The following is a 68,366-nucleotide window of genomic DNA, read 5'->3' as shown; positions in this document are numbered from 1 at the left end:
TTATAGTAGTCGAATATACCTAGTAGAGTTGTATTAGGCAGGTGAATCCTACTTTGTAGGGATTCGGCCGTATCGTAGGGATTCTCCTGATTTGTCGAGATCTACCTTAATCTGATAAGAGTCCTATTTAGGAACGTCTTCCTAAATAGTCTTATCTTCCTAAAGTAGAGCTTATCCTTCCATATGTAGTGTTTGTGTCCAAATAGGACAATATTTCCATATTCAGTCGTTTACCCGAATCTCGGACCTGACGCGCTCTTGGCGGATCATGTGGGATTCGGTCTTTATTAGTGTATTACCGAATCTTAGAGATTCGGCATCTCCTCCGTATCTTTCGGTCTTCAGGGGGAGTCCGGCGTCGCCTGAGAGTGGATCCCCTGCAACTCGGCTCCATTATACTTTCAGTAGGATTCGGTATCCATCATTAGCCCCCCCGCAAGTGAGCTGAAGTAGTTTGGCATTTATGCCTTAGTGGATTTTAGCTCTTTTGGAGCTGAGTTCTTTTATACGGGCGAGTCGTTTCGTATTCCGGGCGAGTCGTTTCATATGTTTGTGGGCGGCGTTTCATCTTTAGTAAGATTCTGCGTTGCCACGTGTTGGCATTTAATGATTAAACGGTTAATGATTCAAAAGCGTTTTGTATTTAATCTCTTCGCATTTCTTCTTTTCCTTCTTACTTTGCTTTTCGAATTTACTCTCATTTCTTGTAGCTATTTCCTTTTCGTTCTTCGTTTGATTATTTGATTCTTCGTGACTTGTTTTCTCCAGATTTTTCAGGTATGTCTTCTTTCGTTGTTTGGATGTTAATATGGCTTTCTTCTTTGTATATTCTCCATGCTTTGTGTTCTGGGAATTTCTTCTGTACTTGTTGTTCTTTGATGTGTTCTTCAACGTGTTCTTCAATATATTTTTTGTTTGATCCTTATTTTGTGTTTATGTTTGTGATTCCCTGTTCTAGGATGCCTCTTAGTCGAGTGGAAGATGCTTGCGCTGCTATGGCTTTTACCCGATCGAAGCTTCGTAGGGATGAAGTCTTAGATATCTATTTTAAGTATAGTTTTCCTTTTGATTATAGGGTAATATTACCCGGTGCCGATATGGCTGCGTCTGATTCTCCCGGATCTTCTTGTAGGGCGGTTCTTTTTGAAGAGCAATTTGCTGCTGGTCTTAGGTTTCCTTTGGATCCATTTTTAGTAGAAGTGTGTAGGGATTTAAAGGTTGCTCTAGGGCAACTTTACCCTGGTACGATTAGAGTAGTGCTCGCCTTTTCGGAGGCATGTAGGCTCCGGGGCTGTGCCCCTTCTCTCAAAGTGTTATATCATTTTGTAGATTTTAGGAAGTGTGATGGCTGCTTCGTTTTCGCCCTTGGTAGAGAAGGGCGATCTCGTATTTATCTTCCTTGCCTAACCAGTCGCTGGCGAAGGCGTTTCTTTATTGTCTATCATAAATTTGCTTTTCTTCATTTTTCGGATGGTTTTTCTTCTCATCCAGTTCGGAGCTGTTCTTCTCCTTTAAGTTTATCCGAGTCAAAACTTCCTTTTGACATATCTTCTTGTAGTATTGTGTCTCGTCCCATTTTAGATGTCTTGGTTAATAGTCATCTTCGGAGTCGATGGTTTCCTTTGGAGGATCCTCCTCGAGGCTTGACGGATCTTTGCTACTCTTTTGTTCAAGGTATATTAATTTGCTTAAGTTCTTTTTAATGTTTCTTTTGTAGGATGTCTTCTTCTTCTGACGATTTCCTTTCCGGATTTCAAGTAGATTTGGACGTTCCGATGGGTGGTCCTGACGTTCCTGTCGCCAACGTTATTCCTGGCGACATTGTCGTGGATGGAGCTCCTGTTGATATCCCCCTAGCTTCCGCCGAGGTAGCGTTGCCTGAGGTTATTGTTATAAATGATGATGATGGTGATGACTCGGCTGTTCCAGTCGGTGACGAGGCGATTCCGTCACTACTTCCCCCTCTAGCATCATCTATCGTTTCGGGGGAAGTTGGGGGTGTGGCCTCAGAGGGGCCTGTTGTTGCTGATTCGGGAGAGATTTCTCTAGGTCGAGACCCGGATTCTCCGTCTAGAAAAAGACGTCGAGTTGTCGATGATTCTCCACCGAGGGAGAGTTTTCCTGGAAGCTCTTCTTCTGCTCCCGACTTGGTTCAATGGGTCGAAGGTCAGGATCCTGCCAGTTTGCTGAATCCGAGAGTGCTAGCGGAATATATCCGGACTTTGGCGATTCCTGATGATGTCACGTGGTTCTGTGGTAGGCCGGGTCAGGAGCTTTCCGATCTGGCTTGTTTTCATGGTTTCTCTGTAAGTGCTTTCTTTCTTGAGTATAATATGTTTTTTGTATTCAGTTGCTTTCTTATTTGTTTATTTCTGGTGTGTAGGCCCTTCAATCTGTTCTGGTATTGAACGACCGCCGACAGTGTGCCGAGGAGGAGGTCGAGCGTCTGTCTGCTCTTTTGGCGACTTCCGAGTCTGAAAGGGCGAAATTGAAGGCCTCTTTGGAAGAGCATGATTCCCTTCTGGCGCAGCTCAAGGCGCAGGATGCGATTAATGATCGCCAAGTGAAAGTGATTGAGAAAAAGACCGATGACTTGACTCAAGAGATTGAGGAGCTTATTCGGATCAATTCCCTTGTTGGTGGGGAGAGGGATAGTCTTAGATCGGAGGTTGAAGGTCTTCACATCCGTCTGCTAGATACGAAGGCTTTTTACTCTGCTCTGATAAGCGAGTATCGCCTTGCGATTGGGAAGAAGCTTCTGGAGCAGAATCCCAATATTGATCTTTCTGGGGTTAACGGGTTGGATCCCCAGGCCATCGCCCGTGATCTCCTCGTCAAGATTTCTAAAGACCGTGTCTAGTAGTTTTCTTTTGATTGTATTTGCTGATGTATTAATTTTGCTTTTTGTAATTCGCAATTTATGAATATATTTTCTTCGTTTTTCTTCGAAATGTGCTTTTGCCTTATCTTTATGTACTTGTCTTGCCTCGAGGGTTATTCTAAACCCTGTTCTTGGCGTTGCTTTTTGTAGAGTTAATCTAAACTCTTTTATTTTTGTTTTTGTTTCGAGTTAATCTAAACTCTTTTTTGGCGATTTGCCTTTTCTGAGTTAATCTAAACTCATTTTTAGCCTTTCGTGGCGATCTGCCTGGTTCGGCTATTTTGCTTTGAGTTAATTTAAACTCATTTTCTTGGCTCTTAGCCTTTCGTGGCGATTTGCCTGGTTCGGCGATTTTGCTTTGAGTTAATTTAAACTCATTTTCTTGGCTTTTAGCTTTTCTTGAGTTTGATCTTTAATTTATTTTTTCTTCTTTCGTCTTTGATTTAATCATTCGTGGCTGTTCTTGATTTTTATTTCTTTATTGGTTCGTCTGGCTAATCAGATGGTAGCGAAATTGAATTTTTATTGATAAAAAGATGGCATACAAAGCATTAAAGATAGATTTGACGCCATCTGGTAAGACGGAGAGTCGTTACCGATGATGGGTCGTTTTTCATTCCTATTCTTCCTTCTTTTCGGTCTTATTTTCTTGGAGATCCACCACTGACTCATCATAGCACTTCTTGGCTATTCCTTGGTCTCCTCTCAGCGTCACTACTCCCTTTTCAGTCGGTACCTTCATTGCCAGTGCTCTGATGCTGGTTACCGCTGCCGAGTCATGGAGGAAAGGTCTTCCTAGGATGGCATTATATGTCAATTCCATGTCCACTATGTTAAATAGTGACATGATTTTCTTGTTCATTCCTCTTTCTGGGCCGATTATTACTTCCAAGGTGACTGCTCCTAGCGGGGTGATGGAGGGTCCACCGAGTCCTGATAGCGGAATTGGGACTCGGCGTAACCTTGACGCTGTTCCTCCCAACATTTTGTATGCTGCATTTGTCATGAGGTTTACTGCACTTCCTTCGTCGATAAGGATCCGCTCCATGTTCCAATTTTCAATGATAGTAGTCACTACCAAAGCATCGTTGTGAGGTGCTTTGACGTGTTCATAGTCTTCTACATCGAAGATCACTGGCGGCATGTGAGTTTCTCGTATGTTCATTACTTCCTTCCTCTGCTTCCTCCTGATCGTGGAGCTACTATGCCCTCCACCATTAATCATGTGTATGGTTCCCAGAATTTTGGATGGGCGCTCGTCTTCCTTTTCTTTTGGCTTGTCTTCTCTGTTTCTTTTTTCTCCCTTGTCATTGCTCTTCTCTTTTCGGGCCACAAATTTCCTCAGTTCGCCTGTGTCGATCATTCTTTCGATCTCGACCTTTAAGTCTCTGCTGCTATCCGTTTCGTGTCCGTAATCGTCGTGAAATTTGCAATGAAACCGGAAAAGGCCCCATGAAATCTATACCCCATACATCAAATATTTCCACTTCTTGAACCGAAGTCAAAGGCATCTCATCTCTCTTCGAGATGTTGCCTACACGTTGGCACCGATCACAATGGTCAACAAACTCCTTGGCATCACGAAACAAAGTTGGCCAAAAGAACCCGCTCTCAAGCACTCTAGCGGCGGTTCTTGCCGAACCATAATGTCCGGTCTCATGACATGAACTCAAAATGGGCATCATTTCTCCCAAAGCCACACATCGTCTTAACATCCCATCCCCACAAATTTTAAACAAGTAGGGTTCGTTCCATAAATACCTCTTAACATCGGATAAAAACTTCTTCCGTTGATGCGATGTCAAGTCCGGAGGCATGACTTCCGATGAGAGATAATTGGCGAGATCGGCATACCACGGTGTTTCTACTTCCCGAATCATCATAAGTGTTTCATCCGGAAACCGCTCATTAATCTCCATACCGATAGGAATCGGCTCCGGGTTTTCAAATCTTGATAAGTGGTCCGCTACCACATTCTCCGTGCCCTTTTTATCCCGGATTTCTATGTCAAACTCTTGCATCAAAAGTATCCAGCGAATAAGTCTTGGCTTGGCGTCTTGTTTAGTAAAGAGATATCTCAAAGCGGCATGGTCGGTGTAGATGATGGACTTTGATCCGAGCAAGTATTGCCGAAATTTGTCCAAGGCAAACACTACCGCTAACATCTCTTTTTCGGTAGTAGTGTAGTTGAGTTGTGCCCCCGCCATCGTCCGGCTAGCGTAGTAAATCACATGCACCCGCTTGTCCTTTCTTTGCCCCAACACGCAACCCAATGCTTGGTCACTAGCATCACACATTAGCTCAAAAGGCAAACTCCAATCCGGAGATGAAATAATGGGAGCGGTCACAAGTGCCGACTTTAGCTTCTCAAAAGCATCTTGACAATCCTTTGTGAAGTCAAACAACGCATCCTTTACTAGCAAACTTGTCAATGGTCGAGCAATCGACGAAAAATCTTTAATGAAGCGCCGGTAAAAACCCGCGTGGCCCAAAAATGCCCGAACTCCTTTGACAGTAGTCGGAGCGACTAATTTTTCAATAACCGCTGTTTTTGCCCTATCCATTTCAATTCCCGCCTCCGATATCCTATGCCCGAGTACAATGCCTTCATCCACCATGAAGTGGCACTTTTCCCAATTCAGCACTAAATTTGTCTCCACACATCGTGCTAAAACCCGCCTTAGATTCGCTAAACAACCATCGAACGAATCGCCAAACACGGAGAAGTCATCCATGAACACCTCCATAATATCTTCAATCATATCGTTGAAGATTGAGGTCATACACCTTTGAAATGTGGCGGGTGCATTGCATAGTCCGAAGGGCATCCGCCGGTATGCAAAGGTACCGTAGGGGCATGTGAAAGTCGTCTTCTCTTGATCTTCCGGGAGGATTAATATTTGATTGTAACCGGAGTACCCATCAAGGAAACAATAAAACTTGTGTCCCGCTACCCTTTCCAACATTTGATCAATAAATGGTAGCGGAAAATGATCTTTTCGGGTTACCTCATTGAGCTTTCGATAATCGATGCATACACGCCAACCGGTTACCGTCCGTGTGGAGATTTGCTCTCCTTTTTCACCTTCCACCATCGTCATACCGCCCTTTTTAGGAACACATTGAATGGGACTAACCCACTCACTATCCGAAATTGGGTAGATTATTCCGGCGTCGAGGAGCTTGACGATCTCTTTGTGCACTACCTCCTTCATATTCGGATTCAATCTTCGTTGCCTTTGAGCCGACTTCTTTGACTCGTCTTCGAGATTAATCTTATGCATCACAATTTGAGGACTTATTCCTCGAATGTCGGAGATTTGCCAACCCATTGCTAACATGTGCTCTTTCACCACTTGCACAACCTTCCTTTCTTGATCCTTAGAGAGCTTGTTCGAGATGATTATCGGCAAGGTCTCGTTCTCCCCAATAAAAGTATACCGGAGGTGCGGCGGTAGCGGCTTCATTTCAACTTTCGGGGGCAATTCCGAGGATGGTGGAGTCACACCATTCTTTTTGTTCAAATTTTCCGGCTTAGGTTCCTCTTCCTCGGTGTATTCATCATCCACAACCCCGGAATGAAACGTGACACTAGCAACACTTGGAAGTTCTGCTTTCATAATCTCAGAGGAGGTCTTGATCGAGACACAGGAGTCTCTATCGAGACCAGGCATAATTTTGCCTTGTCTCGATAGAGAAGTCTCAGTCTCGATCGAGACCAGTGGTCCTCTGAGATACTGAGAGCAGCTCTTTTTTGGGTCTTGATCGAGAAGCATAGATGGTGGGGCTTCTCGATCGAGACCTGCCTCTGAATAGCCAAAATCATCGAATTTCCTTGTAACTCCCCGGTTTAATGAATCCATATTTTCCTTCAACTGATCCTCCACAATTTCATCAACCAAATCAATCCTCATGCAATCTTCCTCCTCGATGGCATTCCGCATCACTCTCTTCATATCAAACTCCACACGTTCCTCATCAATTCTTAAGGTGAGCTTGCCGGCATGAACATCGATGAGAGCACGCCCGGTGTTCATGAAAGGGCGACCAAGGATCATAGGGCACTCTTTATCTACCGCATAGTCTAGGATCACAAAATCCACCGGAAAGATGAATTTGTCCACTTTGACGAGTACATCTTCCACTATCCCATACGGCTTCTTGAGAGAGTGATCGGCAAGTTGCAATACCATCGAGGTGCGTTTTACCGGTTGATCACCAAACAAGGACCTAAAAAGAAACAATGGCATCAAATTAATACTTGCCCCAAGATCACACAAACAATTTATAGCATTCATATTTCCTATGGTACAAGGTATAGAAAAACTCCCTGGATCCTTAAGCTTTGTTGGTAAGTTGCTTTGGATTATAGAACTACAACTTTCCGTGAGCGGTATTGTTCCACCTTGCTCCCAACTACGCTTGTTCATAATTATGTCTTTCAAGAATTTTGCATATTGGGGCATCTCCCTTAGTGCGTCCGCCAAGCTTAGATTAATTTGCAACTTCTTGAAAATCTCAAGGAACTTATGAAACTTTTCGTTCCCTTGAGATTTCCTTAACCGGCTTGGAAACGGAACCGGTGGTACAAACGGTGGCGGCGGCGGTGGCCTCACATAAGGCTCTTCCACTTCGATAACCACCTCCTCACATTCCTTTGGCAACTCTTGACTTGAACTTGCTATGTCAATCACAACTTGAGGCTCATCCTCCTCAACAACTTGTCTCTTTCCATTGGCTTTCTCAAGGTTTCTCCCGCTTCGGAGCTCTACCGCCTTAACATGCTCTCTAGGATTGTTCTCCGTAGTAGACGGCAATCCCCCTTGTTGTCTTCCTTGAAGCGAAATCGCCATTTGGGAAATTTGAGTTTCCAAATGATGAATGGTAGAAGCTTGATTCTTCTCCCTTTGCTCCATTTTCTCTAGCTTCTCTAGCACCTTGGAAAGCACATTTCCCTCATCCATATTCTTTTGTGGTTGGAATCCCGGAGGGTGTTGAGGTCTACCACCATAGTTGTTTCCTTGCCCTTGATGGTTAGGATAAGGGCCTTGATAAGGACCTTGTTGTTGGGGCCTATTTCCTCCTTGGAAACTAGGACCCGCTTGTTGATTTGCTTGCACATTGCCTTGGCCCTCTTGATTCCTCCATCCGAAGTTTGGATGATTCCTCCATCCGGGGTTGTAGGTGTTAGAGTAAGGGTCATTAGCTTGCCTTTGTCCTCCGATGTAGTTGACTTGCTCACTCAAGGCTTGATCCGTAACTAGGCATTCTCCTCCCGAATGGCCAAAATCACCACAAAATTCACAACCTACTTGAACATAAGCCACCGGAGCGTTTCTTTGCATAGGAGCGACTTGTTTCTTGAGAGCATCCACTTGAGCTTGAAGCGAAGCATTTGCGGCTTTTATGGACTCCATCTCCCTCACTTGATCAAGAGTCATGAGTGACTTTTGAGTAGGTGGCGCTCTTCTTTCCATAGGTCCCCAAGTACTACTAACCACGGCCAATTTCTCCACCAATTCAAGGGCTTCCTCATAGGTCTTTTGCATAAGTGAACCCCCCGAAGCCGCATCGATAGTAGCTCGAGTAGTGACATTTGTCCCATCATAGAAGATTTGTATAACATGCTCTCTATTGAGCCGATGATGGGGTACACTTCGTTGTAAATCCTTGAACCGCTCCCATGCCTCATGAAGTGACTCTCCTTCAAATTGGACAAACTCAAGTATGTCTTTAGTCAACTTTGTAGTCTTGCCATGAGGGAAATATTTGTTAAGGAAGGCTTGAGCCAACTCCCTCCAATTGTGAATGGACTCATTAGGTAGAGAGTGCAACCAAATGCTAGCCTTGTCCCTCAAAGAAAAAGGAAACATCCTAAGCTTAATTTGATCCGCCGTTATCCCATGAAGCTTGAATGTGTTTAGAACACCCAAAAACTTGGCGATATGCTCATTAGGATCCTCATGACTCAATCCAAAGAAGGCACAACGATTTTCCAAAAGTTGAATGGTACTCGGCTTGATCTCAAAAGTTGCCGCTTGAACCGGCATTGCGAAGCATCCAAAAGTTGCATTGTCCACATCCGGCAAGAAAAACTCACCCAAAGTTTGTCTTTGTTGGTTTGGCACTTGTACGTGCGCTTGGGGTCGATCAACCCTTGGGTGGTCTTGTTGCCTTGGTCGGTTCACATTCCCTAATGGAGGAGCGGGTGGATATTGTTGTTCCCCTCCATCCATTAGAGGATTGAACCTCCCCTCTTCATCATAATTGTTTCCCTCGTTATTCATAACTTCGGGTATACGGGCTCTTCTTCTTACACCTCTTTCGTAGTTACCGAGGTTATCTTGGAACGGTTCTAGTGGTAGATTTGCTCGTCGCGTATTGTGCATACACAAAAATCAAATTCCCTACGCAAACAACAACAAGAAAACCGAGTGTAAACCACGAAAGATAATTAATAACAATAAACCAAAAACAGAAAATAACGCTAACTCGACCGAACAATAACTAATTTCAATCAATCAATAAACACTCGTCACTCCCCGGCAACGGCGCCAAAAACTTGTTGAGAAAAAAACCCAACTTGTAATAAAGTGGACCTAAGTCCGAGTTATCGATCCCACAAGGAGTGAATTCAAGAGTGATTATCGATGAGAACGAACTTAGTTGCGATTCAATTCGTTTAGCAAGAGAATAAGTATTTTTTTTCTTAATTAACCAATCAACCAACTACTAAAAACTAATGCTAATTTAGGAATTAACAAATTACTAATTTAAAGAAACGAGTAAACAATATAATAATTAACGAAATTCAAGTGATAAAGAGGTTTGGGAGCTAATAATCCTCCTAGGTCATGCAATCAAGGGTATCGGGTTTAGGGTTCTAAACGAGGGCCGAGCGTTCTAAGATCGCAACTCCCGCTCTCTCGAGCCTCTAAGAGCTACAAAACCACGACTAATCGAGCTTAACCTACTCTCGTAGTACTAAACGCAATTAGAGGCAATTAACAAATAAATCACAACTCATAGGCCACCTAATTACTAACCCACTCTCATGGTGTTACTAATTAAGTCTCTAATTAATCAAATCCAACTAATAAACCCTCTCTCAAGGTGAGAATTAATTTAAGAACAATACTTAGGTAGCTAATCTAAGCAAGCTTTAGGTTCCTTAATTAGAGTAATCAACACAACCCCAAAACCCTAACCCCATCATACACAACTAAGATTCAAATTAACCCCCAAACATGGGGTTTAGCCAACCATGGTGAAGATAACAGAAATTTCTAATTTATCAACAAACCTTAAACATCTATTGCTATTCATAATGAGTAAAAGATGATTACCTTAAGTAGAGCTTGTGTGTAAATAATAGTATTCACTAGATAATGAAGCTTGAAATAATAATAAGACTTGTAGAAGAAGAAAAATCATAAAGGAAGCCAAAATCTGGAAATTACTTCATAAGAACAATAAGAACAATTGTAGATCTACAAAAGGAAATAAAAAGTACTATATTTGGATTCAAAATAAAAGTGTAGTGTGTTTCACCCTAAAAACATAAAAGGCCTTATATAGCCAAGCCAAAAGAGGCTAAATGACAAATCCACTAGTACAAAGGTTTGACCAAAAGGGGAAAATGGGCCCACTAGCACACGGATCCAAAAAGATTTTCTTCTCCAGGTTTCCTTCATGTCTCGATCGAGAAGCCTTTGTGAGGATGCTTCTCGATCGAGACCCTATTTTTAGGTAGCTCTCGGCTTCTTTTGGAGACCTTGGTCTCGATCGAGAAGCTTAGAACAGGGGCCTTCTCGATCGAGACCTGCATAAAGAGTGGCTTCTCGATTTGAAAGCCTTGTCTCGATAGAGACCTTTGGTAAACCTTGGGTCTCTTTCAATCTTGCGTCCTAGCTTCCGTCTTCTAGATTTCTTTGATACTTCGCCCTTTATTGATCAAAAACCTTCATAATCGCTCCGATTACCTGAAATTGCACGCACACGTAATAAGGCATACAATTGCTTTAAAAACGTATATAAAACGTTCGAAGCGATGCTAAAAAGACTCGAACCGATAGGAGTATTCCACTCCTATCAATTAGTTCGGCTGGTGTTTAATGGAGTGAAGTTATTCTCATCATCTCTGGGATCGTATCTCGATTCATATCTTGTCTGGGGGGCGAATCGTCTGCTTTCTTCGGGTCTTCCTCTCCTGTCATCAGGTTTGGACTTGGTTTTTTCTCTGGATCTCTCTTTTGATTCTTTTCCTTTTGCTTCCTTTCCGCGAATCGCCCTTCGCCCTTCGTCTAACTCGAAGTATTTCTGAGCTATGCCCATTAAGTTCGAGAAAGTTGTGGGTTTATTGACTAGCAGCTTGTCCACCAGCTTTCCGAATCGCGTCCCGTCTCGCAATGCTTCTGTCGCCATGTCGACGTTCAGGTTGTCTATCTTCATAGCTTGCTTGTTGAATCGTTCGATGTAGCTTCGCAGGGTTTCTCCTTCTTCTTGGATACAGGCTCTTAGGATACTGGTAGTGGTTTTAGCTGGGATGTTTGTGAGATATCTGTTGAGGAATTCTGTTGAAAGCGAAGCGAAGCTTTTGATCGAGCCTGGTTTTAATTTGTTATACCATCTCTGGGCTGTGCCCGTGAGCGTGGTAGGGAAAACCCTGCAAAGGATGGCGTCCGATACGCTGAGTAGCCCCATGGTCGCTGTGAACCTAGAGGTATGGTCTCGGGGGTCTCCTTCCCCATTGAAAATTGGCAAGGTCGGCAGCTTCATGCTGTGCGGGATGGTTTCCTCCATGATCTCGGGTGAGAGGGGTGATCCTTTCAACCTGAGGTCCTCTATGTCCAATTCTTCAGATTTTAGTTTTTTGAGCGCTTTGGCGATCTTCTCTTCTAAATCTTCTTCCACCACATATGTGGCTTTGCTTTTTTGGGGTGTCTCTGACGATTCGCCCTCTCCTTCTTGGTGTTTTTTCTTATTTTGTTCTTTCCCTGCATCTCTTTCTTGTCGCTTACTCCTTGGTGGGGCGTCTTCTTTTTCCTTCTCCCTTCGTTCGTCTCTTTTCGTATTCAGACCGCTTCGGGCGTCCTCCTGGTTGTGCTCATTTCTGGGTGCCTCCGGTGATTCCTCGTTAGATTTTTCTCTGTCAGGACTTTCCTCTTCGCTGGTTTCCTTTTCTCGCTGGTTTCTTGCTTCGTTCCTTTCTTCGTTTCCTCTGGTCCGAGGTTCCTTGCTTTTGTTGTTTTCTGCCCTTGTCTCCCGTCGGCCTGGGTTTGCATTTCCTGTTCTTTCTCATCTTCTGGGAGCTGTAGGGCTGAAGTTTTCCCTTAGCATTTTCATAGTTTCTTCGTGCCTGTCGTTTGTTCTTTTGGCCTCATTAGCCAATCTGTCAAGATTTGCCTGTACAGATTCTAGTATCTTTTTCAGCATTTCGCTGTGTGGATCTTGTGCCGCTGCATTTGGTGCTTGTTCTTCAGTGCTTAGGTTGAAAGCAATTGGGATGCTTCCTCTTATTGGATTAGTTTGGTACTGGGGTGTTGAGAAAGAGAGCCCTCCGGTGTTGCTTTTTTTCCCGGAGTTGAGAAGCCCGTCTTCCGTCACGTTGATTATCTCCGGAGTGCTCTTTGGGTCCATTGGTTGTTTGTCTTTCAGGTTTACTCTTTCAGAAGTCATCTTCTTCAATGAGATTTGTTTTTGAGTTCAGAAAAGCTCCTTCTTTTGAAGTTTAGTTAAGCTTTTCCCACAGACGGCGCCAATTGATGGAGTCTGCCTTCTGAACCGGTGAGTGAACCTGCAAAACAGGGTAGAAGCTAACCGGACGGTGGTTGTCCGATTAACTCTCCGATGCTAAAGTCAGTCTAGAGCTTTGAGCAGCGTTTTGAGTATGTGAATGTAATTGTGATTCTAGGCATACCTCGTGCTCCTTTTATAGTAGTCGAATATACCTAGTAGAGTTGTATTAGGCAGGTGAATCCTACTTTGTAGGGATTCGGCCGTATCGTAGGGATTCTCCTGATTTGTCGAGATCTACCTTAATCTGATAAGAGTCCTATTTAGGAACGTCTTCCTAAATAGTCTTATCTTCCTAAAGTAGAGCTTATCCTTCCATATGTAGTGTTTGTGTCCAAATAGGACAATATTTCCATATTCAGTCGTTTACCCGAATCTCGGACCTGACGCGCTCTTGGCGGATCATGTGGGATTCGGTCTTTATTAGTGTATTACCGAATCTTAGAGATTCGGCATCTCCTCCGTATCTTTCGGTCTTCAGGGGGAGTCCGGCGTCGCTTGAGAGTGGATCCCCTGCAACTCGGCTCCATTATACTTTCAGTAGGATTCGGTATCCATCAGTTATTAATAATTGCATATATTTTTATTCCATCCCGATTATGATGAGATGTTATAATACCCTAATTTTAAACTACAACATAATAGTTACACCATTAACCATGGTGTTAAACTACAAATTATCAACGGCTCAAACTAATAATTTTAAACTACAAACTAATAGTTACACCACTAACATTCCATCCCGATTATGAAGAGATGTTATAATACCCTAATTATAATACCCTAATGATTTTTCAGATGATTTATAATTCAAGTTAATATAATATATATATAAGTTAATATTTTAATATAATAGTAAGAGATAAAATATATAATAAATATAACGAGTCATGTAAATATTATTCACGTGCTAAAATTTCAATTTAAATATTATATATAATACTTTATTATAAATTAAATTATTATGTTTAATAAATAAATTAAGCTATATATAGCGGGTCATATAAATATCACTAGCGTACTATATAGTCAATTTTCAATAAAATTTGTTATAAAAAATAAATATTATATTAAATAATGTAATTAATATTTACTACATATGAATAACGGGTCATATAAATGTCGCTCGCGTACGTAGCACGTTGAAAGGGAGGACAAGTAAAATTACAACATTAACTTTTAATAATTTGTAAACATTAAAAAATACATAAAATAAATAAAAAGTTAAATAAATTAAGTAGAACTCTTTTCATACGAAAATGTTGATTATATACTTCAAATAAAAAACAAGTGATACGGGTCGATCTTAAAGGGTCGCCCGTACTGTATTTCCTGCACGAGTAACAAATATAAGCTCAAAGGACCTCAGGCTTGCTCAGCCTGAAAGCCACTCCGATGCTTAAGTCAGAGAGGGTTCTTTGGTAGGTAAATGAATGTAAGAGTATTTAAGTCTGATTTGTGCTTACCCTTCTCAGCATTCGGTGGCTTCCTTTTATAGTGAGTTTAAGGCGGTTGTTATCTGGTAAATCGTGGGTTTGTCCCACGATTATTGATAATGGTGAAGGCACGTTCCCGATTATCCCGGGTAGTGGGTGTCAGGGAACAGAGTGGATGAGGTCGCCTAGATGGCAGACCTGGATGAGTCCGCCCGAGACAGACATGGGCGATGGGAGATTTGGAGACCCGTTAGGCGAGCATAGCATTTGTTAAGCGATGCCTGGAGTTCTGATATTATTAGGGCGGTATCAGATGTCCCCCCCCTATAATCTTGCTAAGTCAAAGACTTGAAGCGCCAATTTTCAAAATTCGAATTTCCGAAATTTTCAAAATGATTCGAATTCCAAACGTTTCCTTCAACGGTTACGAATTTGAAGCGTTTTCTGACTATAAAAGAACGCGACTTTTGGTTTTTCATTGATTATTTCGAGGAGTTTCCTGCTGTCAGGCATTCGAGTGTCTACCTTGGCGTATAAAAGAGGTACTTATTCTTTAATTTAAAATCTTTTACTCTTGATTTTTCTATCTGATTCTTTACTTCTGTTGACTTATTTCTCCAGCCAGGCTTTCTTCGAGTTACATAGCACCAGACTTTCTCTTTTAATCAGTAAGTGGCTTAGCTATTTTTGTCTGTCTTCTTGTTTTCTTCTTCTTGTTTGCTTTCAGATAGTATATTTTAGGATGTCTACATTAAAGGTTTCAGTGTCTTCCCCTTCTTCTTCTTCTTCTTCTGAGAGTTCTGCCAGTGACCCTACTTACCCTGTTCCTCTTGCTACCCTTGTGGAGTTGTCATCTGACGAGGAAGGGTTGTCTCAAAAGGTGATCCCTGATAGTGAGGAGGGTGTTGATGACAGAGGGCCAGAGGGTGAGGCTCCCCTTGAGGATGCTGGTGGAGATGAGGCCGGAGATGGTGAACTGGGCGATGATGAAGGAGATGAGGAGGATTTCGTTTTGAAGAGACGTACAGTCTCCTCTGGGGTATCTTCTAGTAAGAAAAAACCTTTGTCCGAGTGGCCCATTGTCCTTGGTCAAAGTGCCCTAGTATGGATTAGGGCGAGGTACGAGATTCCCTCCACTATCGGGCTCCGGATTCCTTCTGAAGGATCGGCTGTTGACCAAGTCCTTGGTGACGACGAGCAGTTGATTTTTATAGAAGATTTTGAAGCAGGCTTGAGGCTACCCCTTGATGGCTTTACACAGATGGTGTTTGACCATCTTAAAATTCCTTTAGGTCAACTTCACCCTAACGCCCATCGCCATTTGACGGGGATTTTCATTCGTGGGCTCCATCTGAAGAGGTCGGTTGGCTATGAAATTGTCCGGGCGATATATTCTCTCGGGAGGAAGAAAAGTGATGAGTTCTTCTATCTACAACCTGGCCGATCTCCCTTTTGTAGCCTTCCCAACTCTTTAAAGCGGTGGAAAGGTTCTTTCGTGATTGCTAAACAGGAAGGGGGTTGGGGCTCCATCCCCAATGTATTTTTGGAAGGTCCTAGGAAATTGGATAAGGTTACATTGAGCGAGGATGATCAGAAAACGTTGACTTTGCTCCGGGATGGCGAGAAGGTTCATGTGGTGAAGCTCATTGAACACTATTTTGGTTGGGATCGAGGCGTTGCTTCCAAGAGAAGCAGGAGAGTAAGGAGTGGCAAGAAGGGGAAGAAGAAGAAAAAGAATGATGATAAGCAGGAAACCTCGCCTCTCAAAGAGGGCGAGTTTCCTGATGATGGCGAACCACCTCTCTCTTCTCCCCTTAATATTTCTTCTATGCCCCTTAGTCCTTCTGGTACATTGTTTGTACCATGAAGCTTTTATTTTCTTTAATTTTTGTGGAGCGTTTTCTGAATTTTGTTTATTTTGACTTTTCAGTGCCGAACTTCAAGAAACTTCAGCAGAAGGTCATGGAGGACAGGAAAGCTCGCCGAGAGGCTCGAGAGAGGGAGGCCCTTCCCCAAGCTATTCCCAAGCCGATTTCTGAGGCTAAGAAGGCGCCTGCCAAGAAAGGAGGCGATGTTCCTTCTACGGCCGGAGGCAAACCACCTTCTTCTCAGAAGGGTGATGAATCTGCTCCCACTCCTAGGGTGGTGCTGCCAGGCTTCCAGATAAAGGAACCTGTCACAAGCCCTAATCCTCCTGCTGTTCCCTCTTACACCGGTAAGGGGAAGGATAAGATGGAGGTTCCTGCGAAGGAGAAGCATCCCAGATCCCTTCCTGTGGTTCCCCAAACTGCCCCGGTTGCTTCGACCGGCAGCAAAAGGCGAGCTCCTTCTTCAGGGGGCGAAGATACTGAGGGGGAAGGACCCTCTATGAAAAGGCCCAGGAGGGATGTAATGGTGACTCAGGTCGACCTGCTCCTTCAGAAGTATGGGGCCGATGCTACTGTGCGTTGTCCTGCCGTTGCCCACGACATCTTCCGGGGTTCCTGCTGCCCTTCAGATGTTGATTATTATTTGAAGAGGCCGGACAACGTACTGATGGACGATTGTTTCTCTAATCTGGCAAAGGTGATTATTTTCTAACCTTATGATTTCGCCTTTTTTCTCCTGTTATGGTTATTTTCTAACTCGGCTTTATTTTATGTTTAGGTTGCCTATGCCCTCCGTCAATATCGCTCCAACCGTCTAAATGACGATGAAATGCATGTGAAGATAAAGACGGAGTACAAACTTCTGAAGGGAAAGTATGACTCCCTTCGCAGCGAACACGGCGGGTGTACTCAGAAGCTGGACTCTCTTCGTGCTGATGTGGATAGGTTATCCAGAGAGAGGGAGAGTGCTGTGAAGCAGCAGCGAGTGCTTTCTGAGGAGGTCGCCCGCCTTAAGAAGGAAAATAAGAATTTGGCGGCAGAGGTGGTGTTGAAAGGTACTGATTATGACGATCTCAAGAAGGAGTTCGACACCACCGTCACGGCCCTTAATGATAAAGTCTCTGTTGCTGAAAAGAGGCTTTATTTGAAGCGGGGCAGGCTGATTCGTGAGAAGGAGAGGCGTCGCCGAAACACCGCCCAGCTAGCCAATGATCTGACTGACTTCACTGAAGCCATCGTGGGTACATATTTGGAACGTCATCCTGAGGGGGATGTTGAATTCTTATATGGCTTTCCCGAGGGGGTTAACAGTGAGAGTGAGCCAGATTCTCCCCAAGACTTGTTTGTCTCTATCAAGCCTGAGAAGGGTGAGAATGCTGCTGAGGTTGCCGATCAGTCTGTCCCAGCGGCCCGTGATTCTGCCAAGGTTGGCGAGGGGCCACATGTGCCTGGTTTGGGGGGTAGTCCTGAGGAGAAGGACTTCGGCTTGCTTATATCCTCGGAGCGGCCTTTTGCTGCTCTGGACTTATTGGATCGGCCTTCTGATCTGGAGTCTATCCTTCCAGGGTCCGATCCTCTAAGTCTTGCCGATGTCCCTTCTCCCACCCGTTCTGGTAACATTCCTGTTGATGCTTCTTCTTCAGCCAGGCGGGGTTCGCAGGAGGGGCTATCTGTCCCAAATATTTTGGAGGGGAACAAGGAGGCTGTCCCGGAGAAGGTTGAGCCAGAGATCAAGTTTTAGATTCCTCCTTCTCCCTTTAGTTTTTGTATAGGAAGAATTTTCCTTTCTCATTTTTTTTTCTTTTTATGTCTTTGTAACTTTTTGGAGGGCGTATTTTACCCTCTTTTTAATATATATATTTCTTTATTCTGCTCTGTTTGCATTTTTATTGGGCGATGTTTGCTTAGATCGCATGTATTTATTGTTTCCTTTGTGGGGTTGAACTCGTCAGTTCCCCCCCTTTTTTTTTTTTTTTGGAAATATTTTGTTTAAACAATAACTCTTAGTGATAAGATAGTATCTGTGAAATTTCCTTGTCCAAGCAAGGGTAAATTAATATATACTTTGTAGAACTGTGAATACAATACTGTGATCGAAACAATCACTTGGAGGAATTGAAATGTAAACTGTGATGAAATATCACTTGGAGGAATTGAAATGTAAACTGTGATGAAATATCACTTGGAGGAATTTGAAATACAATGCTGTGATGGAATATCACTTGGAGGAATTTAAATACATACATACTAAATGACTAATCATGCTGAGAGGTGAACCACTGTTGCTAAATTTTCCTTAAGTTGTTGGCGTTCCATGTTCTGGGTATGGTTATTCCCATGGAGTTGGTGAGTTTGAATGTTCCTTCTTTAATGACCTCGCTGATGGTGTAAGGTCCTTCCCAATTTGGTTGCAGCTTTCCGGTCCCTGCTTCTCCTTTTTTGACTTCGGTCTTTCTCATGACGAGGTCGCCTAATTCGAACTTTCTTTTCTTCACATGGCTGTTGAAATGTTTGGCCATCTTTTGTCTGTAGGCTTCCATCCTGATGTCTGATCTGTTGATTTTTTCAACCAGGAGATCCAGATTGTTCCTGAGCTCTTCCTCGTTTTCTTCTAGGTTTAGTTGGTTGTCTTCTGTCCTTGGCGTGGGTGCGCCGATCTCTACAGGAATTACAGCCTCCGTTCCATAGGCTAGGGCGAACGAAGTTTCGCCCGTTGATTCTCTTGGGGTGGTACGGTAGTTCCATATGACGCTGTAGAGTTCTTCTACCCATCTTCCTTTGCACTCGTCTAGTCTTCTTTTTAGTCCGGCCAGTAGGATTCTGTTGGCCACTTCGGTTTGCCCATTTGATTGTGGATGGTAAACCGAAGTGAACCTTAGGTCGATCTGATACTCGGCACAAAACTTTCTAAACTTTGCTGAGTCGAACTGCTTTCCGTTGTCTGTGATCAGCACCTTCGGTATTCCAAACCTGCACAAGATAGATCTAAAGAAAAAGTTAGTTATGCGTTGTTGGGTGATTTTTGCCAGTGGTTCTGCCTCTATCCACTTGGTGAAGTGGTCAATTGCCACTACCAGGAATTTCCGTTGTCCTGTGGCCAAAGGGAGAGGTCCCAGGATGTCCATACCCCACTGGGCGAACGGCCATGCACTGCCGATGGGTTTCATTTCTGAAGCTTGCTTTCTTGGTACCAAGGCATGTTGCTGGCAAGGCCAGCATCCCCTTACTAGCGTTGTAGCTTGTTCTTTCATCGTGGGCCAATAATAGCCTTGTAGCAGTGCTTTCCTGACCAGTGTTGATGCTCCGTCATGAGCTCCGCAGGTCCCCTCATGTAATTCTTTCATGATGTACTCTCCTTCTTCTTTGTTCACACATCTCAGCCAGGGATGGGTGAATGACCGTTTGTACAGCCGGCCGTTGTATATTCCGAACTTTGATGATAGTACCACTATTCTTTTGGCTTCCTTTTTATCCTCGGGGAGTATTCCATTAGCCAGGTATGCTGTGAGGGGGGTCATCCAGGTTTCTTCCCCTTCTACCATCAGTACTTCGCCTTCTTCAATTTCTTCTTGAAAGCTAGGCTGTCGTTTGATTTCATGAGGGATGTTTCTCATTGAGTCGTAATTCTTTGTTGCTGCCCACTTTGCCAATTCGTCTGATCTTCCATTCATTGCTCTGGGTATTTGCTGTAACGACCAGGATCGCCCATTATCGCCAAAGAAGGTTTTGGCTTGCTTGGCGTATTTCTTCAATGTAGCTTCTTTTACTTCGAAGTTCCCTGAGACTTGGTTCACGACCAGCTGTGAATCACTATAGATCTGGACTTCGGAGATATTGAGTTCTTCGCATAATTGCAACCCTGTTATCAGCGCCTCATATTCCGCAACATTGTTGGAAGCTGGAAATTCGAGTCTTGCTGAATATTCCATTTGGATTCTTCCTGGTCCTTTGAGTACGACTCCGATACCCGCTCCTTCTCCGCAAACTGCTCCATCGACGTGTATCTCCCAGGGAGTCGTTTTGTCCTCCATGGGTTCTTTGAATGTTAATTCTGCAAAGAAGTCGGCTAGTGCTTGAGCTTTCAGTGCTTTTCGAGCTTCATAGATAACGCCCAGGCTTCCTATTTTGACGGCCCATTCTGCTATGCGTCCACTTGTCTCCGCCTTCTGGAGGATTTTTCGTAATGGTTGGTCGGTCCGTACAATGACTTGGTGTCCTTCGAAGTAATGTCGGAGCTTGATGGTGGCGGTGTATACGCACAGCGCCAGCTTTTCCAACTTCGGGTATCTTAGCTCCGCATCTCTGAGCACTTTGCTAATGTAGTAGATCGGGTATTGTTCTCCTCCTTTTTCCGATACCAATACTCCTGCTATTGTTTCGTCAGAGCAAGAGATGTATAAATATAACACGTCGCCCGGATCTGGTCTCGCCAAAAGTGGGGGTGAGGATAGGAAGCTTTTCAATTCCTCAAACGCCTGCTGGCATTCTGCTGTCCATGTGAAGTTCTTGATCTGTTTCAGGGTTTTGAAGAAAGGTAGACATCGTTTTGCCGAGCAGGACATGAACCGACCTAGAGCCGTGATCCGGCCGTTGAGCTTCTGGACTTCATGTATGCTTCGTGGCGGCGTCATGTTTAAGACCGCTTCGATTTTATCTGGGTTAGCCTCAATACCCCGCCAAGAACTTGCCTGCCGGTACTCCGAATACGCACTTTTCCGGATTGAGTTTTAGCTGGTATCTCTTTAGCGTCTCTAGGACTATCTTCACATCTGTTGGGTGGTCTTCAGCTCGGATGCTTTTGATGATCATGTCATCCACATAAACTTCCATGTGTTTTCCGATCTGATCTCTGAATATTGAGTTCACCAGCCGCTGATATGTGGCTCCTGCGTTCTTCAGACCGAAGGGCATCATCTTGTAACAAAATAATCCCTGGTCCGTTATGAAGGCCGTCTTCTCCTGGTCTTCAGGTGCCATGGGTATCTGATGATATCCCGCCTTGGCATCTAGGAATGTATAGAGGGCGTGACCTGCTGTGGAGTCTACTAACTGATCAATGTGTGGGAGCGGGAAACTATCTTTGGGACATGCTTTATTCAGATCTGTGAAGTCCACACACATTCGGTAAGTGCCATTGGACTTTTTTACCATCACCACATTTGCTACCCACTTGGGGTAATAGGCGTCTTTGATCACGTTTGCTGCTTTTAACCGGGCGACCTCTTCTGCGATGGCGAGTTGTTTTTCGGGCGAGTGCCTTCTCTTCTTCTGTATCACTGCCTTCGCGTCGGTCGCTATGTTTAACCGATGACATATGACGTCCGGGTCTACTCCGATCAATTCGTCTGTTGTCCAGGCAAAGGAGTCTCCAAGCGATCTGAGGTTTTCTGTCAGAGATCGTTTGATTTCTTCTTCTAGCTCATCTCCCACTTCTATCTCCTTTCCTGGGGATAATTCGATTTTCGCGGTTCGCCCATAATGCTCCGCCCTTTCTTTCTTCTCTGGAGGTTCCATTGTTAGTACTGGCAAGGTTATATGTACTTTCTTGAGAGCTGTAAAGTATGCTTCTCTGGCTGACTTTTGGCATCCTCTGATTTCGGCATCGCCTTCTCTGGTTGGAATTTTCATCAGTAGGTACCTCATGCAAATGGATGCGCATGTATCGTGCAAAAGTGGCCTTCCGAGAATTGCGTTGTATGCAAAGTCCATATTGACCACCATGAATTCTGCTCGGATCTCTTTGTAGATCTCTCCATCTCCCAGTTGGATGTTTATCTCCAGTGATCCTTCCACCTGTACAGATTTGCCTCCTAGTCCCACCAGTGGAGTAGAGACATGTGTCAAATTTTCTTTCTTGAGTCTAATTCTGCCGAACACCTCCATTGTGATCATGTTTACCGAACTTCCCGTGTCTACAAGCATCCGAGATACCTCGAAATTGTTGAGTCGCCCCTTGACAACTAGGGCGTCCTCATGGGGGACTGATAAGCCATGACTATCGCCCTCCGAAAAAGATACACTTCTGAATTTCTTAGCATTTGGTGCACCTGGGCTAACTGAGTAGACTGTTCTTGCAGCTTTCTTTCTTGTAGTATTGCTGTCTCCTCCGGTCGATCCGCCCATTATTACGTTAACCACGCCTGCTGGCTCTGGTCTGGGTCTTCTGGCGGTTTCTTCTTTCCGCTCTTTCTTTCTTTCTGATTCCGTCTCTCTGGCTTCAGTATCCCTTTTTACAAACTGGGAAAGAGATCCCCTTTCTATTAGCTTCTCTATCTCCTCCTTTAGGTGCCAGAATTCATCTGTGGTGTGGCCGTTGTCTCTGTGAAATTCACAGTATTTGCTGTTGTCTCTTTTGCTGGCTGATGCAGCGTTCATCTTCCTTGGCCATCTGACCTTCTCTCGGCTGTCTTTTACCCAAAACAGTACGTTGGTTCTGGTTGTGTTCAGGGGCGTATACCGCCTATCTTCGTCTTTTTTCCTTTTATTTCTGAAATGGTCGTTGCCTTTTTCTCCGAACCTCTTTCCTGTGGGTGATCTGTCCCCATTTCTTCTTTCTGCAAATGTTCGTTCTTCTACCCGTCCAAGGCGATTCTCTATCTCTCTCTGGCCATCATCCACTCTGATCTGTGTATGTGCGATGGTCATCAGTGTGGTAAATGATTTTGGTGATTTAGCCAACAATTCCTTTCGTAGGTCGGAGTTGGTAGTTCCATTGAGTAATGCTGTGTAGGCGATCTCCTGGCTCAGGTCTTCTATCTGCATCGCCTCCTTATTGAATCTTTCTACATACTTCCTGAGTGTCTCTCCTTCCCATTGCATGATGGCCAGCAGGTCTGTGGACAGCTTCTTTTGAGGGATGCATGCTACGAATCTAGCCTGAAAAAGCCCTGAGAATTGTTTGAACGTCAGCACTGATCCTGGCTTTAAACTCTGGTACCATTCCTGCGCCAGACCTTTTAAGGTAGTAGGAAAAAGTTTGCATAGTACGTGATCTAAGTTTGTCTGAACATTGATCACCGCTTGGAATTTGTGAATATGGCTCTTGGGACAGCCTGTTCCATCGTATGATTCCAAATTTGGAGGGTATCTGAACTTTGTAGGGAACTCGTGAGAGATGATGAAATCTGCAAGTGGTGAGTCACTTCGAAGAGAGATGTCTACGTCTTCACATCTTATTCCAAGCCTGCTCATGACTTGGCGGACTTTTTCTTCCATATGCTCTTCTCCGCCTTTGAGTGTGTGTTGTTCATCCATCCAACGTTCTTCGTCTGGAATTACTATGGGGGCGTTTTGTTTCTTTGCGGAATTTTCCGGGGCACCTTCCTCTCGCATCGGTTCTTTTCCCTTGTCCATGGTTGACGTTGACTTCTGTACTGGTGATTTCGCTGATCCCTGCTCTGGTGACTTTAACGAGATACTCTGTTTGATGTCTTTGAGTAGACTGGTGATTTCTAGGAAAGCCTTGAACATTGCTTGGTTGTTGATTGGCTCTTCATCAGGTGCTATGGCTATCGGAGGTATCGTCTGTCTTATCGCCAGGGGGTCGCTGGTTTCTCCTTCTTCGCTGGTTGGGGGGAACAGATTTAGGGCCGGTGGTTCTGTTTCCCTGTCTTCTCTGTTGGTAGCTGGTAGAGTATTATCTCGTAGGGGATCCATTCTTGAAAAAGCAAATTCTGAAAAAGTATCTAAAAGGAACGACGAAACTAATAAGTTCCACGCTCACCGCACCAAATGATACGGGTCGATCTTAAAGGGTCGCCCGTACTGTATTTCCTGCACGAGTAACAAATATAAGCTCAAAGGACCTCAGGCTTGCTCAGCCTGAAAGCCACTCCGATGCTTAAGTCAGAGAGGGTTCTTTGGTAGGTAAATGAATGTAAGAGTATTTAAGTCTGATTTGTGCTTACCCTTCTCAGCATTCGGTGGCTTCCTTTTATAGTGAGTTTAAGGCGGTTGTTATCTGGTAAATCGTGGGTTTGTCCCACGATTATTGATAATGGTGAAGGCACGTTCCCGATTATCCCGGGTAGTGGGTGTCAGGGAACAGAGTGGATGAGGTCGCCTAGATGGCAGACCTGGATGAGTCCGCCCGAGACAGACATGGGCGATGGGAGATTTGGAGACCCGTTAGGCGAGCATAGCATTTGTTAAGCGATGCCTGGAGTTCTGATATTATTAGGGCGGTATCAACAAGTATGAAGTTAAATAGGACTCTTGCTCTTGTATAATTGTCATCGTAGCACAATGTAACTCTCACAAAGTTACTGTATTATTTTTATTAATAATAATAAAGAATAATAATTGTCGATTATGACATTGCTAATGCTATAGCTGTTCAACTCCTTCATTTTTTTGCAATTTATTTAATTAATATTATATATATAATTATTTATATAACAAATTGTATAAATATCAATAATTTACTATAATTTGAGATTAAATAAAAAGTAATTTATACAAATAAATATTATATATATTGCGAGTCATATATATATATATAGCTTTTAACTTTAATACAGTTTGATATGGAATTGAAAATATAATTTTATCACCTTAAATTATATAGTTTTCCCACCTTAAAATTTATTTATTGTCAATTTTACTCATCTTATAAAATTTCAATATAATTTTAACCACCTTATAAAATATTTCTGGGTCCGCCACTGCATACAGGTTTCCCGTCTTCTATTTGTTTCATATTTTGTTGCTGAATTTGTTTGATCTTGCATACTTTTTGAGTTTATTCAATCGATAGATGAATCGCAAACAATAAAGAGTTAATCTGTTATAAATTAAGCTATATATAGCGGGTCATATATATATCACTAGCGTACTATAAAGTCAATTTCAATAAAATTTGTTATAAGAAATAAATATTATATTAAATAATGTAACTAATATTTACTACATATACATAACGGGTCATATAAAATGGTATGGCAGCATGGGGGAATAAGACAAAAAATGACGTTAAATTATTGTAATGTTATAGTGTTTATATTGTTTTTATTTTCGGTTGATATTTTGTTGATTTTAGTACTGGTGAAGAAGAAAATAATGATGTTAATTAATTATTGTAATGTTACAATGTTGATCTTAAAAATGAAAAATTGTCTAATTAGGACAGGAGTTAAACAACGGATAACCTTAAATGATTTAAATAGAAGAACACACTCCTCTCTCTCTCTAGCCGTCTTTATATTTTTTTTTTTTGAGGGTAGCCGTCTTTATATATAACACACTCCTCTCTCTAAACCCTATAGATATTTGTTTTAATTGCTTGATTTTGATTAAGAGCATGGATCTTCAAAGTCGCGCGACTACTCTCCAAGCTGCACTTAGCCCTATTTATGATGAACGCAACGCCGCCGAGCAAAATCTCATACAGGCAGGGGCGGACCTAGGAAGAGCGTATGGTGGGCAACTGCCCACCTTATAATTTTGAGTTCCTTTATAAAACATTGATATGGAATTGAAAATATAATTTTGTCACCTTAAATTATATAGTTTTCCCACCTTAAAATTTATTTATAGTCAATTTTACTCATCTTATAAAGTTTCAATATAATTTTGACCACCTTATAAAATATTTCTGGGTCCGCCACTGCATACAGGTTTCCCGTCTTCTATTTGTTTCATATTTTGTTGCTGAATTTGTTTGATCTTGCATACTTTTTGAGTTTATTTAATCGATAGATGAATCGCAAACAATAAAGAGTTAATCTGTTATAAATTAAGCTATATATAGCGGTCATATAAATATCACTAGCGTACTATAAAGTCAATTTCAATAAAATTTGTTATAAGAAATAAATATTATATTAAATAATGTAACTAATATTTACTACATATGCATAACGGGTCATATAAATGTCGCTCACGTGCGTAGCACGTTGAAAGGGGAGACGGGTAAAATTACAACATTAACCTTTAATAATTTGTAAGCATTAAAAAATACATAAAATAAATAAAAAGTTAAATAAATTAAGTAGAACTCTTTTCATACGAAAATGCTGATTGTATACTTCAAATAAAAACAAGTATGAAATTAAATAGGACTCTTACTCTTGTATAATTGTCCTCATAGCACAATGTAACTCTCACAAAGTTACTGTATTATTTTTATTAATAATAAAGAATAATAGTTGTCGATTATGACATTGCTAATGCTATAGCCGTTCAACTCCTTCATCTTTTTGCAATTTATTTAATTAATATTATATATATAATTATTTATATAACAAATTGTATAAATATCAATAATTTACTATAATTTGAGATTAAATAAAAAATAATTTATACAAATAAATATTATACATATCGCGGGTCATATAGATATAGCTTTTAACTTTAATACAGTTTGATTTAAATAGAACTGAATTAAATAGTAATAAAGTTAAAATACTATAACAATTTTCGGTTAAATAGAATTTTCAAAATATTAGAATATTATGACAGTTTTAAATTTAATAGGTTTTTCAAAGCACCTAGAGATAAATTGTTGGATTGGGATTCTCTCAAGTTCAAAATGAACTTGAGGGGTCATGTTCACGATCTACACCGTTCATTATACAATGAACGGTGTAGATTAATTTAATTAAAATTGTATATTTTTGATCTATACCGTTCATTTTATAATGAGTGGTGTAGATCATGAACATGACCCCCTCAAGTTTAAAATGAACATGACCCTCTCAAGTTTAAAATGAACTTGAATGAATTCCAATCCTAAATTGTTTTATATAAATTGAACTCATCATTTAACGTGAAAGTTAAATTTATTTATTTTAACAAGAAAAAATCCATCAAAAGGATTGCCAGCACTACCCCTAATAAGCCCCCCTTTTTCAGAATCAAAACTTTAGCCCCTACCTTTTTAGGTCCAATTAGGGTTTTTCTCGTTTTTTAATTAATTGAATTTCCATAATTCTGAAGCTCACAGCCTTCAGTTCTGAGCTACAATCAAGCCCACTAACTTCGCCATCTTCCTCTACTTTCTGTTTTCAGAAAATTAAATAATCCGATTCTTTAATCGGAATCTGTTTTTTACGGCCCGGTTCACTGTATAACGTTTCTTTGAATTGAATTAAGAAGAATGGTTCACTTTAATAGATCAAATTGCTTTGGCTAAAATATTGATATGGAATTTTAATTATGCATGGGAACTTTGATTACTGATTAGAACAGTGTAATCAGGCCATGGAGGTGGAGGATTGGGAAAGCTGTTCTTCATCTGAATTGATTGATAGTACTGATGATACTGCTATCAAAGATGAAGATTTGTGCTATACGCTCCACTCTTTAACCAAATTGCAGTTTAGGTAAAATGTAAAAACATCACTCAATTTATAATCTTTATTTCTTTTATATTTATTTGGTTTTCTTATTTATTAATTTAATCTTTTCCATGTTTTAGGAGTGACATCTCAAAGGCCAAATGGAATAATGAAATGGGAATGGCTGAGTTGATTGAAAAAAAGGGTAAATTGTGGACAACTACCGGAGTTGTTCGGAACGGAAAGAGCTACTGCACAATTGAGGAAACATTGTATGTAAGATTAGAATAATTTTTGTTATTCTTAAAATAATCTTACATTTTTGGGATTTTTGTATTTGTTAACTATTAGTTAATATAATGGAAAATGTTTCGCTCCAGGTTCTTGACTGAATTGGGGGCATTAATTGTTATGGATGATGATGGTACACATATTTCCTTAGAAAATTTGTATGGGAAGATTGGAGATGAAAAGAGTTGGTGTTGCTTGCAGCTTTTTGAGGTTTATTGGCATATGAAGTCTTTAGGCTATATTGTTGCACGCCATGGTCTTCCTTGGTCTGTAAAGAGTGTTAAGAGTATCTGTCAATCTGATTCAATTAATGGTGCACAAGAAAACAATGAATTGGTAGTCGATGTGCATGTGAAACAGATGGATTCGATTGCGGAAAGTCTGAAGAATTTGCAGGTCGATGAGATGAGATTGGATTTTGATGTTTATCTTCCAAATAGCAAGTTTAGAAAGTCCTCTCCTGGTGATCCAGCTTTTTTGCTAAGCTTAATTAGGTAATTTTTGTTTACTGTCCTTGTAAGTGCATTCTTTGATATGTGATTCAATGTTGTACTCTTTTAACTGGATTGATATATATTTTTTGGTTCGGTTTGAGACTATAAAAATTATCTGATTTTCTTAGTTTGGTTCGATGTTCTCTTCTGTTACATTGTAGGGGAAATCCACCATCCAAATCTCAAATTGAAGCCCTTGAGAGACAATGTGGTGAAATTTCTTTGAAGTTTTGTCATATCGATAACGGCCGTGTCAGCATTTTTACCTTTCAGAAGGTTGAGCTTCCTCTGCTACCATGACTGTCGCAGGAGCAGCTTGAGTTGCAGATAATGTGTGGGGAAAGAGAATAATTTAATTGAATTTATAAAATTGAGATTTGGGGCCAAAATTACATGTATCTATAGCATCAAATTGTAACTCAACTCTGTTTTTGTAATGGAATGCAATTCATTTTTTTATCTTTATGTTAGGCTTGTGCAATCTGCAGAAAGAGGATTTTCATGCACTTTCTTTAGTTAGCTGAGGAAATTGCCTGGTTAATACATTGAATGGGATGCAGGTTAAAAGAAAATTGCCTGGTTAATTTATAAATTGATAATACCATTTTGATAAAGTTTTAAGAGCAAATTACTCTTAACGCCCCTCACGTTTGTCACAATTCACAGTTACTATTAATGTCATGTTTAAATGGTGGATTTTGCGTTGTTTTTGTTTTTTTATCAATCTGCAACACAATTTAGAGATGTATGACATTTTCATATTAAAAATGATTTCCAAAAAAATAGTTGAACAACATTTGATTAACCAAGTAAAATTTTACCTCTCCTTAATAAATTTCATACTCTGCCACTGTCTATAGATATGCAAAACGTCAACTAGTCAAAATTTATTGAGAAGAGAGGTAAAATTACTTGATCTAACACATGTCCGTACAGTTCATCGATGTGAACTAGCCAAAATAATTATTGGCATAAATGAGTAATATCTCACATTCTTAAGCTAGGTATAGCTCGCAAAGGTTTAGCCTTTTGTAAAGAGAGTCCAAACTTATCTTCCATATCCATGCTCTCTAGTTCAACACCATCTTCAAGTTTCCAATCAAAGCAATTAATGAGTGATCCCAACATCAAGTACAACATTCTCATAGCCAATGGTAATCCAGGACAAATTCTTCGTCCAGCGCCAAATGGCACGAGTTCAAAATTTCTACCTTGAACATCAATATCCGACTTCAAAAATCTCTCTGGCCGGAAGGTTTCTGAATCTTCCCATAGATTGGGATCTCTCCCTATAGCCCAAACATTCACCAGAATTTGAGCATCTTTCGGAATTGTGAAGCCATTCGTTGTTTCTACGTCTGATCTTGCTTTTCGAGGGAGTAGTAAAGGAACCGCCGGATGCAATCTTAAAGTTTCTTTGACAATTGCTTTAAGATAAGGTAAATCATTAATGTGTGATTCCTGTAACAGTTTGCCTCTGCCAATAGTCTGCTCTAGTTCAGCTTGAGCTTTCGACAAGGTCATTGGGTTGCGCAACAACTCTGCCATCGCCCATTCTAATGTGCTTGAAGTTGTATCCGTTCCGGCAACAAATAGAACCTTCATATCATTTCTTTGTGTTAGAAAGAGAAAAATCAAGTTGAAATAACGTCAAGTTCGACCTCGACTCAACTCACTAATTAAAGCTCGATTGAGTTTAATTTTAGGGGCTCGAGTTTGAATTCAAACTCTCTGGAATAATTAAAGACTCGAATAATCAAACTCATTAATTAAATTTTAGCATAAAAACAAATGTAAATTAATTAAATCTCCATTAATCTTGCGAACTTGTCGAGTCCAATATGTTGATACTCGAATATAATTCAGCAATTGATTTGAGTAGCTTGAATTAGTTTTCGAATATTTTTTAGTCAATTTTCCGTTGACAATTTAACGCTACTTGGTTACCCGTTAGATATATATCAATCAAAAAAAGGAAAAATTAATGGATCATAAAAAAGAACTTACCAAAAACAGATGTTTGATGCAATTTCCATCTATACCGTCATCTTCATTCAGGTCAAGAAGTGTATCTAGCGTGTCATTTGCTGGGACATACCCTTCATTTTTCCTTAACTTCAATCTTTCATCAATCAGACCGTCAATTAGACCCAGTATTTTCCCGAAATAGATCGTCATCCTACGCCTTACACCTTGCGGATCAATCTTTTTGAGTAACGGAAAATAATCTGATAAATTTGGTTTTCCTGCCTCATCCATAATGCATCTCACTACCTCCTTAAACTCGCGCACTTTTTCCGAGCTCGAATCGGTCAAATCGAGTGAAAGAATTGTATTAGACAATGCATTAAGCGTAGTTTTGAAAGCTTCTTCACCAATATTAATTGCCTTACCACTAGAGCAACATTGTTGAACATCAGCAATGAGTTCTTGGATTTTCTTGCTCCGGAGATTTTGATTGGCGTCAAGTTTCTGACTCGAAAAAATGAAAGAGTTGCATATTTTTCTCTGTTTTCTCCACAACGGCCCAATTGGTAACCAAGGTAAGCCGGCTTCATGGTGATCACAAGCATGGACAGCGTCAACAATAGTCCGATCAGCTAGATGCACATCATGAGTTTGTAGAATTTCCTTGGAGAAAGTTTCGGAAGAGATGACTATGGTTGTTATCTGACCAAGCTTAAGACTCATAATAGGGCCATGAATGTAGGCAAGCTTGGCCAGTGACTTATGAGGTTTGTCACCGAGGTCAAGCAAGTTTCCGATTACAGGTAACGGTGTTGGACCGCTTGGCAGCTTTCTTGAACGGTCGGGTCTCGTCCCTGTAACAAACAAAGTCAGCAAGAAGAGGAAGAAACACAGTAAAGAGGCTGTCAAGAACTCCATTTTGCTTCACTCAATAATTGGGATTTTGGATTTGAGGTATTTAATGTAACCTTTGTTTTTAATGTCTGCCTTGGAGTTTGGGGTTTATTATTAGTTCAGTCCATATCAGGGTATCGTGAATATCTTCCCACGTTCATTTCTTTAATGTAAAAAAGATATTTTCAAAGATTTGTTCATGTTTTTTTAATCACAGCATAATAATTGTAAAGCCTGTGAAATTTTGAAGTTTTTAATTTATTCAATTTCACCTTTTGTCCTACCCAGAGTAAGGCACTCACCATGGTCTGTGCTCAGGTAAATGTTTGCAGTCTTTTTTTTTTTTTTGGTTTAATTCTATAAAAAGTTACGACCTTTACACGAATTTTCATTTTAATCACGACCTTTAAAAATTGTCATATAAAATCATGACCTTTCATATTTTTTCAAATCTATCACCGACTATTTTTATGGTGAATTTTACATTTTTTTTTTTTTCAAATCTGCCGGATTATGGTGGCCACGTCATCAAAAATACACCAAAAATTTATTTGGTGATAGATTTGAAAAAAAAATGAAAAGTCGTGGTTTTATATGGCAACTTTTAAAAGTCGTGATTAAAATGAAAATTCGTGTAAAGGTCGTGACTTTTTATGGAATTAACATTTTTTTTTTTGCTATTCATGTTATTTGATTTAAATTTAGAATACCAAATATTTAATGTTAGAGTAATTAATTGTAGTAGTTTGACTTTGCAAGTTCTTGAATGCAAAATGACGAGAATTTTATTTGAAGTCTTAAAGAAAGTAATGTTCTAAAATGCAAAGGTTGAGCTGTATTATGTTTCTTATACTTATCATAAAACATTAAATGCATATTTTGAAAAAATAAAAAAAAGGAATTGTAAGTGTTATATTTAGTAAAATGGCTTTGGAAAATGTACATAACTAATTGATTACAAAGGGCAATTTAGACAAATTATCACAAGTTACCTATAAATAACTACTTTCTTAATTCTTGTAAAATGGGTGCTTTTTCTATCTTTACGGGACGGAGGGAGTAATTACTACTATTCGATGAACTCGTCGTAATCAATTAATATTGACATTTTTTTGTCAATTTTCAAAACTTAGTTCGATAATTTTTATGCTTTCCTTGTAACTGTTTCACATTTGGCTTCAACAAATTTGCCTATTTTCAGAAACAGACCACCCATAATGATTATTAGCATAAAATTGATCAATATTTCACAATCTTAGACTAGGGATAGCTCGTAAAGGTTCAGCCTTCTCTAATGTGATGCCAAACTTATCTTCCATATCCATATTCTCTGGTTTAACGCCATCTTCAAGTTTCCAATCAAAGCAATTAATGAGTGATCCCAACATCAAGTACAACGATCTCATAGCCAACGGTAATCCAGGACAAATTCTCCGTCCAGCGCCAAATGGTATGAGCTCAAAATTTCGACCTCGAATGTCAATATCCGACCCCAAAAATCTCTCTGGACGAAATGACTCTGAATCTTCCCATAGATTTGGATCTCTCCCAATAGCCCAGACATTCACCAGGGTTTGAGCATCTTTTGGAATTGTAAAGCCATTCATAATTTCTAAGTCGGATCTCGCTTTTCGGGGGAGTAATAAGGGAACTGCTGGGTGCAATCTGAAAGTTTCTTTAACAACTGCTTTTAGATAAGGTAAATGATCAATTTGTGATTCATGTAGCAGTTTGCCTCTGCCAATAGTATGCTCTATTTCAGCTTGAGCTTTCGACAAGGTTATGGGGTTACGGAGTAGTTCTGTCATCGCCCATTCCAATGTGCTTGAAGTTGTATCGGTCCCAGCAATAAATAGAATCTTCACAACATATCTCTAGGTTAGAAATGGCACAGTCAAGTCGAATCAAATAAAAATGTTGTCAAGTTAACATTCAGAAATGAAAGCACGGATATTATGTTCTTGGTCAATACAAACATTACAAAGGCGGTTGGTTTTTACAAGTGTGTTCATAGTCAATTTCCATATTCGGGGATCGATGTTAACCATAATCTAGATTCTTTGTTTTTTTTAAGTAGTTTAGTTTTCTTGACTTGCATCTTTTGGATTTTTTTTCCTTGCCACTCCTTTTGGCTTTTAATAAAATCCATAATTTATCAAAAAAAACATTCAACTCAACTTTAAACTTCATAGCTCAAAATTCAATTAGAAAATTAAGTTTTTATTTTAGGAGTTTGAGTTAGAATTCAATACAATAATTAAGACCTGTTATAGACGTGATTATTTATAAAAATATTATAAAAGTACATTTTAGTATGAAAATAATAAAAAAAAGAGCAAATTACCCATCTTTTGTTCCTCCTATTTCAAAATCAACGATCGTTCACTTTTATTGATATTTTATTTTTTCCGTTCATTTTTTATATTAGTCAATTAAGGCATAGAACTCAACTAAAAACAGAAATTTTAATTTAATTTCTTAACTTATTTTTGCATAAGTATAAATTAAAATTATATTTTTATTAGATTTAAATGAACCCAAGTTATTTTATTTTCATTTTTAGTATAATTATTTTCAAAATTCTTATTTCTCTTACTTTTTAAAATCTAAAACCAAAATAAAAATATGAATTCATTGAGACATTAAATTTTATAAAAATATAACTAATATTTATATTTATACTAAAAATAAGTTCAAGGGAAATTTAAATTAAAATATAATTTTATGAATTAAATCCTTTCATTTAGTTGACTGGCATAAAAAGTGAATGGAAAACTAAAATATCAATATAAATAAAAATAGAGGGCTATATTGCTTGCTTTCAAATAAGAGGGAAGATATTGAATACTATGTCAGATTAATTTGCTCTTAGAAATGTCAGATTAATTTGCTCTTAGAAATATATAATTTTAAAGGATAAAATTATAGATCAGTTTGATTAGATTCGTGAACTTATTGAATCAAATATCATGACACTCCGCCCATTTAATAATTAACTCAAGTAGCTTTAACTATAGCTTAATTGAATCAAATTTAAGTCAATGACAAGTAGTTTGTAAGTTGACTCGAATTTGTTAAACCTATTAGATAAATCAATCAAGAAAACCAAACAATTTTTTTCAAATTTAAAATTTATATTTTCTATAAATTATGACTAAATTTTTTTATTTTTACAATTATGTCTAATTTGAATTTTTTTGTAATTACGTCCAAAATTTCAAATTTTATTCTTTTAAGTCCAAATTATCGTACAACAGAATTGTAATAATAAAAAGATTTAGAAGTTAGACAATTTTTCTTTGAATTCAAAAAATAAATTTTAAGTTGAGCACAATTGTATAAATACCTTTTGAACTAAATATAATTATAAAAATTAAAAAAAATTGATCGCAATTGGTAAGAAATACGAATTGGTAAGAAACGCGAAGGTTTGAATTGTAGAGATGATTGTGCCAAAAATTAATGGAAAGTGAGAAAGAAACTAATTACCAAGAACAGATGTTTGATGCAATTTCTATCCAAACCATCATCTTCATTCAGGTCAAGAAGTGTATCTAGCATGTCATTTGCTGGGATATACCCTTCATTTCTCCTTAACTTCAATCTTTCATCCATTAGACTGTCAATTAGACCCAGTATTTTCCCGAAATAGATCGTCATCCTACGCCTTACACCTTGCGGATCAATCATTTTGAGTAATGGAAAATAATCTGATAAATTTGGTTTTCCAACCTCGTCCATAATGCATCTCACTACCTTCTTAAACTCGCGTACTTCTTCCGTCTTCGAATCGGTCAAATCCAGTGAAAAAATAGTACTTGACAAGGCATTTAGCATAGTTTTGAAAGCTTCTTGACCAATATTCATCGCCTTACCACTAGAGCAACATTCTTGAACATCAGAAATTAGTTGTTGAATTTTCTTGCTCCGGAGATTTTGATTGGCGTCAAGCCTCTGACTGGAAAATATATGAGAATTGCATATTTTTCTCAGTTTTCTCCACAACGGCCCAACTGGTAAAAAAGGCAAGCTGACTTCATAGTGATCACAAGCATAGAGAGCATCACCAACAGCCCGATCAGCTAAGTGAACATCTTGAGTTTGTAGAATTTCCTTAGCGAAAGTTTCGGAAGAAATGACTATGGTTGTTATCCGACCAAGCTTAAGACTCATAATAGGGCCATGAATCTTGGCAAGCTTGGCCAGCGACTTATGAGGTTTGTCACCGAGGTGAAGCAAGTTTCCGATGATAGGTAATGGTGTTGGACCTCTTGGAAGCTTCTTCGAGCCGGCGGGTTTCATCCCTGTAACTAACAAAGTTATCAGGAATAGGAAGAAGCACATTAAACAGGCTGTTGAGAACTCCATCTGGGATTTGGAGTTTGGATATGGAGGTATTCAACAACCTTTGTTTTTAATGTCAACATTGAAGTTCGGGATTTATGAACAAAAACTTCTTGCTGCCAAATTTTGCTGCTGCTTTGGCAGCAGGAAATACTTGCAAACTAGTATGTGGCGTCCTGGTCCTGAGAGGCTTCCACGCTAGACTCAAATCAAAATCCTTAATCGGTTAATTGACAAGTACTAATACTGGCCAATGTTGAAATCTTTAATAACACAAACATTCTATTAATTTTTAACATTTCTTTTTAAATCTATAAAATAATCACCATAATCACTATTCCTAAAAGATGTCCCAAACAAAAATGTAATTGCACAATTTTATTCTTTTTTTCTCTATTAGAAGATTTCAAATTTTATTTATTTATTTTTTGATAACTTGGGGGAGGGAGAGCGCTTGTGGGAGGAATTGAATCACGACCTTGACAGTTTGCTGTATAGCGCTTATAACATTTGATAAATTTAATATCAATTGAACTATACAAAACTACTTAATACTTTAATGCATGAAATGACTCCGAATCTTCCCATAGATTTGGAATCTCCCAATAGCCCAAACATTCACCAAATTAAATTTAAATATCTTTTGGAATTGTAAAGCCGTACATAATCTCTACGTCTGATCATGCTTTTCTAGAGAGTAAAATAAGGGAAATGTTGGGTGCAATCTGAGAATTTTTGATACTTTTAGAAAACAAATCAAATTAATGGTAAGATTTCTATACCAAATTCATGAGAGATGCAATGCTACTTCAGTTTTACTTTGAATACAGAGTTGTGAAATTTTGGAAAGTTACTTTAGAGAATGAAACAACGAAAAGATTGACTCATGACTATAAATACTTAGTTAAAATGTTAAAAAATGAAAAAAAAATTGTCATTTTTCGGCAAATATGATCTATTTTTTAGAGCTGATAGAGTTTGATTTTTGAAAAGCTAACAAGAGTGAAAAGAACTAAGGTAATTTTTATTTTTATTTTTGTTTATATAATTCTGCCTTTTTAACTATATTAATTGTATTATTTGTATTTAATCAGCCACCTTAAACTATTGACACTCAATCATATTGCTATTATGATGTCTCATAATAAACTCATATCTATAAAAAAACATTTATTAAAAATTCAATTCAGTTGATATTAGGTCGATGCTCGCCCGTTATGCGGATGAGAGCAAGTAATTTTTTTAAAAAATAAGTTTAAATTTAAATTAATGTAATGTTATTTGAAATCTTTTTAACTTATAATTTAAATTAATATTATAGTTGAATTAGTGGATATAAGATGGATTTTTAAATTAAATTTATAGATTTAATCTAAATAAATAAATTTATAAGAAAATCTGTTAATAACTTTTAAGAATTCATGCATTTTTTTAACTCACGTTAAATTAAATTATTCACTTTATAATATAAATTAAATAGTATTGATAAAAGTAAATATCATATCTCATAGGAAAGAGTAGACAAAGTAAGCACGTATGTTGCTTCCGAAGGCAATGGTTTACAGAAGAATCACGACGATAAAAAATTCACCGAAAATGCAACAGAGAGAAAAGCACGACGAGAAATCTACCGGAAGACGGGCAACAATGAGATGGAGAGCGATGTGCGGCGGGATGGAAGGGAAAATAGAGAGAAGTAGACGAATGAAAAAAAATAAAAATAGAGAAATTTGAGAGAAAGGAGAACTGAAAAGAGATAATCTGTGGCGGCTATGTGTAAATTATAACATAAAAAGAGTTGAAATCTTCTATATATAGTAGGATATATTAGTAAATATATTTATAATTAAGATAGCGTGTAAAGGTGAAAAAAGTCTAAATAAATTATAAAATTCAGGTATTTTTAAAATACTCCCAACATAAAGGACTAATTATCTTGAAAGTTGCAATTTTTTCAATTTTTTTATTATATCATAAATTTTCACAATCGTATATTTGTTTATATTTTTTAATTTTTATTCTATTTATTTTTTTAAATTAGATTTTTTTTTATTTTAAAATGGTTTTAAATATGTCCTTCATAATTGACACTCTGTCTAAATATATGTCTAATATTGTAAAAATAAGTAGAATTAAAATTGAAAATCGAAAAAATATAAATAAAATTGACGATTTTAAATTTTTTAAATATGTCTTCTACATTTAGATTTTATTTATAGAAAATTACAATATATTTAAAAAATTTAAAAATTAAAATTGTATATCGAATATGAAATATTTTTTAAATGGGGAATTTTAATTTGAAAAACCGGAAATAATTAAAATTGAAAAAGGCGATAAAATTGAATATTGTAAAAGTTTGAAATACAAACTAAAAATTCAAGAAGATAAGATAATTTAAAATGATAAAGTAAAATGAAAATGGTAAGTTGGTGAGTCTGGCATAGCGAAGCAGAAGGTAACAAAAGCTTATTTGTGAGGAGGCTATAAAAGTTAGGTCCCAGTTGTCTGACATCTCGTGTGTTTCTGTCAAAACAAATACCTGACAATGTCAGCACACTGTTCAGTCTCACTTTACAACTATTGTCTTAACTTAATTAGGTGGGCATGTTCAGACAAAATGTAGCCATGGCAACAGATTTTTCTATTGCTGTTTAAATACCCAACACGTGACTTCTGAGATCATATGTACTCATTACATCAATATTTACAAGTTCAGTTAAATTTTCTGACTTAACTCTATAGTTTCTGTAATTTGCAGAAGCATACTGAACTCTGTTTTGACCATGGAGTTTCAACCTTCAAAGATTGCTCGTCTTGCAGATTCTAGTACTGGGTCACCTCCAATTGGGCTAGGACTTGCACTTGGACGTGGCGGGGTCTGCGGCGGCAGCGGTGGCGGGTTAAGTGATGATGATCGTCATAGAGCATTGGCTCCGACGAGTGGCTACACAAAACCATCAGCTTCTTCTTGTTGTTATGGGTTCACAGTTGTTCAACTTGGAGAGCTTCAGCTTCAGTCTCTGATCTACAAATATATAGAAGCAGGGTGTCCAGTTCCGTACAATCTTATTCTTCCTATTTGGAAAAGTGTTTCTTGCTCCCTCGATTCAACCTTGTTCCAACTTTTCCCCAGCTGTAAGCCCAATTTTACTATAGTTGTATTAAATTTTACTAATTTGATTAATATTATGTTTTGTTTGGGTGTATGTTTATAGTTATGGGAGTTAGCCAAATGCAAATGGAGTATAGGAACGGGGTTGAGGCAGAGCCGGGGAGATGTAGAAGAACAGACGGGAAGAAATGGAGGTGCAGCAAAGAAGCGTTGCCTGACCAAAAGTACTGCGAACGACACATGCATAGAGGCCGTCCGCGTTCAAGAAAGCTTGTGGAAGCTGCTTCTCATGATCAAACGACAAGTAGTAGTAGTAGTACCAACCTAACCATTTCACTCCCTGTAACTAGTAACACTGATCTTTTTTCACTGAGTGGGTTCTATTGTAACAGTGCCCATCATGGGCCTATTCCAAGGAATTGAATAATGTCCATTTTCAGTAGGAAATTAAGACTTTGAGATTATTTTGTACTTCACGAACAATTTTACTTAATTAGGAAATTGGGTGATTTGATGTGCATTTGGTCTTAGCATAAGAAAGAAATGGTATTTGTTGCTGATTCTTTGCTAGGTGTTTTTTTCACGGGCTGGACTTAGATGCATTTTGGTCGTGTCCAATTCTGTCTAACTCTTTTTAATGTGACTCCAAACTCCTTTTGGATTCGATTTGAACTTAATAGTTATTATTATCCAAATTCGGTCTGTATTATTAAATTTTATGTAGATCTAATCTTTTCGAACCTATATAAAAAGATGTCACGTAATATATGGGCCTATCACAGGGCTGGGCCAGAATTGGTGAAAATAAGAGCTCAAGCCTAGTTCAAGAGGACCTAGCTGGACGGGTACCCAACCCAGTCATCTATTAAAACTGTCCAATTCTTTAGCCCACAAGACCAAATAAAGATAAGAAAGACTCAACACTTAGAAGATGAAGAGAACACAGCATATAAAGATATTAAATGAGCTTTCCACTTTGAATAATTTATATCGATTTGGGACAAATATTTCTTGTAAATTTTACATGTAAATTTTGACATCGTAACTTTGGAAAGGCTTAAGATGCAAATAAAATAATTCATCATTTCTGAAAGGAATGAGCAACAGTCATAAAAACAAATAGAAAAAAATTACACCATAAATTGCATTTTAGTAAAATATATTCAAAATCACTGAATAATAGTTTCTTAATAAAAACACCCAAGCATGTTTGTAAAATTAGATTTCTAAATTTTTCTCTAAACTTTTCTAAAAGAATTAACACATCAAAAATAAATTAAAATTAAATTTATTCTAAAACTATAACTTTAATTTTCCACCACGGATCCCATTCGTAGTGTAACAGGACTTTCATTTCATCATGTTTTACATTATATCTGTGGCACAAAATGCATTTTTTAGATTTTTTTTATTATTATTTTGAATCAATATAGTATTTTTGTAAATTATAGAGTTAAAATAATACTCCCTCCGTCCCATTTTATTTGTCCACTTTCTAATTTCATACATATTAAGAAAATTTTAATTACTAACAATTCTTCCTTTTGTACCCTTTTTGATTCTTGAGTTAATTTAGAATTACTATATTAGAAAAGAAGAATAGTCAATACAATAATAGTAATAACATTAAATGCCAATATTCTATAAATTATATCTATTTATATTAAGGGTAAAAGAGGAAAATATGTGTATATAATGCAAATGTGACAATCATTTTGGGATATCCAAATATAGAATAGTGGACAAATAAAATAGGACGGAGGGAGTATAAGATATATGGATGATTTGGAATATGAGTTGAAATTTTGTTGGGCAAGTAGCCACATGCAAATCTTTTTTGTTTTTCTTTGTTTCTTCTTATCTTGAAGATGAGTGGTGTGTGAGTTGTGATCAAAGCGTTGTTCTTTTCCAACTTGGCATTGGCCTTTTAGGTTAGCAAACTTAAAAGCACATACCAAAACTTTTTTTAAGGAAAATTACTTTAATTTCATACACTCTTTTAAATTTAGTTTTTTAGACTTGAAGTGAAATTTAGCAAGTGAAGGAGTTAAAATCTTAATTTTATTCGGTTGGTCGTGCAATATAAAATACAAAGTTGTTGGGACTTATGGTATAAAGTTGGCCATTTTGGTAAAGTTTAGGGTGTTTTGATTGAGTTATCCATTCAAATTATCTGGTCATATTTATTTCCATCTGATGACTATTTGGAGTACTTGTATATTAAATTATGGAAAAATTATTTTTATCAAAGTTTTATGTCACATACCCTAAATCATCATCAATCGCCAAGTAGTCGGTCCAAATCTAATTCTTGCCACCTCTAATATTTTTGCTGAGATAACAAGTTTAATTATTGTGACTTGAAAAATGTACATTATTTGGAGTGTCATGTTTGACAGTGATAAGTATATGAATTTATTTTTTTTATAACAAATGAAACAATTCTAAAGACGCCAACCATTTTTTAGCTCTTTGTTGTCAATTTCAGCTGCAATTAGCATTTTATATTAAAAAAATTCCAAAAATAGTTAATTCCTTGATATTTGGAATTATGTAATTTTTTTTTCTAATAGGTAGCCAGGTGTGTTCCATTTTTTTCCAAATTTATTAAAAGGTAAAAATAAAAAATAAAACCAAAATAATGTTTGTATTTTAAAAATTTGTTCAATTTTTATTTTAAATATATTTTTCTTTCATAAAATACTTAAATATGTAAATTTATGTATATTTTTTTGTTCTGATAATTGTAAATTTATGTATATTGTTTATACTCAATGATGTTCAATTATTTAATATTTTATGGTGTGTGAATTACCTCACGAGATGTGAACTCTCTCCAGTTCAAATAAAAAACTGGAGAACAAAGTCAAAAAACCTCACACGTGTTAAGTATAAACGCGGTAATAAAATATAAAAAAACACACGGTAATATCTAGTCTGATTATGGTCATCTGACAGTAAATAAGGTAAAAAATCCACTACCGACACTCTGACTCTAAAACTAAGCTCATTTCACGAGGAATCTAATGATGTTTTATTCTCTTCCCACACTCTCTCCTCATATCCAACGATCCGCATTCCCCCTCCTCCCCAAATCTAAATCTCCACCCTCCATTCAGATCCATTTGTAATAACACTATCGCCATTTTCATCTCTGTTTTTCTTCGTTCTTTCTCAGATCTTGCTCTTCTTATTTTCCCTCTCTAGACACAGACATTGTAGTGAGAGAATTATTATCCTCACAAACTTCCCGTTTTGCCCTCGACAATGGTGGAAGCACAAACATGGGCAACAAGGAGAATGAGCAATCCAAGACTGGACGCAAACACAGTCACCACCGCAACAACCGACCAAGTTCTTGATATTCCGGCGACCCCACCGGGAGACGTACGTAACAATGCATATAACTCAACCGTCGGATCATATTTCTCGTCGAATATTTCAACGGCAATGATTATTGCATCATGGTACTTCTCCAACATTGGTGTATTGCTTCTGAACAAGTATCTCCTCAGTTACTACGGTTTCCGTTACCCGATATTCTTGACAATGTTGCACATGATTTCTTGCGCTATTTATAGTTACGTAGCTATTAAGTTTCTTGAAATAGTCCCGTTACAGCATATTTTATCAAGAAAACAGTTTTTAAAAATCTTTGCTTTGAGTCTTATTTTTTGTTTTTCAGTTGTTTGTGGGAATACTTCGTTGAGATACTTGCCGGTTTCTTTTAACCAAGCAATTGGGGCAACGACGCCGTTTTTCACTGCTATTTTTGCTTTCTTGATTATTTGTAAGAAAGAATCAGCTGAGGTTTACTGTGCGCTTTTGCCTGTTGTTTTTGGGATTGTTTTAGCTAGTAATAGTGAGCCTTTGTTTCATTTATTTGGTTTCTTGGTTTGCATTGGTTCAACTGCTGGACGTGCTTTGAAATCTGTTGTTCAAGGGATTATTTTGACTTCAGATTCTGAGAAATTGCATTCTATGAATTTGTTGCTTTACATGGCTCCTATGGCTGCTTTGATTTTGTTACCGTTTACTCTTTACATAGAAGGAAATGTGGCTGCAATTACTATTGAGAAAGCGAAATTTGATCCTTTTATTGCGTTCTTGTTGATTGGGAATGCTACTGTGGCTTATTTGGTGAATTTGACGAATTTTTTGGTTACCAAACATACGAGTGCTTTGACTCTGCAAGTTCTTGGCAATGCTAAGGCTGCTGTGGCTGCTGTTGTTTCGGTTTTGATCTTTAAGAATCCGGTGACGGTTATGGGAATGACGGGATTCGCGGTTACAATTATGGGGGTTGTGCTTTACAGTGAGGCTAAGAAGAGATCCAAGGTTACTACTCATTGACTGAAAGATTTAGAATTGAAAAGAAAGGAAAAAAGAAAAGAGAAGAGATTCATTTTGATTGCTACAAACACTGGTGCGGTTTCTTTCTTCTTCTTTTGCTTTAATTATTACTTTTGCTTTATAATGTTCAATCTCCATTAGATTTAATGGAAGAAAAAAAGGGAATTCGGATCGAATTGGACTGTACAGTACATTGGAACAAAGGGAAAAGGGCTATGCTTTTTTCCACCTTTTCTATTTTTTTGCCTTTTAAATTGTTACTGTTAGGATGGTTATTAGAGAATGAAATTCTCTCTCACTTTTTCCTGTGTGTAACCTTATATATTGAATTCGACTCAATTGAAACAGAACATGAACTGATTCGAACATTGATATTTTAATTGGAAGATAGAACAAAGTTCTTTCTTTTCATTTGTTAAACTATATAACTTGTATTTTAGAGCTTACTCTGTTGTCATTAAGCAATTCCATTCTATTTTATAGCTTATGCTTGTGATGAATTTTGTATTTCTTTGGTAGTGTATATGGTTGTATTGCTCTTCTCCTGATATACTCTAGTCGAAAAAAACTTTTTTGCCTTTCATGCCCGAATTTTTGTGTGGTTAGGTGTTTTTGAGGCATTCAGGCTTACTTAGATGCATATCGAAAACATAGATGTAGGCACCCTGAACGCTTGAAGTGTTCGTCTCCGTGAGGTCAGTTATGAGAATTATCGAGAACAGTGATCGTTTTGGATTCAATTTCTTGTACTTATTCGTCATCCAAGTTGCCGGAGTTGTTGGCATTTTGGATTTGTTGAGAAGGTCATTCATGAGAACCCTACTAATTGATTCGTGATAGTTGCAAGACATCTGAATCAGCTTGCTGGCAAACTTCTGGATAAGCACACAGATCATTAATGATATGTCATTTTCATATAAAAGAGTATATAACTTTCAATTACTCATATTACTATTCATGTGCATATCACTGTTAGATTCTCAATTTCTTTTGAATGACACTTTATTGGTTGTTTACCAAAATTGTTTCCGATTTTGTTTTTGAAAAATAATAATTTGTGTTTCTATAAACATGTCGTATCACTGTTTTCGACTGTGGTAATCGGAGTCTGGTAGTCGGAGCATTTAAGCTCTCCGGCGAGGCTTAATTAACTTGAAACTGACATTTGATGGCATTTTGTTCCTTTAGAGGAGTAGCTATGTATATATTTAGGGTCCAATTAAATTCTGACTAGTTGCATGAATAAGTGACTATTAATCTTGAAAGGAATATGCACCAGGTGCCTATTGATTCACTTTAGCTTGAAAGCGACCAAATTTAAGATGAAAGTGTTCAGTTTAAGCCAAAAGACTTGTGCTTTTGGTTAAGGTGTCAGTAACAAAACAACCATAAACTGCTATGAAAAAAAATATAATATTAATTTCAATTTTTATGAACTTTCAGGGCAGTAAAATATAAGCATCATGTGGGACAAGGAAAAGTTTGCTATTGCTTGAGGTTTTGTGGTTGTTACTACTTACTTCTCAGGCTATCTTAGCTTAGCTTAATTTTGTTTGTTAGTTGAAGGGTAACATTAGAAATCCTGTCTGAACTCTAGATGTTTTCAGGTAGATGGAGTCGAGCCAAAACCTTAAATCACTAGGCTTGGTCGCATCACATAGAAAAGTTTAAAAAATAGAGAGGAGATGGAGATTTTTTTATTAAAATTTCTTTTAAAAAAAATAGATTTGAAAGTGATTATCGATAGTTAGATATAATTTGACGGCTCCTTTTATCAGGCTTATTTAACTAACTTCATTAACTTTACCATTAAATCCGCATGTAATGGATGAATCATCAACTCCTTAAAAGTTGAGTAATTTGACTTGATTCCATTAATCACCTACATTGATGTATTTTAACTCATCCCAATCATCACTTATGTTAACGGAAACTTTTCAAATTCTATGTTTCAATCTCCCTTTTTATTTCCAAAAACACTTTTGAAACTCAACACTCTGTAATGCACAATTGGAGGCAAGTCCTCGCTTTTAATCGAAACATGTAGGGTTCGAAATTCTGACCTCTCGGAAGTGTATGGCCGGTGCCCTAATGTACAAAAGTCTCTATAATTATTCAATAAAGACATAGGTTTACTTTATTATCTTATGGCTCGCGTCGCGGGATAATGTGGGACGACTTGTCTGGTGCCACCAGATGTGGTTGCCAAGAGAATTTTTGGTGTTTTGCACATAAAGAGATGGAGCTGTAGACTTGGAGAATTTTTGGAAGTGGGTCACTGCAACTATTAAGTTATGATGCTAGATTTGAGTGAGTTTTCTTCAGCATATATTGACCAATGAACATGGAGATTTTCCTTTTGTGTTATGCCCACTATCCAATAGAATTATCCTTGCATTGCATTGCATTGTCAAGGTCAATTGGTACCAGTTAATTTTGATGCAATTCATGGACATGCTAAATCCAATGTGCATGTGCAAAAGTCAAAAAACTATTAAAATTTGAAAATATTATAACCATAAACAAAAGAGTATTACAACCTCAACATCTCTTAAAATAAAAAAGAATACAAACCAATTAAGACAAACAGACTCAAATAATTAACCAACAACAAAAAGAATGCTAATTTAGTTGCTACCACAACATCATTCAATCAATGTATTAAGCCACCATCAACCCAAGAACAGCAGCTATACCGAAGATCAAGCCATAGTAGTAACCGGATACATGAGCACTAGCTATGGCTGCTGAGACAGGGTTCCCAATCGGAGAAGGTGAAGCGGCAGGAGAACCCAACTCGTCGGCCAAGACAGTTATGACAAGTTTCATGTTACCGGATTCACAATGCTTGCCTACGCTGCAAATGTACCATTTCCTCCCCGGAGATGAGAGTGTGATTGTATCTTCTCCACTAGTCAATGCCTCAGTGGTGGCTGGTGCTGTGCATTCTTTGAATCCAGTTCCATCAACTTTATGCACATTGTGCACTCCTGCTGGATACTTAAATACTGCATCCATATCAACAAGATATATTAAAACAGAGAAACGTTACATAGACTCTTGATTGAGGTAATTGATTATGAACGTCATTGTACTTTGTGTTTATTTTAGTTTGGTGACCCGATTTTAATTAAAGTTTTATAGTTTAAAAACTAAATCTTCATTTAACACCGGGAGGCTTTAAGTGATTTTCGGTCAATTTATTTATGCACAATTATATTTTAGTATATTTTATACACGTGCATAATCAATAGAAATCAAATTAAAGAACGATAAACAAAATGAAGAAGTGAAACGCTAAAATGTATGATTCGGCAAGTTTCTATGCAGCATAGGTAAATTATATGGCATTTTTTTTTAGACCTTTAATTAATCGAGTAAAATGCTACTACAGTGACTAAATTACTATGAAGAAAATAAACATAAGGAAAAAGAGAGTTGAATTATTTTACCAAGTTTGTCACCAACATGAAACTCCTTTCCTTTAGCCCAAGCTTGATAATCAAAGTTGATAGTCCAGCCTGTTTCGTCACCAATTACATGTTCTATAGCAACAATTGAAGGAACCAAAGCAGCTAAAATGGCAATGGCCACGAAGATTTTGGAACAAGAAGCCATTACAATTATAAGCAAATTTAATTGTTGGATTAGTATTCTTGAAATGCTGTACTATCTCTTGGTTATTTCTTGTGATACAATTAAGTTCAGTTCTTGATTCCTATTTATAGTGTATTTCACTAGCAATTATAGCATATATGGGTTCGGCTAGAAGAGGTGGCACTGCCCAATGGCAGAACAAAAATGCTTTTGAGATTATAAATATTTCATAATTATTTTGCTTTGAGTTTTTAGGTAAAGATTATTTCAACAAATACACTTTGCTTTTGGACAGTTATGCAGGTGTAAACCTGCCACATGTGTTGAGGAAATATGTCGTTGACATTTTCTTCAAAGTAAGATTCAAGAAAATTAAATATACCTAATTCTTGTTTTCTTGCAAATTCAGCCCGTTATCCTTTCAGGCCCAAAATGATCCAATAACACATTTTCAAGAGCAGATACCGAAACTCAAGCCTTTCCTGATGGGCCGGCATAGATATTGGGCTTTGTTAGTTACCTCAAATCACACAATTTAACAGAAATTGTGTCATTTGTATCATAGCAATTCAAATGCAATAAACTATACATGCCGTGATTTTATACATTCATAATATAGGATCATTTAGTTAATTAAATGAATTTTGGTTCGTTCACTTTCACAAATGGAATGTATCATGTGATTGTATTAGCTGACTCAATTTTGGCCTCGCAAGCGGACCTGTCTCATATATAAACTTGATTAAGAGCTCATGAATGGACTCGTGTATACAACTTTGACTAAAACTACAAATTCATTAGTTAATCAAATGAGTTTTGCTTCAAATTTGTTTATTTAAGTTTTTTTACAAAAAGTGTAAATCAAACACGTCTCTATTATCACTTAACAAAACAACTAAAACTCAACTCGTTTAGAACCTAAATGAATGGATACACTAGGTGAATTGAGCGAAATATAAATATTGTAAAGTTTAAATGAACGGCAAAGCTCGAGCTGAATTGAACACCTCATTCACTTGATAAGTTGATCATAAGTACCTCGGCTCAATTGTGTTTGTTGACAACCCTAAACTAGACCAAACTGAACTGAGCATATAGTGGGAATAAAAGAAGAAATTAAATTCACACATAGAGGATCATTTTCAGAACCGTGAATTCTTGAAAAATTTCCTTTCTCTACTTTCCATCGGTACACTCTGTATACCACAAATTTTCTTTCTGTCACGGGAAAATCCCTCCAACCAGGTACCTTTTTCTCCAAGAAAGTAAGTGGTTTATATTACCCCTCTCTAAGCAACTTATTTTCTTCTCGTGATTCTTTAAGCATATACGTGAACACAATGCTAAGTATAAAGAACATACACTTAGTCTTATTTACAACGTTAAAATCTTGTTCTTTTTGTTCGATCCTCAAGAAATTAAAATGGAAAATGGATTAAAACCACTTGAGCAGAAACATTTGGTAGATATCCATGAAGTACTGCCAGAGGAAGAAGAAGAAGAAGAAGAGCAAGAACAAGAAGAAGGCAGAGCAAAAATTGCAGATAACGCTAAAAAGGCTCAAAATAGACCATTTAGAGTTAAAGAACCAAAAAGGCCACTGCAGAGGAGTAATTTTAGCAGACAAGTTTCACTGGAAACAGGGTTTTCAGCACTAAAAAGTGAATCAAAGGCAAAAGATGAGAGAAGAATTAATCTTCCGAGAAGCGGACGAAGTTTCGGAGGATTTGATTCAGCTGTAAGGATTAATGGTGAAGCAAGAAAAGGAGATTTCAGTATCTTCAAGACCAAGTCAACTCTCAGTAAGCAAAACTCTTTGTTGCCTGAAAGAAGAAAAAGAGAGAATGTAGATCATCAGACTCAAAGAATTGGTGGGTCAAATGGGGTTGATGAGTCAGCTCATGATGGTGTTCCTGCTGGAAGATACTTTGCTGCTCTTACAGGACCTGAACTAGACCAAGTCAAGGTATTGTAATACTACACTCATGATCATCAGCCATTCTGAGTTGATTTTTTACTTCAAATTCTTACATTTTAGTGCTGTTTTTACTTTGTGTTAAACAATAGTTTGAAATTTTTATGAATTATCAACGATTGGACTCAGAACCTTAGGACTTATATGTTTGAAGACAACTTAAGTGTCGATCTATGTTTCACCAAAACTTCTCCTAAATATTTATTTTGAGTGTTTTGATGTTTCTGTTTCCATAAGCGTTTCTAAAACTCTGAAATTTTATTACAACTTTTTCTTATAAACAATACTATTTCGCTGCTTTTCATTTCAATTCCATTTTTTTTGTATCCATACTATATAATAGGGTGTGCGAAAACCGAATAACAGAACTTCGCCGACTAATTTGGTTAGGTTCGGTTTGACAGTATAAAAAAAGGTTGGATTTTTCGGTTTAGTTCTGTTTTAGATATAGCAAAATTCTAATGTAAACCAAACCTAAACAACTGAACTTGCCAGGTCGGTTTAATTAGTTATGAAAACTTTTACGTCCCTGAAAATTATGTTCAATTTAATTTTATAAAAAAGAAAATTTTGTTTCGGTTCGATTCAAACTGAACGCACAACCCTATTACATAGTGTTGACATCGGCCCAAAATATGACTATCAAGTGATGGGCTGCCAAGAAAGAGAGCATAATGAGCTGTGATGGGACCGGGCCCATATTAGCTATTTTTATTGTCTTTTTTATTTTAGTCTTATCAGATTAGGGTTTAATTAAGTGTTTTAGTTTTAATTCGCTTCTTCTTCCTATTATTAGGGGATTTGTCCCTATAAATAGTGATTGCTATCAAATTAATAAAGTCTACACAATTTCATCAAAAAACACAAATCAAAGCTCAGGCTTTTCTATCTTAATCTCCGGATTAAACCCTTAACTTAGGAGTAGTTGGAAATCAATCCCGCTTAGGTTCCTTAACCTCCGGAGCGATACTGATAATTTTAGTTTAGTTTGTTACTATTGTTCTTTTGCGTGACCTGGTCGAAATTCGAGTTTCGATTAAAGCATCAAACCGAAACAGTTCCCATTATCAAATTCAAAGATTTGAGTTTGGAAGTTTTTCCTGCGAACATCTTTTGGCGACTCCACTGGGGACACGTTTATGGTTAGCACAAAAATCGGAACACTGAAAGACGATCAGAGATACACTAGATCGGTTACCCGAGAGTTACAAGAGAGAAAACGGTTGATCGGCAGTTACGATTCAGATATTGAAGAAATAATGGCCAAAGATAAAACGACCGCGACTACTCAAAAAACTACGATCTCGCCAGAGACCGTATCTGAAAATTCGGCCAAAGATCCTTCTTCGAGACAAGAAGATGATTCGGCCGATTATTCACGAGACCTACCACCAAGTCGTCCGTCTCTCACACATGCCGACTTTACCTCTATGCGAAATGAAATTGCTGGAGAAAATCGGCTCATGTTCGACGGAGTTATGAATCAAATGGCGTCGGTGATCAAGACAATGATGACCGATCATGCAGTCTTGCAGCGAGAGATCAGAGCAGATGTCAAATCCATGTCAAACGCAATAGAAAGCATGGCCAAAATCATGACTGGACAACACATTGCGGAGACGACCAACCGAAGGGTTGATCTCATTCAACCGCCGATCCGAGCCAATTCACATAACCCACAGGCCGATCCAACCCAGTCGTCGGCTAGATCGGGAATGCATTATGGATCGGTGAAGATCTTGTCACGAGACGATATTGAAACAAGTCTCGCAAGTGAACATGTTTCACAGAGACCTGGTAAAGAAGCGGCGAGCGAGCCTCTGATAAATTTGCAGAACCCCGTGAAGGAAAACTCTTCCTACATATCAGCAAAGGGGGAGGATGGAGTATATGATCGAGCCCAACTTTTAGACGAACTGGAAAGATTGGGCGTTGATTGCAGGCCGATACCTCGGCCATCATATGTCAAGCCATACCCTGATTGGATCGACAAATTATATCCATTCCCAAGAGGATATAAGGTCCCAGAATTTAGTCTCTTCTCTGGAGAGGAAAAAGGGCAATCGACAGTCGAGCACATTGCCAGGTTTTCCGCGCAATGTGGAGAGGCGGGAGCACATGATTTTTGGAAGTTGAGGCTGTTCGCCAGTTCACTAACAAAAATGGCGTTCACTTGGTATTCACATCTAACGCCAGGTTCGATCGGCACATGGAAAGATCTCGAGGAGAAATTCCATGAAGAGTTTTATCGTGCCCCACCCGATGTCACGTTGGCCGATCTAGCCCGCATTTCTCAACTGCCAAACGAGTCCATGGAAAAATACATATCAAGGTTCCGCAATTTGAGAACTCGCTGCCAAACCAGCATTGCCGAGTCGGATTGCGTTCCCATGGTGATCAAAGGAATGGACTTCGCAATGAGGGAGCATTTCGAGGGACATCGTTTCAGAGATTTGTTTGAGCTCACTAATCGAGTGACCAGCTATGAAAGGCTCTTGATGGAGAAAGAGCAGAGAAGAGGTTCGTCAAAAGGAACTTACTATAGAGATCAACTCGATGTGGCCGTCGTCACAGACGATAGCGATTGCGAGTCCGATGAAGATGTTTGCATGGCTGAATTCCTAGCGAAAAAACCACAAGAGTGCTCGGCTTTGAGAAAGCCAGGATTTCAGAAGAAGAATAAAAGCGCCGCCATTCAGAAAGATTATTCCTTCGATCTAACAAAGGCGGATGAAATATTTGATGCTTTGCTCAAAGACGATCAGATAATTCTGGGAGAAGGTCATGTAATTCCTCCAGCAGACCAAAGGGTTGGAAAGGAGTATTGCAAATATCACAACTCTTGGAGACATAGCACAAATAACTGTGTTATCTTCCGAAATGTGATTCAAAAAGCAATAACCGAAGGCAAACTTTTATTTCCAACCAAAAAGGAGGCCGAAGCGAAATGTATTACCATTAATACGATTCGGCCAAATTTCGAGCGAGCATTGGGGAGCGGACGTGTGTTGGAAAAATGGGACCCGAAGAAACCAAAGTTTCGGGTAGAGGAGAAACAAGTGTGGAAACCGCGCCTCAAGAATGAGACATCCAATAAGAGCGTGTTTGAGCGAATATCTGAAGTCCAATGCCCTTCATGCAAGACCTGTTTCAAAGCGGAACACAATGTGTGTCGAGCCAATCCTAAGACATTCAAACCAAGGGCTCCAACGAGAGAATGGAAGAAGCATGAACCCAAAAGGGAAGAAGGAGTCACGGTGTTCAGAAGAATGTTTCGGCCAACAGAGGAACAACCTCATTTGAGCAAGACTCAGAAACGGCGCATGCAAAGGATGAGGCAAGACTCCCGAAAGTTAGCCGATTCAAAAGTGAAGCAAGGATCGCCAACAGCTGGAGACTTCTTACCGGTTAAAAGGCGACTGACGTTCCCAAACGAATCAGCTGGTCGCACGAGCGATCACGACGCGCTGAATCGCAAAGATAGTACCATAGATCATTGCGAGCCAGCTGTTAATGTTCCTATGTCTCCAGTGAAGAAGATCAGAAAGATCTGGGTAGAGAAAAAGTCTACGAAGCCTATCGAGCAGCAACAAATGACGACTGACGAGTTGGTGATCGCCGATGAACCTAAAAAACCCAAGCTGTCATACAAAGACGTAGTCATTTCAACAACTGATGGTCAATTGCGAGCCAGGGGTGTTAGGGAAATGCCACATGAAGTTCATGTCATTACTTTGCCTGAGTCATTTCGGTGCAAGCCCGGACAGAAAGGCATCCTAGATGGGGATGTGGTTGTGCCCGAAGAAAGCGGAGCTGGAAAATCAGCCGTTGTGTCTCTCAGCAAACCGCCACAACGGATGACAAGACATATTCGGCCCTTGTATATAAAGGCCGATGTTAATAGCATCCCAGTTAATAGAGTACTCATTGACAATGGAGCTGGAGTTAACATATTGCCTGCCAAAATGCTTAAAAAATTAGGTATCAATCGCGATGAGTTGGAGCCAACTGATGTTTATATGACCGATTTCGCGGGAGGCGAGACGCCAGCAGAGGGATACATAACCTTGAAAACTAGGATCGGCCGAGTCGAGACCGAAGAAGGATTCTTCGTTGTCAACGCAAGGAGTAATTACAACATTTTACTCGGACGAGATTGGATCCACTCCAATATGTGCATTCCGTCAACAATGCACCAAATGTTGATAATGTGGCGCGAAGATGGAATAGCAGAAGTTGTGCAAGGCGACCCGAACCCGTTTGGAGAAGACTCTAATTGTTTAGAGGCACTGTTGTATGATGATCAAGTGAAAGACATACAATCATTGAGTGCGAAACACAACACCACCCCACGGATCGTCTTAAATTCAGATCGGCCTATGACAGTCGCACTTGGGGGCAAAGGCCGATCGTCAATAATACATAAGTCCAATGATTAGCAAACATGAGTTAATTAGAGAGAAAGTTCGCATGCTCTCCGAAAATTATGCGGCGCGATCGGCGGAGTGTATCTACGAAGATGAAGGACAAGATCCGACAAGGGCTCTTCAAATTGTCGATTTACAAATAGCGTCGGGCAAATTGGATGACGATCCTGCTCAGGTGCAAGACACGCTGATAGAAATTGACACGGGATCCGGAGTACAAACCAAGCCTATGTTTATCAGTGATCAGTTTGATAAAGGGACGGTTGATAGACTAATCGCTTTATTGCGAGAATTCAAAGATTGTTTCGCGTGGTCATATGAAGAAATGCCAGGATTAGACCGATCCATTGTTGAACATAAGTTACCACTAAAGGCTGGTTTCAAGCCATTTCGGCAGCCTCCGAGACGTATGTCAAAAGAAGTGGAAACACTAGTTCATGACGAAATTAGACGGCTCGAAGCAGCCGGATTTATCAGAGAAGCCAAATATACAGAATGGTTGTCTAACATTGTGCCAGTCATGAAAAAGAATGGTAAATTGAGAGTTTGTGTCGATTTCAGGAACTTAAATTTAGCCACGCCGAAAGACGAGTATCCAATGCCCATTGCAGATATGATGGTCGACGGCGCGGCCGGGCACACCATTTTAAGTTTCCTCGATGCACACTCTGGTTACAATCAAGTCCCGATCAACGAAAAAGATGTATCCAAAACAGCATTTCGTTGTCCAGGGCCGATCGGCGCTTACGAATGGGTTGTTATGCCTTTCGGCCTAAAGAATGCTGGGGCTACTTATCAGAGAGCAATGAATAAAATGTTTGCAGGTTTGGATTGTCTGGAAATTTATATAGATGATGTGGTCATCAAGTCACAAACCAGCGAACAACATTTGGCCAACCTGAGAGAAACCTTTGTCAGAATGAGAGAAAATGGCTTGAAGATGAATCCTTTAAAATGCGCATTCGGTGTATCAGCTGGTAACTTCCTAGGTTTTCTAGTTCACCAAAGGGGGGTAGAAGTTGATAAAAACAAAGCGCAGGCGATCATAAATGCTGAACCTCCTAAAACTAAGAAGCAACTTCAGAGATTGATCGGCCAAATTAATTTTTTAAGACGATTCATTTCAAACACAGCGGGCCGATTAAGAAGTTGGAGAACATTACTGAAGGCCGGAGAAACATCTCAGTTCCTTTGGACAGAAGAGCAGCAAAAAGTCTTTGACGAGATCAAGACTTATTTAGTCAAGCCTCCAGTCATGATGCCCCCTAAGCAGGGACAGCCGTTATTGTTATATATCTCGGCAGCCCACGAATCGTTAGGATGCATGTTGGCACAGGAAGATCAAGGAGTCGAAAGATCGGTTTATTATCTGAGTAAAAGCCTAACTGACACAGAAATTCGATATTCCACTATCGAGAAGCTATGTCTGTGTCTTTATTTTACATGCTGTAAATTAAGATATTACATGCTTCCGGTAGTGGTATATGTTTTATCTCAAACGGATGTGATCAAATACATTTTGTCTCGACCTTATCTGAGAAATCGGCTTGGAAAATGGGCTATTGCAATGTCAGAATTCACTTTAGTATATGTTCCACAAAAAGCCGTTAAGGGACAAGCACTAGCAGATTTTTTAGCCGATCATCCCAACATCCCGATCAAGGAAGTAGCTTGCTTCGAGCCAATTCCGTGGAAGCTTTGGTTCGACGGATCTAAAACTAATAAAGGGGCGGGTGCAGGGATATTAATTATCTCGCCGCAAGGCTTGGTTTTTCGAATGTCTTTTTCGTTAACATTCCAATGCACCAATAATCAAGCGGAGTACGAAGCGCTGATCATTGGATTGGAAATCCTGGCCGAGCTGGGAGCTAAAGCAATTCAAGTAAAAGGAGACTCCTTGTTAATTATTAAGCAAGTTATTGGCGAATTCAAATGCGAATCAGACGTCTTGATTAAGTACTGCAACAAAGCCAAACACCTCATGGAAGGTTTCTCCGAAACATGGATAGAGTTCGCGGAAAGAGCAGAAAATGAAGAGGCGAACGACTTAGCCCAGCATGGAAGTGGATACAAAATCATGGCAGGTTTTGAGGTTATTGAGAGAACAACACCTTGTCTTCATACTGGGGGCATAATACCAGATGACTGCAGATCGGCATATCACTTGGATACGACAGCCGATTGGAGGAAAGAATTGATCGACTGGTTTACACATCCAGACCCGGCGAATCGGCGAATCAAAATGTTGGCCACCAACTATGTGATTCTAGCTGACGAATTGTATAAACGATGTCGTGAAGGTTTATTATTCAGATGTGTAGGACCAAAAGAAGCTATGTTGGTCATGGCTGAAGTTCATGAAGGAATCTCGGGGGCACATCAAGCTGGACCAAGAATGAGGTGGTTAATACACAAATACGGCTTTTATTGGCCGAAAATGGAACAAGATTGTATCCGATACGCCAGAGGATGTGAAGCTTGTCAGAAATTTGGACCGGTTCAACACGTTCCAGCAGACGTATTACATTCAATCATCAAGCCATGGCCATTTAGAGGATGGGCAGTAGATTTGATCGGCAAGATTTACCCACCATCGGCGAAAGGACATACTTTCGTGATCGTCGCGACAGATTATTTCACGAAGTGGGTAGAAGTCAAGCCATTGAAATCGCCAACACAAGACGAAGTAATCAAATTTTTCAAAGAATGTTTGATTCATCGACATGGCCTTCCAGAAACTATTACGACCGATCAAGGAACTATGTTTACTGGATCGGACACTATAGCTTTCTCGAAAGAGTACGGTTTTAAAATGATACATTCTACACCGTATTATGCCCAAGCGAATGGACAAGCAGAAGCTACAAACAAATCTATAAAGAATTGTCTGTCCAAAATGATCGAAGAGAATCCAAGCCAATGGCATAGAATTTTGTCCGAAGTCGTTTGGGGGAACAGAATATCCCAGAAATCGGCCACCGGCACATCTCCATTCCGTTTGGTGTATGGATATGACGCAATGTTGCCTATGGAGCTTGCTGTACATTCTGTACGACGAAAGAGACAACATACGATCTTAAAAGATGATTATGCCGATAAAATGATCTTAGAAGCGTTAGATCTCGATGAAGAAAGATTGGAAGCACTTGACCATCTAGAAGCGCAAAAAAGGCGAGTCGAAAGATCGTACAATAAACGAGTCAAAGGTAAAATTTTCAAGATTGGAGATTTGGTATGGAAAGCGATTTTACCACTGGGGCATAAAGATCGACGTCTTGGAAAATGGAGCCCGAATTGGGAAGGACCATTTCAAGTAATACAAGTCTTGTTAAGTGGCGCTTATGTCTTGACAGATATAGATGGAGAGGTGCATAACAGGTCAATTAATGGTCAATACCTCAAAAAATACGTTCCTAGTTGCTGGGAGGGTATAAATAAGGAAACCTTCCGAGATGATATGGAGTGATCCCCTTACGGTCAAAACGATATAAAGTTTTTTTTTTTTGATCGGCCGAAACGATATTTTACAAGTTCTTGGATGGCCGATTAAACCTGATGCGACAGTTGGAAACCTTTTAAATGCCGAACAATCACTATCTATATTTCGGAAATCCAGCCGAATAAAAGATGTAAACAAAAAGAAATGAATAAAATTATTTATTGTTCGGCAAATTATTATTCTTTTGCACCAAAGATCTTGAATATAATCCTGTTGATTGGCCGATAGGAAAATCAGTTTTTATAAAAAACCATCGGCCAAAAAAGTTTTTCTACAGATCGGCCTTATTGATCGACCTTATTGGCAATCGAAAAGTCAATATGTTTCTTTTTAGTTTTTCGCTGTCTTGAACAGTTGAATAAAGCGAAATTAAACATCATATGCCGATCTAGTTTACAAACGCTAAAACACGTGGTTTGTCAAAATCCAGGGCAACACATGTTCAAAGTATGGCAAAATAAACATTTTTGTTACAACGCAAAAAACAGAAATGATATCAAACTCATACAACGCCGATCACACGGCGTTAAAAATATCACCGACCAAGCTCCTCATCTCACTATATCCCTTGCAAGCATCGTCATACGTGGCTTGATCGGCCTTCAGCTCATCCTTAATAGAAGATCGGCGCGCGATGAGTTGTTTCGCCTCGGCTACAGTCGATGTGAACTTGGCTTTCACTGGTAGATGAAGTTCTTCCTTGATTGCTAGCTCTCTTTGAAGTTCTTCAATCTTGTTGCGCAACTCCTGTATCGCCTGGGTCGAAGCATCAACTTCAGGAGCCATTTTCTTCGCCTCTTCACGAAGACGGTCGATCTTCGTATCTGCTTCCTCCTTCTTTTTTTTCTTGCTCTCATAAGAACGGCGTATCGACCCGCAAGACTCAAGTGTTTCTTTGATAGCCGAAAAGTCGCTGTTAGCAACAGCTATGGCCGAATGACCATTGGGGTTGATGAGATCGGTGTTCGGAAATTTGGCTAAGAGAGAGACCGCCGATCGCAATTCCTCCATGTCTTGATCATTCTCAAAAACCTTCAATCCTTTTGGCTTCAAACGGCGGATCACTTCAATCTTGGCATCAAGTAGAAGGAGAGAGTCATCACGCTCACCGGATTGATCACTACAATCAGAAGTGAGGTCGTCTTCTTGTAAAGAAGTTTCTTTCTCAACGTCAGAATTTAGGATATCATCCAACTCTTCAAGAGCTGTCTTCTGCAAGAACGAAAAATCCAAACAATTGTCAAGCGAAGTGCTTAATACAAAGGATTGCAATATTAGAAATGTAAACATAAAAACATACCACTTGCGCCGAAGCGGCAGATGAAGGATGACTCGGGATGATCGGCACAGTGGGAGATCGGTTGATAGTCTTGGTCGACGACGAAGTATGAGTGCGAATGGTGATCTTGGTCCGATTGCTCTTTTGTTGCTGCGGTTCAGAAGCAGGACGGATGGGAGACGAATCGTCGATCGGCAGCAAGTCCTCCTCCTCAACCAAGTTGCGCACAACGGGAGTTGGGACGTTTGGATGGTCAAGAGGAGGGCTGAAATCAAATGGCATCTCGTCTTCGTCGATCAAATGAGGAGTGTCATTAGCAACGGTCTTGAGAGCTTTCGGCTTCACGGCCGCTTTCTTTGGTTTACCACCAGTGTGAATCGGACGCTTCTTGGATTGCGAGGTTGCTTCCGAGGTCGATCTCGTCGCGAGAGATTTGTTCTTAACAGTCTCGATAGCTGCATATACATTTTTTGATCATAAGTAAAAGTTGAACAAGTTTATAAAAATCAAATAACGGAATTTACCTCGATCAACATCATTACCTTTCGCTTGCTTGGATGGATCACCCTGCAAAAGAAAAACATCTTCGTGAGAAGCCTTGCGTTTAATGGGGGGAAGATAAAAATCATGGCGAGCCAACACTTCTGCAACCGAATGGGTGAAATGTCGGTTAACGAAATCTTGCCACCAGGAATCAAATGATGGATCGGCTACGGGGTGACTCTCGGGATACGGGATAGTCTTGCACTGAACAAGGTATTGTTTGTTCAACAGAAACAATTCTTGTATGTCGGTCATACTTGCCAATCTCGGTCTAGAACCATCTCGTTGATTCCAATCTATTTGGAATGGGCAAGGCAAGCCTTGAGGCCGACCGAACTGGCGAGCATAATAGTGAGCAAAATATCCTTCGCAACCGCTAGACAAATACGTAAGTCCCAGAAACAAATTCCTGGCTCGGAATGCACTCATCCAGTTGACCCACCAAGAATTCTTTTTCTCTTGATTCACTACTCGAAGGTCGGTTCTAAACCCATATCCGAGCCACAAAGGAGGAAGTGTCAATAACGGGCAGAACAGTTCTGGAGATCGGCTATCCGTGGTAGAAAAGAAACTGATGACTTGATCGACGGTAGACATGAGTGGTTGACATTGTAGCAAGGTAAATCCGTGACATGAACCCTCAACACGGTCGGTAAGTTGCATCAATTCAGGAAAATACATAGTTAACCACATCTGAAGTACCCAAATTGGACCACTTGGAGCTTTATGCGAGCTCGGATCGGCACATGGAATCATCTCGTGCAAGCCACGGTAGATCAAAGCTAGTATATACTCCCCAAGATTCAGTTTTACTCCGTCGGCAAGGGCAACAGCGATCCGTTGGTATTCTTTGGTTACTTTGTAAGCTGTCGAACATACCACGAATTTGCAAAGAAAGTAAGTAAGAAAAGCAATATGTTCTTCGCGATCCGGAACAGGGGTGGTTTGTTGGCGATCTTTCAAAAATCTACCAAAATTCAGAGACGACCGTGCTGGACCCGTGTCAAGTGTAGAAGCAGTGGGAGAGAGTTCTGGAGTAATCCTGTGACCGGAGATAGGCACGTTGAGCATACATGAAATGTCTAGCAAAGTGATCGACATCGGACCAAACTTGAAAGCAAATCCGTTTATTGATCGGGACCAAAACAAGGCTGACCCCAGCAAATAATGCCTATAGCACGGCATATCTATCTGTGCGAGTGCAATAAGATCCGCAATGCCAGCAGTAATCCAAGAGGCTTCATAAAAAGGTTTCAATCTAGCTACCCAAAGCTTGAAATCCGAAGAAGGGTTCGGCCAATTTCTAAATTGTTCACCAATCCAAACGGAGGCATGATGATCGACGGCAAGGCGTGACGGACAGTGGTCATGGAATGGGAGAGCAATTTCACACAGTCGAGATGGTTGTGTAAGTAAAGGACCAACATAAGTTTTACGGTTTTCGGATAGGATTAATACCTCGGCAATGGCGGTTGATGCTTCTTCACGATGGCGAGAGATCTTGTCATGAATCTTTGCGGTGATGTCCGGATCAACACGAGCCATCCTGGGAAATAAGAAAGCCAGCACTTGAAGATCGGCGCCGACAGTGGCTTGCAAGGAGTGAAAACTGGTTTCGGTGGAAATCTGCAAACAAGACAAGAGGATCGGCAGGCATGACAATTGGCTCGTGGCAAATTTAGATAAAACTTTCAATCAAGCCATCACGAAACATGTTCACAAACTGACTTCAAATTTTATCAACAAAAAAGACCGAATAGTTCCAATGATAGTCTACAAAACAAATGAGAAAATCAGCGTTACTTACAAAACGGATGAAGGATCGGAGACGGTTTGTTGTGGAAAGGGACACGATCGGCAGTGGTTGCTAAAAGTTAAAGATCGGTAAAACTTGAATTAAGTGGATCGGTCGCCTTCTTTTATCTTGTTCAAGAGCAACAGTTGATTAGCGTGGCCGGAGGAGATGATCGGCAGAGAAAGAGGATCGGCGTGGCTAGAAGAGATGATCGGCAGGAGAGAAGATTGGCGTGACTTGATACAACACTTGAAGCAACGCGATGATAACCCGTCTTGACAACACGCGAGAAAGACGATCGGCAGTTTGCAAGATCGGCAGATTTCAGATTGCAAGATCGGCAGATTTCAAGATCGGCTGAAGGTGATGATCACTTGATGATTTTTCGGCGACGGGTTAACTTCCAGAATAGACGAGATCGACGGAATCACAGTGACGAGTTGGCTCGGCAGAATAGAAAGATCGGCGGCGATGTTCCGGCTCGGCAATGTTAACAAGATCGGCAGAGGTGACAAGTCGGCGAGACTTCAAGATCGGCAAGGCTTTGGTACGGTGATCGGCAAGTGAACATGGCGATCGGCAAGTTTTGGTGCGGCGAGGTTTCAAGATCGGCGGTGAGATAATTGGTGGGTGTGAGGTAATAGCAAATTGGCAATCATTATTTGTTTATTGAGTTTAGGGTTTGAAGTTTCCTTTTATAACCAAAAATGAGAGTGATGGAGAATCATAAGAGGGAATAAGCATTTGGACATGGGCCTCTTTTGAGAACAAGCCTACAATTTAAACAATATAGGCTTGTTGGGGGCATTGTTGACATCGGCCCAAAATATGACTATCAAGTGATGGGCTGCCAAGAAAGAGAGCATAATGAGCTGTGATGGGACCGGGCCCATATTAGCTATTTTTATTGTCTTTTTTATTTTAGTCTTATCAGATTAGGGTTTAATTAAGTGTTTTAGTTTTAATTCGCTTCTTCTTCCTATTATTAGGGGATTTGTCCCTATAAATAGTGATTGCTATCAAATTAATAAAGTCTACACAATTTCATCAAAAAACACAAATCAAAGCTCAGGCTTTTCTATCTTAATCTCCGGATTAAACCCTTAACTTAGGAGTAGTTGGAAATCAATCCCGCTTAGGTTCCTTAACCTCCGGAGCGATACTGATAATTTTAGTTTAGTTTGTTACTATTGTTCTTTTGCGTGACCTGGTCGAAATTCGAGTTTCGATTAAAGCATCAAACCGAAACAGTTCCCATTATCAAATTCAAAGATTTGAGTTTGGAAGTTTTTCCTGCGAACACATAGATATCAATTGAGCCACACACCCAATTACTACACATTATACATCTTTAATTTGTTGTTTTATGCAGGATTCTGAAGATATTCTCCTCCCAAAAGATGAGATATGGCCTTTTCTCCTTAGATTCCCAATCGGTTGCTACGGTATATGTCTAGGGTTAAGTAGTCAAGCTGTTTTATGGAAAGCACTGGCAACAAGTCATGCCACCAAATTTCTCCACATTCCACCATTCATAAACCTTGGCCTCTGGCTCCTATCAGTAGTAGTCCTACTCTCAGTTTCCATTACTTACATCCTCAAATGCATATTCTACTTTGAAGCTGTCAAAAGAGAGTACTTTCACCCGGTTCGAGTCAACTTCTTCTTCGCACCATGGGTCGTGTGCATGTTCCTATCTATTAGTGTACCTACTGTACTATCTCCTAAAACATTACACCCTGTGATTTGGTGCTTATTCATGACACCCTATTTTCTTCTGGAGCTCAAGATTTACGGTCAATGGCTATCGGGCGGAAAGCGGCGGCTTTGCAAAGTAGCTAATCCGTCTTCTCATCTTTCTGTGGTTGGAAATTTTGTTGGGGCAATTTTAGCAGCTAAAGTAGGATGGAAGGAAGTTGGTAAGTTCTTGTGGGCAATTGGGTTTGCACATTATCTTGTGGTGTTTGTGACATTGTATCAGAGATTGCCGACGAGTGAAGCATTGCCGAAGGAGTTACATCCTGTTTATTCTATGTTCATTGCTGCTCCGTCGGCTGCTAGCATTGCTTGGGAAACTATTTATGATGAATTTGATGGGTTGTCGAGAAATTGTTTCTTCATTGCGTTGTTTTTGTATATTTCACTGGTCGTGCGCATCAACTTCTTCACGGGATTCAGGTAAAACCCAATCTCTCTTGATTCTCAACATTAATAGTCGAGCTATTGAAAAAATTATTCTTGATTCGCAGGTTTTCAGTGGCGTGGTGGTCCTACACTTTCCCGATGACAACCATATCGGTGGCGACAATCAAGTATGCAGAACAAGTCCCTGGTGTTCCCAGCAAGGTCCTTGCACTTGTGCTTTCGTTCACATCATCTGCGATGGTGTGTGTGTTGTTTGTGTCAACCCTTCTCCATGGCTTTGTTTGGCAAACCCTGTTTCCGAATGATCTAGCCATTGCCATAACAGCAAAAAAACTTGTCAGGGAGAAAAAACCCCTGAAGAAAGCCTACGATATAAGGCGGTGGACAAGGCAAGCTCTTAACAAGCCAAATCCAGAAAACAACAATGTTGGCGGAGAAGATGATGAATTACTCAACCCACAGCAAAAATGAGAGTCAATGTATTTTACATAAAAGTCATGTGTAGAGCAACGTAAATGATGAGAATTGAAATTTGATAGTATAGCATAAATGAAATTTAAATAAAATTCTATTCTGTAAATGTCATGAGTAGAGGCAGGGTAAAGGATGAGAATAAATATCTGATAGTATAGCATATATGAAATTTAAAGAAATCTCTATTCTGTAAATTTTCATTACTAGTAGTTGCAAGCTACAAAAGGACCTGAAAATGGTATAAGGTTAAAGAGGAGGCTCTAATGGCTGTACAATGCTGGCTCTGCAACCAGTTTATTGAGCTAAGGAAAGAGGCATACTAATTGTTGGAGACGAAGTTAGTTAAGCGAGATCAGTTTCGTCTTAGCTAAATAACCTCTTTTAATCGATGTAAACTAACATCGATTCTGTATACAACAAAAATGTTGCTATGTTTATCGACTATTTTGAATTGTTCGGGTTTTTTTTCTCCATATATTCAACGGTAGAAACTGTATGATGCTGTGCAGCAAACCAATTTGAGGTTTCCATTGAGATATCACCGGACACCCAAGCTCCTATGAAATTTCAAAAGCAAACTTTACAATTCATAATGTCAAATGAAAGCATGCCAGAGAGACGTAGCTGAAAATAACCTCGGTTTACTTGCATACCTGGCGCTCAATTGATTTCCAACTTCACTGCCATGAGTCTGCTTTGCACCAAAAATCAGCGGCTTTTCCTTTGTTAAATGTGTCATCTTCAGAAGAACATAATATACCATGTATGAGACAGAGGAATACCACCAGAAAGTGGACACTCGCAGCTAATAAATAGAGTTAACAAAATTTAAAGGAGTCAACGCATACCTTATGTTCTGTTTGCAAATTATTCAGTCTATTTTCTTTTGAGCCCTTGAAGTCAATGAAACAGTTGTGAATATTAAGTAAAAGTGGAAAATTGAAATCTATGATATTTCTTGTGTCAAACATATATTAAAAGATTCAAGGAATAAGCAGAACCTTTATGGACATAAAGTTTGGCCGAGGAAATTGCAACCGACATCCATTGTTGTTTGGCTGGAGCTCAGATGTCAGAGAGAGCTAGAATTACAGAAGAAAAAAAATCAGAGGAGTCTTACAAATGCAAAGGCAAAGGTAACACCGTAACAGGAAGAAGAATGCAAAGATAAGAAGAAAGCTACCATTACCTTACTGAAAAGATCTATGGGTGGTGGATTATGATGACTCCTCTTTTCTGTATGAAAATTAAACTCCTGCAGAAGTGAATACGCCATACTATCAGTTATAAAAAATTAATGAATACACAAACTGAATCTGGACTATGATAAAAATACCGTTGGCACTGTGGTCTCCCGTTTGCTATTTCGAAAAACACCAATGTCTCCCTTGCTTGTGAATATCTGCAGTTAGACATGAAGGAGGCTTACATTTGGTAATTGCAAGTACAAATATTTTAACCAAGTCATCTGCAAACATTTCCATGTCACCTTCTTATTTAGAGAACGAGCTTTAAAGATCAGCGGTGCGCTGCATACGTCCTGCTGCTTTGGAGCATTCATGGTGCTTGGTCTGAGGAAAAGAATGGCAAAAACTAAGCATTTTTCACTTTTTGAAATCATGTACTTCAGCATTCTCTTTTCCTCAAGTTATAAACATCATCCTGTACATGTATAGATACATATGACAAACTCTTACCTTCTAAATTCTCTTTTTCCAATGTCTGCAGCAGAAATTGCATTAGGTTTTTCCACCTGCAACTCAGAACTTCAGTTCATTTTTCATAACAGGAGTAATCATCATGAAAGATGATACGAGAGGAATTTTAGGCAACCTGTTCAAAATCATTGTGCTGCAGTGAAGAAGATGAAACTGCAGATGCATGCTGCATTGCCCTCTCTAATGTCTTCAAATGAAACTCCTGATAAGTCATCAGAATGCGAGCTTTAAATAGTGAACTTCATTAATCATTTTAGTTTCTTATCAGGCATAGATGTTACAACTGTTGGTTGATTATTGGAAGATGGAAGTTTAATTTTTCCCCACGGGCAGGAAACATGATCAAAAACTTACTTGAAACTCTGGTAACTTTGGAGTGCTTTTCTTTGGCAGAGGCAATGAAGGACCCTCGAGAATCTGCAAAACGAAAACAATGAAACAAAATATTAAATGAAGCACAACATAGGGAATCAATATACAAAATTGAACAGCAGAATTTCCAGGACCAACTTTTCTGTTTAATGGACGCGCTTTAAATCTTTGTGCAAGCACTGCCACAGGTTCAACTTCTGTGCTAGTTTTAGGCCTGGAGCATTAAAACGTCAAGGAAACTGCATGAATGAAAAGAAAACTATGTACACCTCCCTCCAGAATTTAGAAGAGAAGCAACAAACCTCATCCTTTGTGCCCTATGTGCTGTTACAAGGTCAGGCTCCCTTGGAATAGTAAGCCTCAGCCTGGATTGAACAGAGGTTTTATCAACAACTCCATCCTGCAGGGCCACAGAAATAAATTGGACATGCCATACGATAGATTAGTCACATAATCTCTCCTTTCTTCACCACCATTGTCCCCAAGGTTAGAGTTTACTTTTTTTTCTATGAATCAAACCAGCAAAAGACAATAGGCAAAAAAACACTTACTCTTCCACAGAACTTAAATATGATCAGTTATAGGTTATACAATTTTTTTTTTGTTATAACACAGTGCTTATGGAATGATTATGGAATTTACCATTTGCCATTAGGTTATTATTCTAAACATTAGTCTTGCTTAATTACAACAAAAGTTTAACACGGTCTTTGTCAAGCACCGCTTTTATTAATAATTCAGGGTCAGCGATGAACTTTATTTGATCAATATTGAATATTAAATTAGTTGGTACTTCAAGAGAAAATGTAAGCATCAAGAACATACCCTTTTCGGTGCCTTGTGGATGAAATCAATTTGTTGCATTGCATCATCAACCTGTAATGCAAAATTAATAAATCAGATAGGGCCTACGCATAGTAGATTAAGATAAAAAAAAGGACTATTTATAAGAAACACATTCTAAAATTATAAGAAGAAAATAAAGAACTGCTGATTAAAGTTATAATATCAATTTTGACACCAAGCCAGTGTTTGTTACTACGCACACAGATGCCATAACAGGTAACATGTCAACCAAATACCACCAGCCTCTACTCTAACTCACCTCTTTCGTTTTAACAGAATATGTATACCCGCTAAAGTAAAAAACTAATAAGAAATAACTCATTACCATTTATTCATGTGGTATATTCTACTTTCAATTTGATTATCACCACCAAACATATATGCTAAAAAGAGCTTTCCTTAAGGCGATATAAAAGTGGCATCACTAATTAACCGAGGAATCCCCATTCCAAGAATTGAACAAACAGAAGAAGAAAAAAATATTAACACAATCCCCGTACTTTACGAGAGTGGCCTCCCTCTAGCTTCTGTCTCTTTGCAGCTTGACTTTCAACTGCAGAAGAACTGCATATGCTTTTCTCCTTTTGATCAAATAGAGGCTGCAATCTAGCAAACAGGAGAAACAAATCAGCCAATATTACACACCAAAGGCTGCTGTAAGGGCAATGCCCATCTTGAATGCAGAGTGTGTTACTATTATTTGATGATCAATCATGAAATTAAGATTCCACAACTAAGAATGAAAGCTTCAATAGTAGGGTTTATCAGTAAGTGTAGTCCGTAAAAGAATAAGAACGGAACACATAAAAATGTTTTTCAAGAATTACCTGAAACCGTCAACTTGTGGATGACGATTTTGCTTGGCTAATACACTTGCGGTAGGTTTCATTAAAGTTGAACTCCTCGGAAGTTTAGGCTTCAAATTGGACTTCGCCTTTGTTTTTGAGAGACCGGTATATGTATTATTGTAAGAAGTCAAATCTGCATTAATGCAATTGTCACAGTTTCACATGCCAACATTTCAGCTGAATCAAATGTGATAAAAGTTAACATCATCTGAAGTACCAGATTATCTTTAAAATTAATTACCTGTAGGCAATGCAGGTGGTTTATTAGAAACTTTATGCAGTTGGGAATTTTGCAAGTTGGTAAAGACCCCTCTATAAGTTCTTTCACATTCTATATACACAAAGAATTGAAATTAATTAATTAACAGTGTTTATCAATTAAAAAACATGCTTAATCATCAATTAATTAAAAGTTTCATAGTACCTTTCTTTTGCACCTCCATTGCAGGAGCTGCTTCTGTGTGTAATAAGCCACCTTTACAATCTTCACTAATCACACTTTGCTCTCTTACCACAAGCTTTGTCACAAAAGCTGAAATTCACAAATTTTAACCACTTAACAACTAACCTAATCAAAAAAATTAAAACTTTCATAACAAGGTTTACATTTGTTTTTCAAAAAAAAAAAACAAATTAGGGATTTAAAGAAGAGATTACGAGAAGGAGGATAACTCTGAGCCATATCAAACCACCGCTCAGCATCACGCGCCTCCGCAAGCGACTCAGCACGCGTGAAATCAAAATGCATTGCAGCATCAAATTCATAATCAATATCAACTTCTCTCGCTTCGAAAACTAACTCCATTTCCATTTCTTCTTCTTCCATTTCCATTTCTATTTCCATTTCTCGCTAACAAAAACAAAACCCTAATCTTGAAAATTACGAGTTTTGCTATTGCCAAGTCTTGATCTTTTTTTGGTAGTAGTAGAAGAAAGAAACTGTAGCATTAATTTTCTTGATTCTGTTTCCAAATTTATTAAAATTATAAAAAGTAGTTCAAAATTGTAGTATTGCACAACGTACGGTACAATACTGCTTCCACATTGGTTTTGTAACGATCGAAAATTTTGAAATTTATTTATTTTAAAAACTTAAGCTAAATAAATCAGAAATTGGATAACGTTGCTGTCATTTTTAGACCAGTTTACCCCTGCTAAAACGGGAGGATGATTGTGGTGTAGGGCTAATATGGTAAATTGGATAATTCATTGTTGAGAAATTTTATCTTTGAATAAAGGGTTTATCGGGTTTTGAGAATTGATATCGGGCGGCGAGAAACTGTCGATGGGAAGTCTCTGAAAATTCGGCGGTTATTAAATTTGGCCTTGTATAGGAGGAGAATTACGAGATTGCCATTAACGGTTTTGTTTATTTGTCAGGTAATATGGATGGGAATGGTAGGGCCCACCGGCCCAGAATGTATAATTCAAAAACGAGAGGGAATAGAGAAAGGGTAAATATGGGATTAAATAAGAGACAACGGTATTAATGTGGTGATGTAGGCAAAGTTCTAAAATGTCCGACATCAGTCCTTGATAAAGTCAGGCTGTCCATTTTCAAGTTTAAGTTTTAACTTCCAAATTTTGGTTTTGGCTTTTTTGGATACAAGCTCAACTTTGACTACGATTCAAGCTCAATTCCTATAATGCACATTTATGTATAAAAAAAATGTAATCAAGATTAATAGGAAAACGAGTAACTAAAGTGTATTGATAATTAAGAAAATAACCTAAAATAAAGAATAGGACTATAGGAGTATCAATTTGCAAGTCTAAAAAATCATCACATACTTCTACCTACTAAGTATTTTAGAAACTTTAATTTTGGTAATGCCCAACTTCCAAGAACAATTATGGTTATCGAGCAACTAATTGATGATCATAATTTCAAATTTTAAAACCTTGTTTATATGTCTAGGGTAACATCATCGTTTTCAAGTTTTAGATAATACACTAAAAAATTACATTTGAAAATTTAAATACTACTCCTTCGGTCATATAAAAATATGTAAATATATTATAGATAAAGTTTCTATTTTTATTTGAATTGTCAACTTAAATTACCACTGTTGTCCCTCATTAATGTCAATCACTTTTGTTATATTTTCTTAATCATCATTAATTATTATTTTA

At 38.8% G+C, this 68,366-nt stretch overlaps 10 protein-coding genes across 12 annotated transcripts; 5 read left to right on the top strand and 5 right to left on the bottom strand.

The window, feature by feature from the left end:
• The first annotated feature begins 1,775 nt into the window (after positions 1 to 1,775).
• On the top strand, positions 1,776 to 2,951 carry LOC130015433 (uncharacterized). Its single transcript, XM_056105553.1, has 3 exons — positions 1,776 to 1,998; positions 2,056 to 2,306; positions 2,384 to 2,951. Exons 1-3 carry the CDS (start codon positions 1,776 to 1,778, stop codon positions 2,858 to 2,860), a joined length of 951 nt encoding a protein of 316 aa, XP_055961528.1. The 3' UTR covers positions 2,861 to 2,951.
• Positions 2,952 to 18,265: 15,314 nt separating this feature from the next.
• LOC130015432 (uncharacterized) lies at positions 18,266 to 20,611 on the bottom strand. The gene is made up of 2 exons (XM_056105552.1): positions 19,019 to 20,611; positions 18,266 to 18,907 (listed from the first exon to the last, which is right to left on the bottom strand). Exons 1-2 carry the CDS (start codon positions 20,609 to 20,611, stop codon positions 18,266 to 18,268), a joined length of 2,235 nt encoding a protein of 744 aa, XP_055961527.1.
• Positions 20,612 to 26,775: 6,164 nt separating this feature from the next.
• On the top strand, positions 26,776 to 28,502 carry LOC126676675 (uncharacterized). Of its 2 annotated transcripts, none has more exons than XM_050370935.1 (4): positions 26,776 to 27,301; positions 27,397 to 27,528; positions 27,637 to 28,041; positions 28,203 to 28,502. In XM_050370935.1, exons 1-4 carry the CDS (start codon positions 27,180 to 27,182, stop codon positions 28,339 to 28,341), a joined length of 798 nt encoding a protein of 265 aa, XP_050226892.1. In that variant the 5' UTR covers positions 26,776 to 27,179; the 3' UTR covers positions 28,342 to 28,502. The 2 variants fall into 2 exon arrangements, with proteins under 2 accessions (XP_050226892.1, XP_055961628.1); XM_056105653.1 differs by having other exon boundaries at positions 27,224 to 27,308.
• A 402-nt stretch (positions 28,503 to 28,904) lies between these two features.
• LOC126676672 (geraniol 8-hydroxylase-like) lies at positions 28,905 to 31,001 on the bottom strand. Its single transcript, XM_050370932.2, has 2 exons — positions 30,049 to 31,001; positions 28,905 to 29,640 (listed from the first exon to the last, which is right to left on the bottom strand). Exons 1-2 carry the CDS (start codon positions 30,925 to 30,927, stop codon positions 29,029 to 29,031), a joined length of 1,491 nt encoding a protein of 496 aa, XP_050226889.1. The 5' UTR covers positions 30,928 to 31,001; the 3' UTR covers positions 28,905 to 29,028.
• Positions 31,002 to 32,118: 1,117 nt separating this feature from the next.
• LOC126676674 (geraniol 8-hydroxylase-like) lies at positions 32,119 to 35,396 on the bottom strand. Its single transcript, XM_050370934.2, has 2 exons — positions 34,393 to 35,396; positions 32,119 to 32,762 (listed from the first exon to the last, which is right to left on the bottom strand). Exons 1-2 carry the CDS (start codon positions 35,269 to 35,271, stop codon positions 32,151 to 32,153), a joined length of 1,491 nt encoding a protein of 496 aa, XP_050226891.1. The 5' UTR covers positions 35,272 to 35,396; the 3' UTR covers positions 32,119 to 32,150.
• A 2,503-nt stretch (positions 35,397 to 37,899) lies between these two features.
• LOC126677923 (growth-regulating factor 10-like) lies at positions 37,900 to 38,809 on the top strand. The gene is made up of 2 exons (XM_050372737.2): positions 37,900 to 38,385; positions 38,466 to 38,809. The coding sequence occupies exons 1-2, from the start codon at positions 38,034 to 38,036 to the stop codon at positions 38,783 to 38,785; spliced, it is 672 nt and encodes a 223-aa protein (XP_050228694.1). The 5' UTR covers positions 37,900 to 38,033; the 3' UTR covers positions 38,786 to 38,809.
• Positions 38,810 to 41,397: 2,588 nt separating this feature from the next.
• On the top strand, positions 41,398 to 43,135 carry LOC126678838 (probable sugar phosphate/phosphate translocator At1g12500). The gene has a single exon (XM_050373747.2). It carries the CDS (start codon positions 41,630 to 41,632, stop codon positions 42,713 to 42,715), a length of 1,086 nt encoding a protein of 361 aa, XP_050229704.1. The 5' UTR covers positions 41,398 to 41,629; the 3' UTR covers positions 42,716 to 43,135.
• Positions 43,136 to 45,207: 2,072 nt separating this feature from the next.
• Positions 45,208 to 46,474, bottom strand: LOC126676754 (blue copper protein 1a-like). The gene is made up of 2 exons (XM_050371030.2): positions 46,168 to 46,474; positions 45,208 to 45,723 (listed from the first exon to the last, which is right to left on the bottom strand). Exons 1-2 carry the CDS (start codon positions 46,331 to 46,333, stop codon positions 45,377 to 45,379), a joined length of 513 nt encoding a protein of 170 aa, XP_050226987.1. The 5' UTR covers positions 46,334 to 46,474; the 3' UTR covers positions 45,208 to 45,376.
• A 997-nt stretch (positions 46,475 to 47,471) lies between these two features.
• LOC126678001 (guard cell S-type anion channel SLAC1) lies at positions 47,472 to 62,555 on the top strand. The gene is made up of 3 exons (XM_050372843.2): positions 47,472 to 48,278; positions 61,203 to 62,008; positions 62,080 to 62,555. Exons 1-3 carry the CDS (start codon positions 47,736 to 47,738, stop codon positions 62,444 to 62,446), a joined length of 1,716 nt encoding a protein of 571 aa, XP_050228800.1. The 5' UTR covers positions 47,472 to 47,735; the 3' UTR covers positions 62,447 to 62,555.
• Positions 62,556 to 62,618: 63 nt separating this feature from the next.
• LOC126678002 (protein TPX2-like) lies at positions 62,619 to 67,609 on the bottom strand. 2 transcript variants are annotated; one of them, XM_050372844.2, is made up of 18 exons: positions 66,891 to 67,607; positions 66,658 to 66,765; positions 66,475 to 66,564; positions 66,213 to 66,366; positions 65,886 to 65,991; positions 65,365 to 65,415; positions 64,842 to 64,939; positions 64,678 to 64,753; positions 64,522 to 64,584; positions 64,283 to 64,369; positions 64,147 to 64,202; positions 63,939 to 64,020; positions 63,786 to 63,851; positions 63,639 to 63,704; positions 63,451 to 63,531; positions 63,298 to 63,342; positions 63,103 to 63,188; positions 62,619 to 63,006 (listed from the first exon to the last, which is right to left on the bottom strand). In XM_050372844.2, exons 1-18 carry the CDS (start codon positions 67,075 to 67,077, stop codon positions 62,988 to 62,990), a joined length of 1,521 nt encoding a protein of 506 aa, XP_050228801.1. In that variant the 5' UTR covers positions 67,078 to 67,607; the 3' UTR covers positions 62,619 to 62,987. The 2 variants fall into 2 exon arrangements, with proteins under 2 accessions (XP_050228801.1, XP_050228802.1); XM_050372845.2 differs by lacking the exon at positions 62,619 to 63,006 and having other exon boundaries at positions 63,298 to 63,332; positions 66,891 to 67,609.
• Positions 67,610 to 68,366: the final 757 nt, after the last annotated feature.

This window comes from Mercurialis annua, linkage group LG4 (genome assembly GCF_937616625.2).
Source record: "Mercurialis annua linkage group LG4, ddMerAnnu1.2, whole genome shotgun sequence".
Taxonomy (NCBI): Eukaryota; Viridiplantae; Streptophyta; class Magnoliopsida; order Malpighiales; family Euphorbiaceae; genus Mercurialis; species Mercurialis annua.
The sequence above is the reverse complement of the archived record's forward strand: the minus strand, read 5'-3'. Positions and strand labels throughout refer to the sequence as shown.

Excerpts from the sequence above, each read along its gene's own strand:
- LOC130015433 (XM_056105553.1), top strand. The coding sequence starts at position 1,776 with ATGGGTGGTCCTGACGTTCCTGTCGCCAACGTTATTCCTGGCGACATT. Across the intron at positions 1,999-2,055 it reads CGTTTCGGGGGAAGTTGGGG|ACCCGGATTCTCCGTCTAGA; the intron begins GTGTGGCCTCAG and ends CTCTAGGTCGAG. Across the intron at positions 2,307-2,383 it reads CTTGTTTTCATGGTTTCTCT|GCCCTTCAATCTGTTCTGGT; the intron begins GTAAGTGCTTTC and ends TCTGGTGTGTAG.
- LOC130015432 (XM_056105552.1), bottom strand. The coding sequence starts at position 20,611 with ATGACGCCGCCACGAAGCATACATGAAGTCCAGAAGCTCAACGGCCGG. Across the intron at positions 18,908-19,018 it reads ACTTCACCAAGTGGATAGAG|TTCGACTCAGCAAAGTTTAG; the intron begins GCAGAACCACTG and ends AACGGAAAGCAG.
- LOC126676675 (XM_050370935.1), top strand. The coding sequence starts at position 27,180 with ATGGAGGTGGAGGATTGGGAAAGCTGTTCTTCATCTGAATTGATTGAT. Across the intron at positions 27,302-27,396 it reads TTAACCAAATTGCAGTTTAG|GAGTGACATCTCAAAGGCCA; the intron begins GTAAAATGTAAA and ends TCCATGTTTTAG. Across the intron at positions 27,529-27,636 it reads TGCACAATTGAGGAAACATT|GTTCTTGACTGAATTGGGGG; the intron begins GTATGTAAGATT and ends GTTTCGCTCCAG.
- LOC126676672 (XM_050370932.2), bottom strand. The coding sequence starts at position 30,927 with ATGGAGTTCTTGACAGCCTCTTTACTGTGTTTCTTCCTCTTCTTGCTG. Across the intron at positions 29,641-30,048 it reads GCATCAAACATCTGTTTTTG|GTTCTATTTGTTGCCGGAAC; the intron begins GTAAGTTCTTTT and ends AATGATATGAAG.
- LOC126676674 (XM_050370934.2), bottom strand. The coding sequence starts at position 35,271 with ATGGAGTTCTCAACAGCCTGTTTAATGTGCTTCTTCCTATTCCTGATA. Across the intron at positions 32,763-34,392 it reads GCATCAAACATCTGTTCTTG|ATTCTATTTATTGCTGGGAC; the intron begins GTAATTAGTTTC and ends TATGTTGTGAAG.
- LOC126677923 (XM_050372737.2), top strand. The coding sequence starts at position 38,034 with ATGGAGTTTCAACCTTCAAAGATTGCTCGTCTTGCAGATTCTAGTACT. Across the intron at positions 38,386-38,465 it reads GTTCCAACTTTTCCCCAGCT|TTATGGGAGTTAGCCAAATG; the intron begins GTAAGCCCAATT and ends GTATGTTTATAG.
- LOC126678838 (XM_050373747.2), top strand. The coding sequence starts at position 41,630 with ATGGTGGAAGCACAAACATGGGCAACAAGGAGAATGAGCAATCCAAGA.
- LOC126676754 (XM_050371030.2), bottom strand. The coding sequence starts at position 46,333 with ATGGCTTCTTGTTCCAAAATCTTCGTGGCCATTGCCATTTTAGCTGCT. Across the intron at positions 45,724-46,167 it reads TCATGTTGGTGACAAACTTG|TATTTAAGTATCCAGCAGGA; the intron begins GTAAAATAATTC and ends ATATGGATGCAG.
- LOC126678001 (XM_050372843.2), top strand. The coding sequence starts at position 47,736 with ATGGAAAATGGATTAAAACCACTTGAGCAGAAACATTTGGTAGATATC. Across the intron at positions 48,279-61,202 it reads CTGAACTAGACCAAGTCAAG|GATTCTGAAGATATTCTCCT; the intron begins GTATTGTAATAC and ends TGTTTTATGCAG. Across the intron at positions 62,009-62,079 it reads AACTTCTTCACGGGATTCAG|GTTTTCAGTGGCGTGGTGGT; the intron begins GTAAAACCCAAT and ends CTTGATTCGCAG.
- LOC126678002 (XM_050372844.2), bottom strand. The coding sequence starts at position 67,077 with ATGGAAATAGAAATGGAAATGGAAGAAGAAGAAATGGAAATGGAGTTA. Across the intron at positions 65,992-66,212 it reads CCACAAGTTGACGGTTTCAG|ATTGCAGCCTCTATTTGATC; the intron begins GTAATTCTTGAA and ends CCTGTTTGCTAG. Across the intron at positions 63,343-63,450 it reads CAAACTTTATGTCCATAAAG|GGCTCAAAAGAAAATAGACT; the intron begins GTTCTGCTTATT and ends ATTGACTTCAAG.